Genomic DNA, 71,819 nt, shown 5'->3' with positions numbered 1-71,819 from the left:
TGTTCAAGGACCTTGTCATGGGTCCCCAGGACGTTGGGCAGAGCCAAAGACCAAGGGCCCTTAGTGGTCCAGATATGGAAGACTCCAGAAAGGCCTGCAGCAGTCGGAGATTTGGGCAGAGTGTGTGAGTGTCACAGAGACCCCCAAGGAAAGCCCATGCTCTGGGAGGCGGTTGTCTTAGAGCAGAGCTTCTACACCCACTGTGCAGTCCCAGGGATGACGAGACCAACACCACGGCCTCGTTCACTGGGGCTCCTTCTAATCCCCCTCTGAAGAACCTCTGGCCGCAGCAAACCTCTGAGTCTTTCTGTGCGATGCTGAGTCAGCCATGAAATTGTAGCTTACACATCACTGTTGTGCTCCCCAAGGGCTTCAGAGGTGCTGCTAGGGTCTGGGACATCACCTGGGCACCAGAGAGCCCTGTGCCCTGGGAACTGAGCTCTGTTGGAGGAAGAGAAGGTCACAGATCTGGGACACAAGCCCCGAGGCTTCTGAGCCTGAGTGAAGGACAGGTCTGTGGTTTCTTCGGGAAGCTTGGATAGCTGGCCAAACCCCCACCACCCAGATGCCTTATCTGAGAGCCTCTGCAATGCTGCCGGGTGAATGCCAGCCCTCAGCTCACCCCAGGAAGAAGGTTCTGGGCTATTTGCCTGATCCATGGCAAGTGTAATCAGCTTTCTTGAGAGGCCTATGGAAAGAGAAGGTTTGGTTTGGCAACTCTCCTTAAGGAGAGAAGCAGGTGTAAATAGCAGATATGAATCAACTTAGCAGGTCAGGATAGAAAAAGCATCCGTTTCCTTTACTTGTGAGAATTCTAGTCTGACTCCTCCCCTTAACAGGGCAGACCAGACACCCAGAATGAGTCAGCCTTGCGGCTCAGCCTGCAGTGCTCACAGTCGTCTAAGCCGGGGCTGAGCATGCTCAGCCTCACTGTCAGTCCTCTCTGCTCCTCTCAAGCCAGGGCACCTCGTCTGGGCTATGCATTCTCCCAGTCAATGATTAAGGTGACAAAGTGCTCCATGACTCTCAGAAACCCAGGAAGGACTTTGGTTACAGCATGGAGAATTGAGCGTTCACCTTCGAGCTTCCATTTGGTACTTAGCATTATTTTTCGTCAAAACATTTATCCCTTCCTGACATTACACTCTACGTTATTTCCTCTCTGCCCTCTCTGCTTGAATGCACATTTCATAATGCCTGCCTGGCTTTTGTCGGCTTTGTTCCCTGCTGTATCCTCAGTGCCCAGAACTCAGGTACTCTCTGTGAAATGAATGAATGGGTCTCAATCTACTAGGGCAGCTATAACAAAACACACAGACTGGTTGGCTGACACAACAGAAATTTATTTTCTCACAGTTCTGGAAGCTGGGAAATCCTAGAGTGAGTTCCAGCAATGCTCATGTCTGCATAGAGCTCTCTTCTTGGGTTGCGTACAGCCACCTTCTCATTGTGTCCTGAAGTGGCTTTGGTGCACACATGGTGACAGTGAGTTTCTGGTTACTCTTCTTGTAAGGACACTAATCATGTTGGGTCAGGAACCCACCCTTATGACTTTATTTAATCTTAATTACTTCCTATATATCTTATTTCCAAAAACAGTCACATTGGGAGCTAGAGTTTCAATATATGAATTGGGGTAGGGGAGAGGCGGGCATAAACACTTAGTCCATGTATCCAGGGATCAAAGCACAGGTAAAGAGAAATAGCCGCATGGTTGAGGAAACCCAGAAACAACAAACAACAACAAAAATACAAAACTGAATCCTGCAGGAAACAGAATATTTTGGAAAAAGACTTTAAAAAAGAACAAAAATCATCTTCAGTTAATAGAGTCAGAGATATTGCATCCACACACAAAAAAGTAAAAATAATGTGTAAACACATTCAGATAATAAGTAATAACTTTTAAATATTAAAAACATAATCACTAAAATAGGAGGGTAGGAGAACAATGAAGACCTAAAAAATAGGACCGAAGACCTAAGAAAATCTCTCAGAATATAAACTTCTATAGCAAAGAGAATAAAAATGTGAGAGGAAAAACAAAGAATATTGAGCATCAAGACAGAAGTTTAATTATCAAATTATCAGAAAGAGAGGGCAATGAACAACAGAGGGAATAAAATTAAAAAAGAAAAAAGAAATTTTCCCAAAGCTGAAATAGATCCAGGGTCTTTGTACTGCAAAAGTCCATCAGGAGTCGGTCCACTGAATGATAAAAAAGTCATATTTAGACACATCCTGCCTGGTCAAATCAGAATTATGAGGAAACAAAAATAAGCTTTAAAGATTCCAGAGATGAACAAAGAAAACCAACCTACAAATGAATGATATTCATACTGCCAGCAAATACCTCCTTTACACCCAGTCAAAATATCAGTTAAATTCGTGGTTAGAATAAAGTTGCTTCCTAACAAGACTCAAAACGCTTATTTTTCATGGATTCCTTTTTTAGGAAGCTGTGTGAGGATGTACTCCAGTAAAACAAACAAGAAAGCCAAGACAAACAACAGGGATTTATAAAACAATAGATGAATGCAGAAGAAAATTCTAATATGAAAACTATCTAGAAGGCCTTAAGATCAGCTATCTCAAATCATAGCAGGAAGACCATTAGAAAGAGATATCAGACCATTAGAAAGGGAAAAATAACTGTTTTCAAGTAATAGATAGCATAAAGAGAGAATGGGAAAATGTGAGGTCATGATAGAGACACATGAATCTGTCTTCATCAACAACCAATCAAATAAACAAACTAAATTAGCAACTCCAAGGGAAGGAAACCCTATACAAAAAGCATCATTCCAAAATGAAAGCAAACCAAAATATGGCATGATAAGTATGTGAGTATAACTAAGTGATACTATTTAAGAACAAAAAATATATGCACTTGATTCTCATCTGAGTGAATTTGAACATGGAGGGAAACAAATATAATCCTCACCCACAATCTGGCCTGGTAGTGAAAATGTTGACATTATCATAATAATTTAAATGCACTCTATTATTGCTCAATTTTAGAATCAACCTGTGGCAAAGCACAGGTAACAACTTAGAGCCTTGTAAAATGTCAGTGCAAAACTGTAGCTGACAGACGAGAAGGAAGAGGATGTGAATATTTTCTTACAGAGCGATGAGTTGAGACCATGAGTAAAGATTGAATAAGGAACCCAAGTATAATATGTGTTTTTTGTTTGTTTGTTCTCTAATCTACAAATATAATGTAAGAATTAAAATTAGCAACTTAACCTAACCTAACACTGGCAGAAGTGGGAAATGTTAGTGGAGTGAGATAAATCCTGGGGACCAATAGACCTTGTATATATTAAACAAGGAATAAACATACTCAAAGAAGCAGAAACAGCAATGACAGGAAGAGGCTGCCTTAGGAGTGGGTCAGTGGGCAGAGGCCACTGTTTTTATTACAAGTTGTGCTACACCAATTGATCTATTACCATGTCCACAGAGTACAGTGCTTAGCAAAACGACCCTCCTCCCTATGTGTCAGAGTTACTGAGACCACCTGCCTCAGCCTACACACTTGGACATTTTAGACAATTTCTATGGTAGATGATCCAACTACCGACCTCTCAATGAGTCCAAAATGCCAAGAGGTGATTACTTTCCTGGGGGAGGGAGGTGCAGATTTAGACCAAGACAGGTAGAGACACAGTGATACATTGTAATGACTTTCTGGTCAGTGGAGGTCCAAGAGCTCAGCTGAGCTTGCCTATTGGCTGTTCCACTAACATACTGCAACATCATTAATTTACTTATCTCCACCCTCCTAGTATCTCTTATGCTGTGGTCACTTCTAGCCTCCGAATTTGTCAATTTGTCTTCTACCTCGATTGCATTCCCTCCACCTTCTGGCTTTCAAGCACAAATTGGATCATGCTAACCCCTTGCTCAGAGAATTGTCAGGGTTCATTCTACTTAAAAACAATAATAATAATAAAAATTACTGAACCATGGTCCTGAGGATGCTGAGATGAGAGTCATCAGTCCTGCCCCGAAGGAGCTTAGTCTAGAGAAGCAGACAATACGCACAATGCCTTAGCTAAGTGCTATGGAAAGACTGACCCAGAGAAACCCAGGGACCTAGGAAAGGCATCTAACCTTCCCCCAAGATGTGATTCCCGAGAAGTTCAGCTGAAAAGAGGAGAAATATGTTGGTTTGGCTGGCCCACTCTCATTTTTGCTAACAGAACCCCCACTTTTCCTCTGGCCAATGTCCCTTCCTTGTTCATGTGGTCTTTAGGACATTGTCATTGCACATACCAACCACTCCCACCATTCAGGGTTGAGCATATGACTCTAGTCTCCTGGCCGTAGTGTCCCTATCATCTGGCACAGTATCTGTCCAGTGGTGGGCAAGAGACCCAAGCCGGCCCATGAGACCCTTGCCTGAAATTATGCTCACTCGGGTGTCAAGATGCAGTGTAGGAGGTCACACTGTGGTAGGCCAGGGAGGTGCTCTGTGAGGAGAACGGAGCAGAGAGATGGGGAAAGAGCACTGGACCCAGTCCTTCCGGAAGTTCTGCATACCCGTGTGTCCAGCCCTCACAGGCCAGCGCACGCACACCCGTGTGTCCAGCCCTCACACACAGGCAGCGCACACACACCCGTGTGTCCAGCCCTCACAGGCAGCGCACGCACACCCGTGTGTCCAGCCCTCACAGGCAGCTCACTCACACCCGTGTGTCCAGCCCTCACAGGCAGCGCACGCACACCTGTGTGTCCAGCCCTCACAGGCAGCGCACGCACACCCGTGTGTCCAGCCCTCACAGGCAGCGCACGCACACCCGTGTGTCCATCCCTCACAGGCAGCGCTCGCCCTCGTACTGCTTGCACCGGAGGACTCGATGGACTTCACTTAAGAGCAAATCTCCAACTTGGAGGCGGCGAGGGCCCGAGCAGCCACGTGCACAAGGAGAGAGAAGGAATGTGGGGGCTACGTGTGGGGCTGAACTGACAGGACTGGGTGACACTTGCTTCCGGACTGAGACTGACTGGCTAGTGGCCCTTGCTGGGTCAGAAGCCAAGGAAGACCAGGTTTGGGCAGAGGAGATGCAACTTGGACATGCTCAGTGTGAGCAGCTTGAGGGACATCTGAGTGTGGGAGGAAGGATGGTGATGAGTTCACGATGGCTTGAAGCCATACTGCCTGGATTCAGATGGTAGTTCAACACTTCAGCGGTGTGACTTTGCGCAAGTGTACGAAGTTCTTCTCTGTGCTTCTGTATTAGGGCTCCCCAGAGAAACGGAGCTGATAGGAGATATATACACACATATGTACATGTATAGCTTACATATGCACGTACATATACAGAGAGAGAGAGAATTAGACAGACAGAGAAATAGATACTTAATTTAAAAAATTGGCTCACATGCTTGCAGGGGCTGGCAAATCCAAAAATCTGTGGGGCAGGCCAGCAGGGGGCATTCCTGCAGGAGTTGAGGTTGCAGTCTTGAGTTCTAAGGCAGCCTAGAGGCAGAATGTCTTTCTCTTCCAAAACCTCACTTTTTTATCTTAAGTCCTTCTACTGATTAGATGAGATTCACCCACACTATGGAGGATAACTTGTTCCACTAAGTCTACTGATTTAAGTTGTAATCATATCCAAAAAAAATAGCTTCAGAGAAACATCATGATTAGCCTTTGGTCAAACAGCGGGTCAACATGGTCTAGCCCAATTAGCACATAAAACCAACCGTTACAACTTCCTTTCCTTATATGTGAAAAGGGCTAATGATAGTACCTCTTTTCTGTGGTTGTTGGGAGAATTAACGGAGCTACTTACTCTCTATAAAGTGCGGAGACAGGTGCTAGCACATGTCTGTGCCAGGGAAGCGTTATTGGCTTTGCCTGTTACCATGATCCAAGTGGAGATGCCGAAGGGGTCTTGGGTGTACTGATTAAAAGTGTGTGGCACTGATGCGGCTCATCAGAGCAGTCCCTAAGGCCAGGAAAAAGGTGACCCTTCAGAGCATAGGTGGGCCTGTTTTCCTGCGCCAGCTTCATCTGCCACTGTTTCTCCCTAAAGTGCCAGGTTTCCCCTCTCTTGCTCCTTGCACCTCCCTCCCCCAAGGACCAAAGGCCCCCGCCCTGTGAGGTTGCTGCACCCTGTGGGTGGTTGTGCTGGGCTGCACTCCCATCCACCCCCACCACACTCATCGCTCAACGTCTTGCTCATTTTCAATCTATTTTCTTCCCAAGGTCCTCCAAGTCAAGGACGTGTCTTATTCTTCTTCCGCGGCAGTTTCGCCTGGTGGTTATGAGCCAAGGCTTGGCAATCATCAGATGCTAGGGGGCTCTGCCACCTGCTGACTGAATGACCTCTGGACTTGACTCAGCCTCAATGAACCGCCCTCTGGCAAATGAGAAAACACGCACAATATAGGATGGGCAGGGCAGGTGCACTTAAAGGAGACAGATGTGTAAAGCAAGCAGTTAGTAATCTGCGGCTGTTGTTACTCATCTTGGCCCAGCATGTAGCAAATGCCTCGTTTATGAAGTTCCACAGATGAGTCTTGAAAACCTGGGAGACTTATCTGCTCTGGGCTGGGCACTTAGCACAGCTGGGAGGTCAATCAGTCCGCCCTTCTATGCAGGGAGCACACAGGTTTCCTTGGGTCCACTAGCATGAGACCTGCTCCGGTGTGCCGCATACGGTAGATGTCTGTCACCTACAGGCAACTTTACGGTCTGACTTCCCTGGGGGCACAGGATGTTCTGTGTACAGATACTTGTCCTTGCCTTGTTCCTCCTGAGCTTTGACAATGGCCTTAAGAAGTCAATACTTTCATTCTCCCCAGTTTACAGATGGAGAAACTGAGGTTCAAAATGCTGAAGGACTTCCTGAAGGTCGTGCAGCTAGCTACCAGCTGTGTGGTCTCACCTCCAGGACGTGTTTCTTTCCACCCTTCAACACTGCCTTTCTTGCTTGGAGAACAGAGTCACTAGGACCCACGTAATCCAAGCATGACCAGCCTTAGCATGGCAGAAATTCCACCCCTGATGTTGGTTCCCAGTGGATGAGGGACCTGGCTGCCCTCCCCATCCCTACTCCCCACCTTCAGAAAACAGGATTTCTTATGAGACACATTTTTGGAAGGAGGGCATTTCTGACTTGCATATTTTACAAACAGACAGTCCACAGAAGTGGACGCCCCTCCCCCTCTCCCCCCCTTCTCTCTTGCGTGGTGATTGAGTCAGGAATGAGAAAAGTGTAGCATTTGTTTTCTTGCACCAGAGCTGTGGCTTCAAACCAATAGAGAAACTGTTTGGGAGAAAGAGACCTACAGAGGTTTAGCAGTTATGAAAGCACATCAGGGTCTGGGCCCTGGACTTCCTGTTTATACAGCTCTGCTCCCTGAGCCTGGCCAGCTGTGGCCTCGGCAAGCCGCCGAGCTCCAAAGCCCAGGCTCCCGTCAGTTGATGACAGGCCCAGCCGCATACTCTTGGCCCCCCAAGCCCCCAGGGCCCATGTCTCCCCCACCCAGGGCTCCGCACACCTGAATTTGGCTTCTGGACCCACTCCTCGCGCATCTCCTGTCTCCATCATCAGGGGCACGTGGGCCTGCACTTTTCAGGAGGTCATGCCAAGCGCTTCTCGCCTCCATTAGCCCTGCGTGCAGCAGCTCCATAGCCGCGTGTCTGCCTAGGCGCCTCCGGCCCCTCTGTCCTGGGGCTAGGATACCGCATCTATACGTGGGAAAGACACCTGGGGAACCATTCACTGTCCAACCCTCACTTACTTACTAAATATCCACTATGTCCCCCTCATTCTTCTAGGGCCCTGGTGACATGATGGAAAAAGTCAAGGTTCTCTGTCCTCAGACACCTATGTTCGCAGATAGACAATGAATGAGACACTGTCAGATAATGACCATTGGTGTGGGGGCGGTTGGACAGGAACAGAGGCAGGAGGTGATGAGGAGGAGTCGGCCTGGCCTGACCAGGGCAGACCCCCTGAGGATGTTTCTTTACATTGGGGGTGAACAGAGCACAACATGGGAAGATGCAGGGGACAGAGCTCCAGGCCAGAGGAACAGTCGGGGCAAGTGTCCTGAGGAGGGAGAGAGCTGTGCTTGGCCAAGGGGCAGGGCACAGCAGCAGGGAGGTGGGATGCAGGGGGTGGTGGAAGTGGCTTAACCAGCGCTGGCAGGTGACCACAGCGAGCTCCTTGGGCCTGTAGGCTCCGGAAAGCTCTTTGGGTTTTATTCTAAATGTACAGAAAAGCTGTTGGGGAATCTCACTTGGCAAGAAGGCTGTGAACTACGTTATGTTTGAATGTTCAGACTGGCTGGTGGGGGCTGCTGGACGCCTGGTAGAGTGTCTGGTCGCATAGAAAACCCCCTGTTCCACAGGCTTCATGTCGCTGGGGCAAGGACCATGTGATAGAGACCATGAACTGAGCCCGAGTTACATGGAGGCAGCACAGGTGGCTTCTTCAATCCTCCGTGGGACCCGGGCCGTAGGTAGGCAGAAGGGAAAGCTGTTGGGGTGGACAGAAACACAGTGTGGCATGGTGTACGGGGCACCACTGTCCCTCGAGTGACGTCCTAAAAGCCTCCCTTACAAGCATGTGTTCCCACCCTGCTGTGGAGGGTGGGAATTGATGAGGAAGGGGCTTTGGCCAAGGGACATACAGCTTCAGGTTGATGTTTCCCAACTTCACAGCTGATGAACCCCTTATGGTTGGCATGGAATGCATGGTGCTGACTCTAAAGCATGAGTGGGGCCGTGTAATAGTGAGCAGAGTAGCTGGATGGACAGCTGGACAGGGTGCTGTTACAGAGGAATTATTCCTGTGTCCTTGTAGGGGCCCAGTGGGTGGACTCAGCTTGAGTTTCATTCAGGAAAAGACTCTTCCTAATCAGCAAACATTAAAAATGGCCCCAACACCACACTAAGCCCTCTGGTGACCAACAAGTCGCCTGTTCCACATCAAGCATCTGGCCTGGCAGCCGGAGCTCTGGGGACCTCATCAGAGGGACTGCTCCTCCTCAGACATCAGGTGGTAACATCTCTGTGCACGAAGAAACCTCGGCATGATTGTAGATGGCCAGGCTGCAGATTTTCTGCCAACAGTGACAAAGATCTTGGCAAGAGGGCTTGGCCGCCACAGAGCAGAGCAAATCAGGCCTCAGGCAGTTTAGGCCACACAGTAGAGGATGGACAGCAGAGGAGCTGAAGATCATGAGAGGAGCCAGGCTGGAATGGGACAAAAAGTACCCTCTTGCCACACTTGCCCTGTGAAAAATAGACTAGAAGCGGCTATACTATCACCCATCTTACTGTACCCATTAATTGCTCTATATATGAAATGGCACTTATAATGAGAATTGTCTCCAGTGGTGAGCACTTACTGGGTTCTAATTATTCTAAATATCTGAAACATATCATCTCACAGAGTTCTCCCCACAGGCAATATTCTACCAATGACAAGGGTGGGGCTCGGAGGGTTTAGGTGCCTTGTGTGGGGTCCCACAGGCTAATCCTGCACTAGAGCCCAGGTCTGCCTATCGTCAAAGCCTGGGTTTGTAACCTCCAAGCACGGTGCAGACTGTGGAATTAAAGCAGACTGAAGTTACAAAGTTCTCACCCCACAGTGTGAATTGAGTTCTTGTCAGCAAATCCCTTCGGCATCGTCACAACTCTCTGACTTAAGCTCCATGGCCTCAGAGTGTCCCTGTGCACAGATGCTGGCTCAGCTCTGGGTCCCTGCTGCGGCTCAAACCTGGGGCCAGGTGCAGCCAGCTCAAGGAGCAGCACCCTGCCTGTGAGTGTGCCCAGTGCTGCCTTTCTTTTTCTTTGTCTTTGCTGTTTACTTGTATCATACCTGTAACACAGACCTGTTATTAGAAATGTAGACATCATGGGAAAATATAATCTGACAATATGAAAGCGAGTGTAGTAATTAGGGTCCCAGCAGAAAACAGATGGCACAGTAAAGGTCATTTCAGAAGAGTTTAATAAAGGGACTCCTTCCAAAGGTGAGGGCAGGACACAGGGTTGCCTCCCCCTGAGAAGGCGCGGGGAGGGAGCAGTCCCCAGATGCAAAGTCAGGGAGCACCCCTGGACAGAGCTCTAACCTTTCATAAAGAGAAGCCTGGATCACCTGGTCTGAAGATTCATCCTTCACACCTTGAGAAAGTGTGTGGTCAGCCCCACCCAACCCTACAGAGCCTGTCATCCCACAAGTTGAGAGAAAAGATGCTTCAAGGAGCTAGTGGGTTTGGCATGGCAGGTAGTTTCTTTCAGTGCTAAGGGCCACAACTCAGTATCTGGCTGCAAAGGCAAATGGAGGTCACTAGGGCTCAGGGACAAGGAGGGACTTTATAGGGTCTCACAGAGACAGAAACAGTTTCAAATTTTAAATACTCTCTGGTGCCCAATTTCACATGACCCTTCCTCCCAGCCCAGGGTGCCCTGTTTTGCTGGGGAAGGCTAGTTAGAAATGGAATGTGTCACTGGGTCTTCCCTCTTGGGGGACAAAACAGGAGAGGAGAGGAGTTGAAATACTGGAGTGTGAGCAGGCTGAAGACAGGCCTGGGGTGGGCTGGCATGGGTGAGAAAACCAGGGAACAGTACTGGCAGTCCATCAAGAGGCACTGCAGAGACATTTAAATGAGAAGCCAAGTGTTAACTGCCCTGGTCTTCACATCACCTGGACAATTCAGTTGTTACTACCAGGTATGCTAAGAACAGCAAGTAGAGGTATGGCTGACTGAACTCAGCTCCATTTAAGGATTCCACAATAATCATATCTGGAAGAAATGTCCTGGATTCCCCTGGGAGAAAGGGAGATCCCTGCACTGCAGGAGGGGTGACCAACAGGCAAGGTTACACTCCAGAGGCAGAGCATGTCTTCCACTCCTGAAGCCTCGTGATTCCCATGGCCCCTAGGACAGTACATAGTTACCATCTGTGCACCATCCAAACCTTTTAATAAGGCTTAATGACTGGGTTCCTGAACACAGGCTCTTTATGCTGCAGTCCTGGATCTGCAGCATGTTGCCAGGTAGAAATTTACCTGCTTAGGTTTTGTAGAGCCAGAGGTCTGGGGATGTAGCCAGGAAACCTGTGTCCTGAGAAGCCATTGGGCCATTCTAATAATCTCTCAAATCTGAGAGCCTCTGGTCCAGAGCAGTGACTTCCCACTCTGAGATTACCTACACAGCAAAACAGTGCTGCCACAGGGCTTCCCCTGCCCCCACTCTGATTCCCTGGTGACAGCTTGGGACTCGGGATCAGAAGAGCAGCTCCAGCTAAGAGCCCTGCCCAGGCCTCTAGGATCACGCTGCTGCCTCTAGATTCGGTTTCCATGTCTCTCTGCATTTGTATTTCTTTTACTAAATCCACATTTTGGATTTGCTTTTTTCTCTTTTCTTTTATCTACTCACTGAAAAAAAGGTTTAGAAAGATAATCTCCTTTCCAAATACTTACAGAAGAAAAAATACTAAACAAGGTAGACACTTGTGAGTAAGTCCTTTGTCTGTGGGTTTTGCACAGCATGTTAAAAACAGTATATTCCAGAGAAGACGTCATAAAAATGGCAGCATGAAGTGAGCCTCTTGAAATCTCCCTTGGAATTTACAACAAATTGCACAACTATAACCCCACAAAGGACTCCCTGCACAGCAGACAGGCAAGACGAAGAGTCTCACTACTGAATTTACCTAAAGGTGGGCAAATTCCTCGAGCAGGGGAGAAGAAGTGTGGAGACAGAGCCGGGGAGGAGAAGTGCGGAGACAAAGCCGCACGGGCGCAGGGCGCAGGACGCAGGACACAGACCTAGCTCAGTGCTCCGAGCTCGTTGCATCCCGGAACTACCACAGCTGTGAGAGAGAGAAGAACTCGGACTGCTAGGGCTCCGCTTATGGCCCACATGGCTGAGGGGACAGCATATAACACGGCTGAACCCACACTCACGGCAGAGACCTCGGAGAAAAGACTGAGGGAAGAAGGCTGAAAATGGTGCTTTAAGCCCTCACTGCCAAGCAGAGAATGGAAGCCTTAGGCACTGAGACCAGCCGCCCCCTCCCTACTCTCCTAGAGCTCGCCCCACCCCACCTGGCCGGTGCTAGAAGCGGAACAGTAGCACTGTCAGATCAAAAGAACAGAATATTGGCTGTTCTGAGAACTGTGGACTGCAGCCCAACTAGTTCCGTCAAAGGGGAGGGAGCTGTGGAAGCAACACTGGCTGTGGTGGTGGTCGCCGCCATTGCTCGGGGCCACCTCTCACAACCCACCCATCCATACCCACCTATCTGGGCTGCTCCCTGCAGGAGTAAACAGAACTGCTGAAACACACGGGCTCTGAATCTGGTGCAAGAAGAGCTTTGGAACTTCAAAGGCTCTCCACACCCAACCACGGAGGCAGCACCCTATGACCTAGGTGAACTGATCACAGAGGAGAAGCCCACCTTCCAGGGAATCCCCCCCATTGTGTGAGAAGCTGGAATAGTGCAGAGAAAACATAACACTACAGTGTGAGAGAGAGAAAAAGGCTGAAGTCGGAGAGAAAATAAACATTCTACCAACAAGTATTGGAAAACAAAAGAAAGACCTCTTCCTATCAACCTGTTGCAGAAGCCACTCCTGTAGATGTCTAGGAAGAGAAATAATAAATTAGTAAATTGCCATGAATAACCAAGGCAACAAGACAGCTCAGAAAGAAAGAGAAAAGTCTCCAGAAAAGGAACTTAAACATATGAAAATATGTGACTTCAATAACAGAGAATTCAAGATTACAGTTCTTAAAAAACTCAAAGAGATGCAAGAAAACACAGAAAGGCAGTTTAATGAACTCAAAAACACAAAGAACAAGATGAACATTTTACGAAAGAGATTGAAATTTTAAAAAGAACCAAATAGAATTTCTGGAGATTAAGAACTCAATGGAAGAAATGGAAAATGAAATAGCCAGTTTAGGTAGAAGAGATGAACAGATGGAGGAAAGAATCAGTAACATCGAAGATAAAAATATGAAAATGACATGAATGAAAGAATAAAAAGACACTTGAGACCTAAAAGAAATGAAAGAAGTCTATAAGAAATTTCTGACTCCATTAGAAAGAGCAATATAAGAATAATGGGCATACCAGAAGGAGGAGAAAGAGAGAAAGGAACAGAGAGTATATTCAAACAAATAGTCAACAAGAACTTCCCAAACTTGTGGAAAGAACTGGATCCTTGAATCCAAGATACAAATAGAACACCTAATTACCTCAACCCCAACGGGCCTTCTCCAAGGCACATTGTATTGAAGCTGTCAAAAATTAACAACAAAAAAGAATCCTCAAGGCAGCCAGGGAAAAGAAAACAACAACCTACAAAGGAAAGCCCATTAGATTATTATCAGATTATTCAGCAGAAACCCTACAAGCCAGGAGGGAGTGGAATCAGATATTCAAACTATTGAAAGAGAGAAATTATGAGCCGAGAATAATATATCAAGCAAAGATATCCTTTAGATATGAAGGAGGAATAAAGACCTTTCCAGACATACAGAAGCTGAGGGAATTTTCTAATACACGACCTGCACTACAAGAAATACTAAAGGAGGCCATTCGACCACCACCAACAGGGACAATTTGTGGCAACCAAAACATAAAAAGGGGGAGCGTAAAGGCCTGAACTGGAATATGGAAATGGAGAAAGAAAGCATGCTAAAGAAAATGGAATACTCTAAATATGAAACTTTCTTTTACATAAACTTAATGATAACGACTCAAAAAAGAAATCCAGAACTGAAAAATATAATGTAATAAAAGAAGAAACAGAGGAAAAAATCATAGAATACCACAATGCAGAAATAATAGACAACAATAAAAAGGCAAAGAAACAATGGAGACACAGCCTTACCAGAAAACTAAAGATAGAATGACAGGAAATCCTCACATATCAATAATCACCCTAAATGTAAATGAACTGAACTCACCAATAAAAAGGCACAGAGTAGCAGATTGGATCAAAAAACTAAACCCAACCATATTCTGTCTCCAAGAGACACATCTCAGCTACAAGGACAAGCATAGACTCAAAATGAAAGGGTGGAAATTGACACTCCAAGCAAATGGTACCCAGAGAAAATCAGGTGTAGCTATACTGATATCCGATGAAACAGACTTCAGGGTGAAAAAGGTAACAAGAGACAAAGATGGACATTTCATAATGATAAAGGGGACTATACAACAAGAAGACATAGCAGTCATATTTATGCCCCCAATCAGGGAGCACCGAAATATACCAAGCAACTACTAACAGAACTAAAGGGAGAAATTGACCAAAACACAATTATACTAGGGAACTTAACTACTTCATTGACAGCTATGGATAGATCATCCATATAAAAAATAAATAAATAAATAGCTGCCCTAAATGACACATTAGATGAAATGGACATAATTGACATATATAAAGCACTTCATCCTAGAACATGAGACTATACATTCTTTTCTAGTGTACATGGAACATTCTCATGGATAGACCATATATTGGGACATAAAATGAGCCTCAGCAAATTTAAGGAGATTGAAATCATACCAAGCATATTCTCTGATCACAAGGTTTTGAAATTGGATATCAACTGCAAAAAGAAAACAGGAAAAAACACAAATATATGGAGATTAAACCACATACTTTTAAAGAATGACTGGGTCAAAGAAGAAATTAGAGGAGAGATCAAAAGATACACAGAAACAAATGAGAGTGAAAACACATCCTACCAAAATATTTGGTATGCAATGAAAGCAGTTTTAAGAGGGAAATTTATATCATTACAGGCCTATCTCAAGAAACAAGAAAAATCGCAGATAAGTAACCTCAGATTACATCTTAAAGAACTAAAAAAAGAAAAACAAATGCAATCCAAGGTCAACTGAAAAAAAGGAAATGATAAATATCAGAGCAGAACTAAATGAAATAGAGAACAAAAAGACAATAGAAAAAATTAATGTGATAAAGAGCTGGTCCTTTGAAAAAATTAATAAAATTGACAAACCCTTGGCTAGATTCACTAAGATAAAAAGAGAAAAGACACTAATAAACAAAATCAGAAATGAAAGAGGGGAAGTTATCACAGATGCCACAGAAATACAAAGGATCATGCAAGAATACTATGAAGGACTAGATGCCACCAAATTCAATAACTTAGAAGAAATGGACAAGTTCTTAGAAACATATAGCCTTCCAAGGCTGAATCACGAAGAATTGGAAAATTGAAATAGACCAATAACCAGTAAGAAAATTGAATCAGTCATCTGAAACTTTCCTAAAAGCAAAAGTCCGGGACCAGATGGCTTCACTAGTGAATTCTACCAAACCTTCAAAGAGGATCTAATAACAATCCTGCTCAAATTCTTCCAAAATATTGAAGAAGAGGCAATACTCCCTAACTCATTTTAGGAGGCCAACATTACCCTAATACCAAAACTTGTTAAGGACAACACACATACTAAAAAGCTACAGGCCAATATCTCTGATGAATACAGATGAAAAGTCCTAAACAAAATTCTAGCAAATCGAATGCAACAGTGTGTTAAAAAGATTATTCATGACCAAGTAGGGTTCATCCCAGGGGCACAAGGATGGTTCAACATACGCAAATCCGTCAATGGGATACATCACATAAACAAAATAAAGGACAAAAGTCATATTATTATGTCAATTGATGCAGAAAAAGCATTTCACAAGATACAACATCCATTTATGATAAAAACACTTAATAAAATAGGTATAGAAGGAAAATACCTTAACATAATAAAGGCCATATATGACAAGCCCTCAGCTAATCTCATAATTAACAGTGAAAAACGGAAGCTCTTTGCTCTACTTTCAGGAACAAAACAAGACTGTCCCGTATCTCCTCTCCTTTTGAACATGATGTTGGAAGCCCTCGCCAGAGCGGTCAGGCAAGAGAAAGAAACAAAAGGCATCCTACCTGGAAATATTGAAGTTAAACTGTCACTCTTTGCAGATGACATGATGCTATATATAGAAAACCCTAAATACTCCACCAAAAAAGCTATTAGAAACAATCAATGAACAGTCAAGTTGCTGGCTACAAAATCAACGTACAAAAGTCCATTGCATTCCTATATACTAACAATGAAATCTCAGAGAAAGAAATTTAAAAAAAAAATTCCTTTGCAAATGCAACAAAAAGAATAAAATACCTAGGAATAAACTTAACCAAGGATGTGAAAGACCTACATGCTGAAAGGTATAAGACCTTTTTAAAATAAATTGAAGAAGACACAAAGAAATAGAAAGACATCCCGTACTCATGGATTGGAAGAATCAACATAGTTAAAATGGCCATATTACCCAAAGCAACATACAGATTTAATGCAATATCCATCAAAATCCCAATGGCATTTTTTAAAGAAACAGAACAAAAAAATCATCAGATTTGTTTGGAACCCCAAAAGACCCCGAATAGCCAAAGCAATCTTAAGAAAAAAGAACAATACTGACTTTAGCTTGTACTACAATACTGACTCCCTGACTTTAGCTTGTACTACAGGGCAACAGTAATCAAAATAGCATGGTATTGGCAGAAAACCAGACACATAGACCAATGGAATAGAATTGAGAACCCAGAAGTAAATTTATGTAAATATGGACAGATAATTTTTGACAAAGAAGCCAAAAGCATACAATGGAGAAAAGACAGCCTCTTCAATAAATGATACTGGCAGAATTGGAAAGCCACGTGCAAAAGAATGAAACTGGACTGCTATCTGTCACCATGTACCAAAATTAATTCAAAATGGATCAAAGACTTAAGCATAAGACCTGACACAATAAACTGCATAGAAGAAAACATAGGTACTAAACTTATGGACCTTGGGTTCAAAGAGCATTTTATGAATTTGACTCCAAAGGCAATGGAAGTAAAAGCTAAAATCAACAAATGAGACGATATCAAACTTAAAAGCTTCTGCACAGCAAAAGAAACCATCGACAAAATAAAGAGGCAACCAACTGAATGGGAGAAGATTTTTGCAAAGAGCGCCTCCAATAAGGGGCAAAAATCCAAAATATACAAGAAACTATTACAACTCAACACCAAGAACCCCCCATCCCCCACCCCCCCCAAAAAAGAAAACCCAAACAACCCATTGACACAAAGGCAGAGGACCTGAAGAGCCATTTCTCCAGAGGACCTACAAATGGCAAATAGACATATGAAAAAATGTTCACCATCACTAATCATCAGAGAAATGCAAATAAAAACCACAATGAGATATCACCTCACCCCAGTCTGAATGGCAATCATCAACAAGACAAATGGTAGCAAGTGTTGGAGAGGCTGTGGAGAAAAAGGAACCCTCATACACTGTTGGTGGGAATGCAGACTGGTGCAGCCGCTATGGAAGGCAGTGTGGAGGTTCCTCAAAAAATTACGAATAAAATTACCATGTGACCCAGCAATCCCTCTCCTGGGTATCTACCCAAAAAATCTGAAATCATTTATCCATAGAGACACGTGTGCTCAAACGTTCATTGCAGCTTTATTTAAGGTGGCCAAGACATGGAAACAACCAAAGTGTCCATCAATAGATGAATGGATAAAGAAGTTGTGGTATATATACACAATGGAATACTATTTGACGGTAAGAAAAGATGAAATAAGACCATTTATGACAATATGAATGGATCTTGAGATTATTATGCTAAGCAACGTAGGTCAGACAGAAAAAGCAGAAAACCATATGATTTCACTGATATGTGTTATTTAAAACTGAAAACAGCAAAAGAACAAAACAAACACATGAAGGAACAAAAACTCATAGACATAGACAATAGTTTAGGGGTTACAAGAGAGCAAGGGGGTGGGGGGCTCTGGAAAAGTGTAAACGGGGTCTAATATATATATGGTGATGGAAAGAGAAATGACTCTGGGTGGTGAACATACAATGTGATATATAGATAATGTCTCACAGAATTGTACACCTGAAATCTATGAAACTTTACTAACAATTGTCACCCCAATAAACTTCAATTTTAAAAAAAGAAACCTGAAAAATAAAACAAAAAATAGTATATTCTATTTTTCCTAATGCTTCAGTCTGTAGTCGGGAGGAGTTACAGTGTTCTATATTAAACTTGCTAAAATAAATTGTTTTAAACAAAATGAATACAGTAGTTTATGTAAATATAGCATATATTAACATATATTGCAAATATGAAAGTATTTAGAGAGATATTAGCTTGTCGTATTATTCTGATTATGGTAATTTGGCCAATGCAAAATTCTCAGGCATATGGGAACAGCAACAAAACCCAGGCACTGCTCTGTAAATAGTTAACAAGTGGCAGGTTTGCTGTCTTCTTTCTTGGAATAACAAGTCAGGTTTGACCTAAGAGAAGGCAGACAAGCTTGGGCTTGAAGCTATGATGGGAGAAGTCTTCTGGAAGAGAAGAGACTAGAAGGGCCAGCTGCCCTCAGAGGGAGCCCCAGCAGGGATAGCTGGGCTGTGGTGTGGAGGAAAAGGACTGCCTTTTGGAGCTCACAGCCAGTGAGGAGGATGGACCACAGACACGTGCGCAAAGGAATGAAGATGATGCAGAGGTCTGTGGATTAGGAAGGACATTGGGGAGGCATCTTGGTGGGCAGGAGGGTCCAGCTGAATGATAAGGGGAGTCATGGGGCAGAAAGTCTGGGAAGAGTTCTTGGGCAAAGAAAAGCTGCATCTGAGGACCCTGAGGGAGGCTGGAGCCAGAAGGTGTGACTGAGAAAGAAGAGGATAAGTGGGCTGGAGAGGGGTGCCTGGGAGGTTCTTGGAGGGTTTCAAACAAAGGAATGGTCAGACCTGTGCAGAACACTTTTACTGAGTGCTCACTGTGAGCTCACACTTTACTGGGCACTGGCGGGTAACCCAGAAGCAAGGTGAGGCTGAGCTTTCTACTCCAGAATCTAACACCTTGCTACCTTTGAGGTATTTTTCAGTCTTCTATGAGGAAAGAAATTGATTACATTCAAAATTCTAAATAGTTCTAGACCATCATGAAGGCTTTCCTCACATTGTTTAAAGCTGAATGTTTTATATTGTTTTATAAATTCTATTTTCCACCCATTTCAGCTGTTGTTTTTTTTTTCTCCCAGACTCTCCTGAAATCTCTGCATGTCTCTTTTGACCACGAATGACCTTCACTGGTCATGTCCAAGGAGTCAGGAAGCTTCTGTGTTTCTGTTTTTGGGTGCTGGGAAGCACAAAGATCTGGCAACCTGCCTTTCATTGCACTAAGCATCGGAGACATGCCCCAAGAGTTAAAAATCAAGGCTAGAGCTGTTCCCAAAGGCTGGCAGTGGCCCCGGGTCATGCAGTGTTTGGATTTGGCTGGGTCTCTATGATGGGATTTCTCATGAGTGTCCTAAGTTTCAAGCCCAAACCTGCTAGAGATGCCTCTTTCTGTCTTGTTTTGTTTCACTTTCATGCTGAATGGTGTGAACATGTGAACAAAAACAATGGGGAAGGAGAATTTCAGTGCTAGGAACCTCACACATTTGTTCCATTTCAACCTGATTTCTGTATAACAGCTCATCATGTGTGTTAGAGGAAGAGGAGATGGAAGTCTTATTTCCAAGTTCCTAAGCTACTTCTAGGTGGGGACCATACTGAGAGGTACATGTGGGGGGACCCTGGTGAGGACTCTGCCATCAGTTTTATCTTACTTGGAATTTTTATTTATTTATTTTTTTGGATGGGAGACCATCTGTCTTGGTTATACTGGTGTGAGGTGGCGCTGGGGCCCAGGCAGCACAGCTGGTGGAATAAATTTACTGAAGCTGGAACACCTGGGAGTGAAGGATGAACGTTGGGAATCGGAACTCCCAAGAACACATATGTTCAAAACTGTGGAGATTTGTAGTTTGTGACCCACTAGCAAAATTAAAAAATGGTGAAATTAAGACGAGAGATGTTTACTTCACAGGTAAAGGAGCAAAAGTGATTTTCAAACCACGTCTTTGGCAGCAGACATATAACTGGTGTGCCCCATGTGCCAGAGCCTCACAGACAGGCAGCTCTCAGGAGCCCCTGGGTCAGGCCCAGAGGCACTGTTATCCCAGCCCTTCTGAAGCTGCAGGTCAGGGAGCTGCAGTGGGTGGCAACTGCATAGCCTCAGATGTGTGTTTAAATGTTCAGTTCAGCAAGTAATTAGATTTTTTTGCAATGAGTTAGTGGTAAACCCCAGATGGAGACTTAAGAGCTGGGAACTACCATGAATCTGGGCAGAGATGGTGACTCTTGCTGATGGATCCAGGGCCAAGGGAAACAGGGCCCAAAGCCCTAGATGAGGGCCAAGCTAGGAGCTAGGGGCCCTGAAGATGGGTCTGCCACACAAGCAGAGAGCAGTGTGGGGATGGGGAAGGGAAAGGGAAGCAACAGGCTGAGCTCAGGGTGAGTGGACGGCGGGCCTATGTATCCTAAGGCCAAGGCCAGACCCCTAAGATTCCTAAACCCTGACTTCATGAGAATGTCCTGCCCTTGTGTACTTCAAAAGCCAAGCCACCCTATCAGGAGTCACTGGGAGAAGGGCCTGGGGCAAAAGCTGCAGTGAGGGGACTTCTGTCCTTTATCCCAGCCTGGCCTCCAGCATAGAAATCTTCAACATGGAGCGCTGATGGGACAAACCTCACCAGGAGTGCCTGGCACTTCACTAAAACATGGGTTTGATTACCGATGGAGGGTGGAACGCAGTTCTGAGAAATGAGAGACGGAGCTGCATGTTTGCAGGTGTTGCGGGGCAAAGCAGTAGAGAACCCAACCTAACAGTGCACTCTCTAGCACTCAGCATACCTGGCCACAAAGCTCCAGTCGCCAGCCTTGGAACCAAAACCATAAGGAGATGTAGAGGATCAGGTCCAGGTCTGCTCCGGACCCTGGGTGGCCCTGAGAAGTCGCTCTCTTCCTCCCTGGTGTGTCAGGTTGGTGACGTCATGCGTCCAGGGCAGCCAGCCCTGAGTCCAGCACTAATCAGCAACTGCAGAACACATGCTGGCATCGTGTTGATGATTCTTAGTCCTGTCACCGGATCAGACTATGCCCTGGCTCCCTGCTCCGTGCCCACTGACCAGGGCAGGCTCTCCTTCTCCCTTTTTCCAGCTCAAGAGTGCACTTCTTTCCACAGCCTCCTGAGCCCATGGCTGTTCATGACTGAGTGTGTATGTCAGCACTGTCCCATCCACGGTCACTCTGACACTTCCCCAAAACTGCTGTGTGCCAGACACCATGTGAGTCTCTCACGTCACCCTTGCCCTCCAGGGCAGCCCCCAGCAGATGGCACGGGAGTGGCCAGTACCCATTAGGGTCAAAGTGACTCCCTCAGGTCATCACAGCCCCCCTCCCCACACGCAGACACACCTCCCTTTCATCTCTGGATGGCTACAGGTGGGACACACGGGAAGGAGGGCTAACTGGTGACGCACAGGGCTCAGTGCGAAATGCGAAGGATCAAGGTTCTGCTACTTTCATATATGTGTTTTTGGAAAATGCTGTAACTTGACTGTTTTCTCATTTGCAAAACAGGAACACCATCTCCCTTGCAGGGAGCAAAGAGCATCAGTTAGTGTGTGTCAGGTGCCCGGCCCTTGGAAAGGTGCAATGACCTTTAGTTTGGTATCCTTACCTGCACTCAGGCACCAGCCCTGACCCACCTGTGGGGCTGTTCCTTCTCCGGGTCATGAGCTATAGATGAGGAGCCACAGACAAGGAGACCAGTACTCAGGGAGGCCCAGAGGCTTCCCGGATCTCAGGTGTGGAGTGCGACAGGGTGGGCACCGAGCGCAGGTCCCGTGGCCCTTCTCAAAGCTGGATTCTGAGCTCTCATCCTGGACCAGGCTTCTGGTCCTGTGTCTGGTAGAATGAGGAGCCCAAGGCCAGGCTGGACATTTGGATGCCCCAGAAACCAGCTCCAGGTTTGGGTGAAGAGAGAAGATGAGGGCTAGGGGAGGAAGTGGGGCATGGAGCTGAGGCTGAGGTCCGGGCTCTCCTGGAGCGAGACGAGGGGACAGAGGAGGCAGAGGGTGGGAAGGGGCAGAGTGCTTTGCCATTCTAGGCAGCAGCTCGGCAGACTTCACAGACTCGTTCATTCTTTGATAGGTGGCCATAGAATTTATCATCAAACTAGGGCATTGTGAGAAAAAAAGGGCACTATTCGTCATTTTTCTGGGACACAAGCAGACATTGGGACTAATCAGGCACATTGGGATACATGGTTCCTCCATTCTTTAAGGACTTTGAAAAGGTATCTGAATAGCATCACTGAGACCAATGCTTGCTCAGGAGGCAATCCCCTCAGGGGGAATCTTGGGGTTTGGGTCCTTCCCTTTCTGGGACCGCAGGCTCCAGGCCCTTGCCCCTCAGGGCTTCCCAGGTGCCGACCCAGAACACAGGTCCACAAGGACCATGCTTGGGGAGGTGAGCAGGGGTCTCCATGAGTCCTGCCCCTTTGGAACTGAGGTCTCTGAAGAGGCACAGTGTTGGCGATTTGGTCCTGGCCTGCTGCTACCTGAGAACACAGGCCTTGGCAGCTACAGGGAAAGTGTCCTGTGGGTGAGATCTGCTTTGTTATTCTGGACAAGCACAGAGCAAACAAGGACTGCCCCTTTCCTGGGGTGGCTCAAACCCAGCCTTTCTCAGAAAGCGCAAAGGTGAGCTTCAGAGACAGAGACCCTGCTCTTAGATTCCAGAGCTGCAGCCCATGTGTGGCACCAAACACTGCCTGGACCTCTCTGAGCCTCCAGTCCTCACCTGGGCCTCAGAGCAGTGGTATCGTCATGAGGCATATTCGTCAGATGCTCTAGAAGGACTAGGTCAATAATGATTTAAGAGCACAGAACAGGAGGCCCCAAGTAGGGTAGCAGCTGTGACGTGGTGTTCTGGGTCTGCAGTATCATCAATTAACTGTAAAGCCTACAGAGCACATGGAAAGAAAAAAATAGCCATTAGATGTGTACTGTAATTGTAAAATATATCCTGATTTTATAACCATTAGAATGTTTTTAAAACTCTAATTAAATCAAGGAAATCTAGTGTCATCCTCTAACTTCTTTTCTTCTGCTCGGGGAGGGTGAGTCACATTCATCCTTGGGTTTTATGTACACAAGGGCAGTCCGCTTTTTTGACCACAGTCTACAATAAAAATTGCACTTGACATTATAAAACACACACACACACACACACACACACACACACACACAAATTGTTTTACCCTTTGGTAGGTGTGACATATGCCAATCTTTCCCACACTCTTCTTTTTTTTCTGTTCGATACTACTGCATTTTTTTTTTCACGTTGCTGCTTCTGACAGGCTATACTGATTGCCCAGCCTGAGTTTGCCCAGCATTTCCTCTAGATGGACTCTCACTGAAACTTTAGAAATACCCTTGGGCCATACAGGGCAGACCTGGAAATTAGCCCACCTCTGCCTGGGCACTGCTTTGCAAGTGTAAGAACAGGTGGTTTGTCTCATTGGAGCCCAACAGCCCTAGACCAGATCTGGCCCTCAGATGTCCCAGCTCTGAGACACGGAGGATCCATAGCTGCCCTGGGCTCAATCTCTGTGTCTGTCGCACAGGAGAGTGCTGGTCTCTCGTGGAAATGTTGGGCAGGTTGAAGACAACCTGGAAAGTACCTCCACGGGCTTGGCAGTCACAGGCTGCCCTGGAAATATCAGCTGAATGGAAAGCGCCTGACCAGAGTGTTTGTTTATCCCCGCTGGGAACTCTGTCATGCTGACTTAAGAAACCATGCAGTGAATGCATTAGCCTTCAGTCCCCCTTCAATGCCTGAGTCTGGGGCAGGCCCTCACAGCCTCTGCGCAGGTGCTCTCTCAGTGGAAGAACTGGACACAGCTGGTCCCTGGCAGACCTGATTCCCAGGTACCAAGGCCCACTATGGGGGTTCCCATAGTAGCTTGAAGGGGAGCCACCTTCCCTGAAGCTCAGAAATGCCCACAACTGTTGCTTCCTCACGGCTTACAAGCCCATGTGACCTGTACTGATAGTCCCATGTTCTGGAAAATGCCTGAGAAGAGGCCAGGACAAGGGGAGCCTGTGGCTACATTTGGGGCCTTCCTGACTGACCAGTCCCTCGTCTCATGAGCACCTTCCCCGGCTGTAGAAGAGCTCAGCTAATGTTCCGGAAAAGTGAGCACAGCCACCACTGCATCTAGTCCTTGCTGAATTATTGGCCCCTTCCCTCATTTCCTCCCCAGAGAGTCAGCTGTCTCTCCCAGGTCTGCTGTGAGCATCTACTTCAGGCCAAGTCAGCAGCCGCCAGAAGGACCAAAGCCTCTACCTGGGCAAGAAAGTGGGAAAGGCATGGAGAACCCTAGAAGTAAGGCCGGGAATCCTAATGGGTAAGGGCTCCTGTCTGGAGCCAAACAGGCCTAAGCTGGAATCCCCATTCTGCCGCTTCCCAGCCGTGTTCATTTGTGGGAGGACACAGTCTTGGTTTCCAGCAGCTGATCCCATTTACAGTTCTGCTCCACTTGGCGGTGACTGGAGTCTGGCTCCTCTAAGCCCAGGCTGTGTCCTGAGGCCTGGCCAGTGGCCCACTGCCCCGAGCAAGACCCGTGATGGCGGCAGGCATCTCACCCCGAGGACCTGCAGTGGCTATGGCTATCCTCTCCCTGGACTCCGGCCCAGCACTGGCCACGCTGTGGTCTGCCCAAAGTGTATGTGCAGGTCCCTATGAAACAGAGCCCAGTTGGCACCCCATACTAGAAGCCTCTCCTTGTCCCCGGCCTCAACTTTCCTTGACCTACCTATAACTTAACAATACATCAACTCACTGTGGCTTGAGCTCAGAATGTCCCCTGTCCCACCCAGATCCCTGTTTTAGAAAATTACCCTGAAACTTATGATTAATACCCTTAGGCTTATTGATCACAATCTCAGTGGTCTACCAGGCTACTCCCATCCTTTTTCCTGGGTTGCTGACTCCACCATGGAATCAAGTGGCCAGAGGGAAGGCTCCATGCAGAGCCCCGGAACCTTCACGTAGCCTCTGGAGGAAAGCCCAGATTTTCCTTTAAAAACTCCAAGCCAACCTGAGAATGTGAAGGCAGTTTGTGGAGGTGTTAACCCACTGCCTTCTCAGACCACTGGTGCTCTGATAATAAGTACTTATTCTGTGGCCAACTGCTATGTCAGTCTATTGGCTGAGAGGCACAGGCAGCACGAGCCTCGGACTCGTTTGGCCTCTGGTTTCACCTACATGAGAGAGGAGCACCCAGAAGGCGGTGCCTCTGGGAAAGGACTGATCCTTTCACTTGTTCAGTTTTATCAAAAAATCTTGATAAACATCATTATGTAAGTTTAAGGCGTACAGCACGGTGGTTTGCTTTACATATATTGTGAAATGATGACCACAATACATTCAGCTAATATCTATCTTCTCATACAGATGCAAAAAAGAGAAAAGAAAGAAAAAAAGAAAGATGGGGAAAAACGTTCTCCTTAAGATGAGAACACATAGGATTTACACTATTAACAACTTCTTGTGTGTCACAGAGCAGTGTTAGCTCTATTCATCTTGTTGTACACTACATCCCTAGTACTCACTTATCTTATACTGGAAATCTGTACATTTGGCCACCTTCCTCCAATCCCCACTTCCCCAGACACCCTCACCCCTGCCCTCTGCCTCTGGTAACAAAGATTCTTATCTCTTTTTCTGAGTTTTTTTTTTTTTTTGGGGGGGGGGGCTTTTCAGACTACACATATAAGTGAGATCATATGGTATTTGTCTTTCTCTGTCTGACATTTTTCACTTAGTGTAATATCCTCTAGGTCCATCCATGTTGTTGCAAATGGTAGATTTTCTCATTTTTGTATGACTGATTCAATAATATTCCATTGTATAGATACCACATCTTCTACATCCATCTATCCATTCATGGACACTTAGGTTGTTTTCATGTCTTGGCTATTGTAAATAATGCTACTATGAACGTGGTGCTGATATCTTTTGGAGTTAGTGTTTCCATTTCCTATGAATATATTCTCATAAGTAGAATTGCTGGACCATATGGTAGTTCCATTTTTAATTTTTCAAGCAATCTCCATGCTGTTTTCCATAGTGGCTGCACCGATTTACATTCCCACCAACAGTGCACCAAGGTTCCTTTTTCTCCACAGCAACACCAGCACTTGTTATCTCTTGTCTTTTTGATGATATCCCCCTGATAGGTATGAGGTGATATCTCATTGTGATTTTAATTTTCATTTCCCTAATGAGTAGTGATGTTGAGCTTTTTATCCTGTACCTGTTGGCCTTTCACATGTATATCTTCTTTGGACAAATGTCTATTCAGGTTGTTTGCCCATTTTTTAATTGGGTTATTTGACTTTTTGCTATTGAGTTGTATGAGTTCTTCATATATTTTGGAGATTAGCTTCTTATTGGATATATGGTTTGCAAATATTTTTCCCATTCCATAGGTGTCTTTTCACTTTGTTGATGATTTTTTTTTTTTTTTTTTTTTTTGCTGTGCAGAGCTTTTTAGTTTTATATAGGTCCACTTGTTTATTTTTTATTTTATTGCCTGTGCTTTAGTGTGCTTTAGGCATCATTTAGGGCATTGAGTATGAAAACAAATGTTCAATTTTGTTTGGTGACAACAAATCTTTATTTTAGAGATGACCAAAGAAATGTTCCAAAAAATCATTACCAAGACCCATACTAAGGAGCTTTATTTTCTTGTAGGAGTTTCATGGCTTCATGTCTTAAATTTAAGTTTTTAATCCATTTTGAGTTAGTTGTTATGAGTGGCATAAGGTATGGGTCCAGTTTCATTCTCTTATATGTGGATATCCAAATATTCCAGTACCTTTTATTGAAAAGACTGTCTTTTCTCCACGGAGAATTTTTTGGCTCCCTTGTCAAATACAAGTTGACTGCACATTCTTGGGTTTATTTCTGCACTCTCAGTTCTGTTCCATGAGTTTATTTGTCTGTTTTTATACCAGTACCATGCTGTTTTTATTACTATACCTTTATACTGTAGCTTGAAATCTGGAAGTTTGCTGCTTCCAGCTTTATTCTTCTTTCTCAGGATTTCTTTGGTTATTTGGGGTCTTTTGTGGTTTCATATAAATTTTTAGGAGCTTTTAGAAGTGTTTTTTCCACCTCCGTAAAAGCACCATAGGAATCTTGATAACTATTGCATTGACTACAGATGGCTTTCGGTACTACTGACATTTTGACAACGTTATTTTATTTGTCTAGTGTCTGTTTACTTGTGTCTTTGATCTCTTTCATCAATGTCTTGTAGCTTTCAGAGTAGAGGTCTTTCACTTCCTTAGTTAAATTTATTCCTAAGTATCTTATTGGTTTTGATGATATTATAAGTGGAATCAATTTCTTTATTTCTTTTTAGAAAATTTGTTATTCATGTATAGAAATGCTACTGATATTTGTATGTTAATTTTACATCCTAAAACTTTACTGAATTCATTGATTACATCAATATTTAACTTTTTTTGGTGGCGTCTTCAGGATTTCCTATGCATAAAATCATGTCATCTGCAAATAGAAACATTTTTGCTACTTCTTTTCTAATTCTGATACTTCTTATTTCTCTTTCTTGCCTCATTGCTCTAGCCAAGACTTATAATACTATGTTGAACAAAAGTGGCGAGAGTGGCACCTCTGTCTTATTTTAGAGGGAAATATTTCACAGTTGAGAATAATGTGGGAGGGACAATTCTTTCATCTAGGCTCACAGAAAATGAATCATTATAATATTTCATGTTTTGGGGACTCCAGGGGGAAGAAGGGTCAAGGGATTCTAGAAAAGGGGCAGTGTGTGTGATCTCAAATATATAAACACTGGAGTAAGAGAAATTTGGGTCCAAATAATGGATTGTCAGTGTGACCTTGAAGATGCAAACTCATGACCTTGTGAGGAGGGCATTGACCTTGTGAGGAGGGCATTGCTGTCTTCATTTTAGAGATGGGCAAGAAATGTTCCAGTGTGTTAAAATTTTGCTGATTTACCAGAGAATCATTCAAAAAATATTTCTTTAGTACCTTCTATGTAGACACAAACAATAATTAGTGAGCAAAACAGACCAAGCCCCTTTCTTTCCACATGATATTAACCCTCTTGTATGGAGAAGCAGTCAATAAACAAGTAAACATGGTCAGTGGCTTTGAAAGAAGACAGCACAATAATGATGAGAAGGAAACAGCAATGAGCCAGAGCATGGGGGAGGGAAGTGAGGGTTGAGCTAGGACAGGGAAGGGAAGTCTGCAAAGACTTTTATAACAAGGTCATAGTGAGCAGAGACTAAAGGAAGGGAGGCTCCATCTAGGGCTTCACTCTGCTTTGTTTCTGTTTGGTTTCATGGGCCAAGAGTTAGATGCAACTCATTTGCTGTAAAAGGAACGTTAACTCCTGAAAACTTAGCAAAGCAACCTCCTTGAAATTGGAGTGGCTCCATGTCAAGTAGAAACAGCAGGGCTTGGCTGTGGCTTGCCTGGAGGCTGCAGCCCTAGGGCCTGTGACGGCTCTCAACCTGAGGCATCAGCTTGCTCATCAAATGCTTAGGAAACCCACTGTGACAAGCGCTCTTCTGGGCACTGGAAACAAAGCAACCCCATCCCCAACAAGACACTATGGAGCTTACAGCTTGGCAGGGGTTGCCTTAGGACTGGATGCATCGAGAACTCCAGTGTCTGGGTTTGTTCTTCTCATTGCATGCACAGGCTATGGGGCAGAGCCTCACCACCCCTCCACACACGTGGGGCTGGGCTGGAGCTCCCCACAGGCTGACTGTGTCCAGCTGTCTCACCACAGTTGATGTTGGGCAAGTTGGGTTGGCTGGAGAATGCCTTCATGGAGAGAAGAGCGTCTAGGCCGTAACCAAATCTGTGCACCTTTTATGCAGGGAGGGGCTCAGGGCTATGCCTTTGGGTCCTTTATCAATCTTAACAGGGTAGCAAGGACAGGCCTGAATGGTCTTTCCTTGGAGTTCAAGCTGAAGCCAAGGGAGAGGGCCCAGAAAAGACCCCTGGGGAGACTGGCGAGGGGAAAGGGGGAGAAGGTCTCCGACATAACATGTGTGTGCCAGACCACTGCCTCTTTCCTGCCTGATTGCCTTGCCCACTCTGCTTGCCTAGTTGCCCCTAATGATGGTTATTTGCATGTAATTAGCAAAAATCCCCATTTTAGCTCTCAAGTCTAAGATTTATTTAGAATACCCAGACCCCAAGAGCAGGGAATGTGGCTGGACCACAAAAGGGAGCTTTGCAGTCACTCCTGTCCCGTGAGCTGCCACACCTCACCTCTAGGGCTAAGAAGTTTCTCATCCCCACTTTTCTCGTTGAATTTGTTTCATCCAGTCGTAGCTCCCTCTGCTTCTCTGGCTCCCACTACCCACACTCCCGTGGTTCTCAGTCATAGGCACAGCAAACCCCTGAGGACATCATGAGGTCTGAATCACAGCTCTGTGTTTCTGGGACAGAAAATTGGGTTGAACAGCCTGGGCTGGGGTCTACACCATCCAGTAGTTGTGCTGAGGGGACCCCTTCATGGCGTTTCCCAGCTGCCTGGACCCATCCCTATGAAGGGCAGTTGTCAGCTGCATCCATGAGAGTTGTGCCCTACACAGGGGTGCAGTGCGGGGGCTGAAATCCAGCTTCCTCTCCCCTCATGCTGGGCTCCTGTGTGAGCTGTACCCCTGGCAGAATAAGCTCCTGTTTCTAACTCACAGCAGGGCCGCACAGGGGCTCCCAACTGCAATCCTTGTGTGTCAGTGGGTCACCCCCAGAAGAGCCTACGTTTCTAAGGTCCCCCCTTTACCACTGCTACTTTTAGGGGCCCTTGATGGTGCTCTCGCTTCCTGACATCTGTCCTACATGTACCAGCTTTAGGAAAACGTTCACTTAATTGTAAGTCAGTCCCCCAGACTATAGGCTCCATGAAAGCAGGGAGCCAGCTGTCTCGCTCACGCGTCTCCATACCACCTAGTGCAGCCTGACACCACAGATATCGCTGACTAACAAGGGCCAGCCGCCATGGAGAGCTCGGTGGGCCATGAACTTTTTGTTTTACACGACATCGTTGTGAAGAGTCAATATTCCTAAAAATGAACCCGGAGGTGGTTAATTCCTAGTGCTAGAATAGTGGTAGAGTGTGTGGAACCAGTGCTGCACAGCCACTCAGGAAACCAACAAGACCCCCACCAGGAGGCTTCTCCCCACCTGTGAGCTGAGAAGGAGAAGCTCAAGTCGAATGACGTGTAGCTCCAGTTGGTGTTTGAGCTTTGCTGAGGGTGTAAGTAGAGGCAGGTGTGAGCTGATTCCAGCTCTGTGGACCCCAGGGAGCAGCAAGTTGAGAGAGGGAGAAAAATGGCTCCCCTACACTATTCCAGACTAACCATCCTGCCTCCTGATGATGCTGAGCTTCAGTACCATTGCTGGGGCGACTGAGCCTCACCTTCACACCACACTTGTTGCAGAACACCTACACGCCTCTCCCCGCGGCCTCCTCTAACCCTCCTTTCTTCCTCCTGTCCCTAAGCAACCACACTGCGGTCACCTTATGCTTAACACACGAGGTTCTGAGCACAGCGGTGACCTGGTCACTTCAGGACCTGTGGGCAAGAGGCCCAGAGGGCACAACAATCTGGACTGGGACATTCGGGGTGTTTGTGCAGGCCTCTCCTTTCCAGCATGGTTGACAGGGACCAGAGAGAATGTGGTAGAAAGCGTGAAGGCGTGATCCCCGTGAAGACAAGAGACCTGTATGAGGGGCTCATCTGTGTGCAGTGTGCAGGACAGTCTGAGAGAATCAGCTGCCAGAAGGGCCCCTGTACAGGACAGGAAAGGCCCTGGAGGCTGGTCCTCAGCAGTGCCTTCAGGGACCACCTCTCATCACCCACTGAGCATGCTGAGGACAGGGGTGAGAAGTGATTGACTTCTGCATATATTCTGAAAGCAACTAGTTGGGTTTGTTAATGCTTTAGCTTGGAGTTGTGAGAGAATACAATAAATCAAAGATGACTATTATAAGGTTTTAGGTTGAGTAACTAACTGGAAGGAATGGAATTTTCATTTTCATTGTGGAGGTATCTTTCTCCACAGCTGTCAGACAAACACCTGGCCTTCTTCCAGAGCCATCCTTCTAGAACAAAGGACTAGCTTGCCATTAAGAGGGGCTCCAGCCACACTATGGACACGCAGAGAAAAGGGTATGTCTCTCCCAGCTCCACATTAGTGCACCAAGAGAGGCGGGTAGCACTTAGAATCCTTGCTCATGTTTCACATTACAACAGCCTGCTTCCCACTAACCATTGCAGCTACGATCACACACCCTTCTCTGCAGGGTTTGAGGGAGAAAAATCAAGTCTGGAAAATTCCAAACAGTAATACTAATTTCAATCCATTGGCTGCTACATTTGAATACATGTCTTTATTAGGACAATTATAAGTGCATATACATCTTTTCATTAATATGACTTCAAAGTAGAAATTGTTTCTCAAAAGGAGTTGTTACTTATTTTTTTAAAAAAGCACACTGCATATAGGAAGCTGCCTTCTCCTGGACCATTTTCACATTATCTGGGAGATGCAATTTAAACAATACAAAATACAGTATTTATCACATGTAACACTGAGCCCATCACTAGTCAGAGACTGAGAGTCCAGCGAGGCGGCGGGATAATTTATTTTCTGTGGGGTTTTCAACTTGGCTGTCAGTGGCCTGCTGAGGGGATGCGGACGTTTCTAGGGAGCGTTTCCCAGGGATGGGTTCCCTCAGAATGGGTCAGGGGAGATGTGTAGAGGGACCAGCACCCCACAATTATCCAGCTGCAAAAGGCGCCGCACCTGGGAAAGGTGATACACGTCCCAGCCAGGGAGCCCATGGTGATCACACCAGGCCATGGTCAGAAAAGGAGGATGAAATGAGATCACTGGAAAGGCTTTGAAACTCTGGACTTCACACAGGGGCTCCGCAGCCCTCTGCTCAAGCAAAGGAGAGCCTCCCTCGCTGGGGTCTCAGCACCTGGCCTGAGACAGCAGGACAAACAACAGCGCAAACACATAGCACAGATTACAACACACAGCACATCTGTGCCCCTTGTGCCCCGCCCCCGTCCCCGGGCAATGCAAAGGCTGGCAGCAGAGGACCCCCTGGAGGTTACGCTGAGCCCAAGGGAATGTCGGGTAGAGGCAGCACTGGGCCTGAAGGAACTGCTGGGTAACTCCTGAACACCTGAGGCACTTGACTTGTATTTTGAAAGCAACAGGGAGAGCCTTTTCCTTTGCAAATGGCCCATTTAAATGCATATTTGCTTTAGCCGGGAAGTCACCTTTTAGGGGCAAATCGAAAACAGGAATTTTTACACAAATAATTTTCCCTGCAGTTTCTACTCTTACCTATTTTTCCCCCTATAGGGGAGAAACAGAAATGATTCTTTATTTAATCGTAGTCAAGATTTAGGGGCGTTATTTATTTCCTCAGAGTAACAGATTTAGGTTCTGGTTCATAGATTCCAAGGGAAGATGCTTCCAAATTTGTCACCAGATTTTTGAATATCTTGGATTACCTGGCAAATGACCCTCCCACTGAAAATTCAATAGCTTCAGGTAGAATTCAGGAGCCCTGTAGTGACAGGTTAATTTCAAAAGAGGGTTTTGAAACCAGTTCTGTATCCCTTACAACTAATAAAGTCCCCATACACTTTTTTTTAATATAACATAATTTGGAGGATGTGAATTTTTATTTGGTTGGTGGATTGCCCTTCTACTATGAATATCCAATTTTAAGGAACACTTATGGAAATGCCTAACACATGCTACTAATAACCCAAACATTACTGAATCTAAAAACACCTACAATTCAAGATAATTTTACTATAATATACTTTCTGCTTGTTATTTGCAATGTCCTGTCAATTGATACATTTCCTTGTTTTGCCCTTCTTTTTTTCCACTTGCTTAATTTTAAAAAGTTTACTAGGATCTTGAACCAAAGGGGCAAAATTAGTCAGACCAAATGAAAAATAAAACAAAACAAACAAAAAACCCTCAGTGCCTACCTTTTTAAAAAGTGAAAAATTTAATTTTTTTCATGTCACTCTACAAACTGCCCTAGTAGGCAAGGAGAAACAGCCCAAACATCAGGGTCCTTAACCCAGCTTTCCCAAATGTGCCATCATTTTCTAAGACAAATAGCCTGCTGGGCTTCCTGGAAGCACAGGGTAACAGCAGCAGTGACAAGGTCCAGGGGCCACAGTGTAAGGGAAGAGATGATGGGATTGCCAAATGGTGACCCAAAATGAGGTGAGAGTCCAACCAGGAAAAACATTCCCAAGCTCGGTTATTTTACGGATCGGGATTTCAAAACCAAAAAGAGTTGAGAATTCTTTTCTTATTTCTGTTAGTCCCAAAATAATGCTGGGCTTGACCCAACGAGATAAACTCACTACAGTGCTGACATACCAGCATCTATGGAGGCAGTGTCCTCAGAGGTCAGTGCTGCTGCAAACCGAAGTCCACTTGGCTCCGTTGACCCCCATGGCTTTGATCAGTGGGAAACAAGGTCATCCACCCAAATTATCACAGCCCTAGGCAGGGGCCTGGTCAGAGACCCCAAGGGGCACATCCTCACTCTCAGCCTCTGCATACATATGAGGAACTGACCATGCAGCACCGAGGACACTGGCTCTGAACATAAACACAGGATTGGACAACACACAATATTCCAAACTAGACACAGATGTGCAGCGTGTCCAGGACCTGTAACAGAATACGTTTTGATTTGTTCTTGGTGCCCTGTTTAAATTAAAGCTTTCTTCTCGAGAGAGTCCTTTTCCAGGGTCATGGAGACAGTCTTGGATACACATGATGATGGATGAGAGAGAGAATGATGAGAAGAACGTGATGGGATGTAGAGGAGAGCTCGGATGAAGGGTGCATCTTGCCCTGCTCTGGCCTCACCTCCTGCCTGCCGCAGCTCAGGGAAGCTCACCTGTAGGAAGGTCAGCTTCCTACCTAGCCCTCTGGAGCCTAGCCCTCCAGTAGCCTTCACTAGGGTTTGCCCATGCTGACTGGTCCTGCTTGATGACTCCGGGAGAGGGAGGGGAGTTCTCAGTCTGGGATCCCAGCCTATGCAGCTTAGAAGAACATAAAACTCAGGAACCCTAGTCAGACCAAGGGCTCCATTGGGAAAGATATTATAATAACATAAAATAATGGTTTTACTCTAAGTTCCTGTCACCAGTGACATTGGGTAATCAAGCTAAATGGAAAAGAAACAGAATATATTTTGCTACATAATCAAATGGTGAAAGTAAGGCAAACTGTGCAAAACAAAGCCCTGGGAAATGCACTGGGTCTTCCCGGGCTGGGGTCCCTTCCTAACACTGATCTCAGACCTGGCCTCCTACTGTAAGGCTTCCTCAGGCGTCTGACACAACCTGCGCCTCTCACATCTTGAACCTCCTGTTAACAGAAGAGAGGGAGACACCATTAAGGCGGGTTCCCGCAGCGGCCAGGCCTCACACTGAGAGGCCAAGCCCGCCCACTCCAGCCAGCCCCCCACTCCTGATCTTTGAATTCCAAATCGAAGCAGCCAGCCGCATCTCTTCTCCCTTCCAAGGCCCTGGGTAGGGAGGCTAGTAAGAGAGATAGCATGGCCAAAGCAGAGGGATGGATGGGGGCTGGAAGCGGAGGGGACAGACTGGTGCAGCAAGCTTAGGGCATGGCAGATGAACGAGGACATGGAGCTGGCCTGGCACAGTGGTCACAGGACAGGACAGGGCACGCTGCTTTCTCCCAGTGCAGACGTTCGGTGGCCTCTCGTGGAGCCCAGCACAGGCTGCTGGCCCATCCAGGGCCTGGGTACCACCGCTTGCCCCCCTACTCCCATAGTTGCCCCGGGATCTCTCAGTGGCCTTGCCAGGGGTAGCCTTGGAGGGCTGGGCACAGGAGTGGCCCCTCATTGCTCACCTGATACAGATGTGTGAACATTGCCCAGTTTCAACCCACCATGGCATGCAGGTCCGGCTCTTCGGCTCTTCCCCAGTAACCCAGGAGGACCCTTTAGTGGGGCTGAGTCTATGCCCACTTGTCAGATACAGTGAGGCCCAGGGCCAGTGGAGTGATGGGAGGGCAGGATGGTGTTTGCCTGTTTCCTGCTCTCTTAATCCCTGCAGGCCCTGTTCTCCCACGACAAGTGGGAGGCACTGTCCCCATGAGCGCTGCAGAAATCACTTTGTCACCTCAGAGCAGCAATGGCCTGACCTACTGCTACTGGAGGGCAGTTAGCTGTCCTCGGTGCACAGGGCAGGCCTGTCACCCTCTCTAGGCACAGAGATAGCTGCTCCACAGTGTGAAGAATGAAGGACAGCAATGGGGGCGCAGGTCTTACCCTCTCGTGGGTGCTTCTCTAAGAATTAGGACTAGCCCAGCCGAACTCCCACACACTGGACTTCTGCTGCTGCCTCAGAAAGGACCGAGGCCCTGGGCAGCTCAGCTAACATCCAGATGCCTTCAGAGGTGGGAGGGCAGGGTGAGTGATCCCCACACACCCAGGAGCAGGCCTGCTACCCCCGGTGCTGGCAAGAGGGGCCCAGGCTGGGAGACAGCCAGCTGAAAGGGTGGCAGTGGGACACAAAAGGTCTTTGGCTACAGGGCCCTAGTGGGATGTTTCTCCACTGGGGAAAGGTAGGCAGTAATGCTCCATGCTGCAATCACAAAGGAGCACATTAGAGGTTGAGGGGGACACAGTGCTGTGCGACCCAGGTGAGTCTGACACACAGGGACCTGGAGTTTTCTTCTCCTGAAATCCATCTGCTTTGTCCTCCATCCACTTCCTCTTTCTGGATCCATGTACTGAAATTATAACCAGCAGTCTGGGGTTCAAGGTGTGTGTTTATGTGTGATGGGGGATGGGGAGAAGAGTAGATATTTAAGGCATCCTTTTTCAAAGCTCTACTGACATCAGGGCCATGCTCTCCCTCCCCCTCCCTCGTGATCCCATCCTTCCGGTCCAAATTAGAAAGACTTGGCAAGAAATCTCACACATAATTCTGTAGGGAGAGGAGTGAGGAAAGTTCTAGAACTTGAACCATGTCCACTTTAAGCAGATATTTCCCATGAGTGAAGACTAAGGCAGCTGTGTCCTGCAACCTAATTGCACAGGGTCTTGGAGGGGGAGGGGATAAGCTAGGAATCCAGGAGCTGCAGCCCCTTCGCAAAGTTCCTCCATGTCGTCCGGGACCCGTGTAAAGAATCTACAAAATGAACTACCCAGCAAGGAGGTTCCCTGAGAAGCACTTCCACATCTGCTCTCTGGCAGCAAAAGGGCTCATCCCAGCTCTCCCTGCATGGTCTGCAGAAATCCATCCTAGCTTGGAAGTAAAGCTGCTCACACAGCCCCCGGCACAGTGACAGGGGCTAAAAAAGTCCCACCCAAGCAAGCAGAGAGGTGGTGGGCCAAACAATGGACACTTGGGAAAAGGAGTCAATTATCACCTGCAAATGTAATGGCCACAGCCAGCTCTGCCCCAGAAGGCCAGGATGGGTGGCAAGAGTAGAGACAAATGAGAGCACATAAGGCACATGCCCCCTCCTGGCTGAGGTTCTGCTGCTGGGCTAGCAGACTGCTCTGTGCTTGGCCAGGTGGCCACATGCTGGTCTCAGACAGGATGGCAGATTGTAAGTCAGGGCCTTCTAAGAGAGGGGATGGAGGGCTGGGGTGGGGGCATGAGGGGGGTGGGGCGTGGGGCAATGCTGGAGACCCCAGCCACTCTGCATAGAGTCCTGAGCCATTCTAGAGTCCGAGCTGTTCTAGACAGTCCAGAGCACACAGTGTCTGTGTCCCACGACCCAACCCCAGTTTCTGTGCAACTACTTTCTTCATAACTTAGCAGACCCAGAGGAACCTTAATAAGCATGGAAAAGCAGGAGCCAGTGTGGTCACAGGGGCTGCAAAGCGCTGCTCCCCCTGGGAAGTCTGAGGGCCACTCAGGAGGCAGGGTGTCTGCCCTGGGAGGTGAGAGCAGATTTACAAAGCACGGGGACAGGGCAGAGTGCACTGCAGTCCATCTCCAGGTGGTAGGTAACTAGTTTTTCCTTTTCTGAGCAGCCTTTCTCTTCTTCTGTCGCTTCTTTTTTCCTATCTTTTCTTTTTTCCCCACTTTTTCTTCTCTGCGTCCCCTTCGATAAAATTAGTAGAACCATTAATAATGTTGAAATAAACAAGAATCTGTCTTAGTCTGCACAATATTTATGCCTGGCCCGTGTACTGGTTTCACTGTCTTCAGTCTCAGGCCTGGAGGCCCCTGGGCCAAGCACTGTCCATCCATGCTCCATAAAATAAATGAGACATTTGCCCCAATTCAAAAAAAATGTTACATGGGCTTCCACAACACCTGTGAACTGGTGACAGCAATTGACAATTTGCCTCCTTGACCCTGACTCCCCTACAGCCTGGGGCTTCCAGTGGAGAAAGGAATTCACATCTAAAAGGATGTGAAGGCCAGCCACTGATTGGACATGGTCTCCTATCTCACCCCAACCTGCTTTCCAGGGCTTCCTTCTTTCTCAGTGCAGAGCTGAACTCTCTGCTTTATCTGAAAAATCTCTGCATTGCAAATTAGAGCTGGAGGCCCAAGGTTCAGAGGCCATCCAGGAGACAAGAAAGAAGGAGGCCCACATCACATTCTCCTTTCTGGATGCTTACAGACCCCCTGGGAATGACTGGGATTGTTCTGGAGAGCAAGGAGAGAGCTGGTTAGCAGCATTTTATGAGAGCAACTTTCTCATGACTGTCCCATTAAAATGACTCAAGCTGAATGGTATTTCATGATATATGGGATAAGACCACCTGTTCCTCAGAAAGCTTGATATTAACCATGGGTTGGAATTATGGGATTTTTACATGGGAAAATGTGAAAGCTGGATATTACCAGGGTTGAGTCTCTAGAGATTACATGGGGATGTTAGGAGAACTGAGGAGAACAAAGGGGAAGAGGAATTAGTGAGCCAAGTATTATTCTTCAGAAAACGAGTACTGCTGCTTCCATTGGGTTAAAAATAAAAATAAAAAGACACAAAAACTTGAGTTGCGGATCTATCCTGACCCCGAGCAAGCCCCATGTTTTGTCGCACGTGACCTCGGCAGAAGAGATCCACAGCAGCTGACTAGCAGGCCGGTTGGTCCTCATAAACTCGGGAAATATGGAAGAACTCCACATCTCACTGATGGCTTTTACTGTAGGTAAATGAATTCCCACATACAGTAGGATGTTCATATCATGAAACAATTAGCATTTTATTGCCAGTGCAGATAATGTCACATTTGATACAATTTTAATACAAGTGAAAAAATACACTGTGGCTAACATTAAAAAGCTGCAATCACATTTCTATGTCATATGTACTTTACAAATTGCCAGTAGTTTAAGATAATAGAGAAACGTAACCTACTGACATTCATATGGCTCCACTTCAAATGTATGAATTGATCGACTATAAATATATTCTGAGATACATTTGTTTTCTAAAGAAATGTTTAAAAAATTGTGCACAAAAATATATAAAAAAATGCCTTGCAAGAAGTTACAAATAGCATCAGGCCCATCTGTGGATCACATTTATGTGTAGAAATTTCATCTTGCCAACATTTCTGATCAGAACCTGAAACCCTGTTGTGGCTTCAGGAGCAGGGGTTAGTAACAAGAGGCTTGTTTACTCACTTATTTTTTTCACCTCAGAGCTCACAAACCTCAGTGTTTCTAGAGCCTCCATAGCACACACAGGCTTCAGGGGCAATCACAGAAAGCAAATTCCTCAAAGCAAGCGCTCAGGTTGAAAGTTACATTTGATTCTGCAGAGACTTGTCTTTAGTGGGAAGGCGAAGGCATGGTGTCCCATTCCCCAGAAGGCCAGCCCTAGTCCGGAGGAGGCCTGAGCAGATAGATTCTCACAGAGGGCCTGAGCAGGAAGGAGGGCAATGGGAAGAGGGGCGGGAGCCCCAGCCATGACCCTCCTCCCTGAGCAGCGAGCAAGGGAGCGAGCGTGTACAGACGTGATAAGCAGAAGCGAGATGAAAGCATGCTCTTGGAGGCAGGGAGGGGCTGAGAATGACTTGCAGAGGGTGTCTGAGCACAAGTCCCCAGTGATGGTGGCTTCCACATGGAGCCCACAGGTCCATTCACCGAGCTTGAAGGAAACGGTGCTGGTGGTGGCCGCTGCCTAGCATGGTCAGTGTCTGAGTCACCCTGGGCCTTCATTCCAGGAGGGGCGCGCCCGAGGGGGCACCCCCAGTCCTCCCCACACCTCAGTGTCTGGAGAAAGGACACTTGTTTGAACTCCATGCTTGGCCATCACCTGACTGTGCCCAGACTCCCCAGGGAGAAGAGGAAAAACTCCAAAACAAACCAAATACAGATCTTGAAGTAATCACTGATTTAAAAGAGGACAATGAGAATGATGATGATTTTGACGATCATGAGGGAAGTGACTGATGGGAAATGCTATTGAGATAATACAAGTTTGTAGAAAAACCCCAGTTATAAAACAGCTAATCTGCAAGGGTCAGGGGCGCAAATGCACATAAGCTGTGATATCGTACCATATGCTATAAATGCAGCTGTCTACACGCTGGGCAAACCTCCCACGTCCCCAGATCAGTGCCCTGCCCGCAGGCACGCCTGGCCCTCACATCCAGGCCTTCCTCCCCCACACTTCCCCTTTTGTCTTTCATACAGGTTTGGCTTTCCTCCAGTGGCTCTAGTGGAAAGTCCTTTTTGGCTGTGTGCTTACTTGTTTAAAGCTTTCTCCAGGTATTCCTGAATCCACTTCACTTTCGGGTCAATGCACACTTGTCTGTTGTTGTTCTTCAGCTTTGCCCTGCCAAAACAAGAGGGGACAGTGTGCCGGTGACCAAGTGGGAAGGAAGCCATGCTGCGACCAGTACATCTGCGCGTCCGACATCTGTGTCAGGACTCTGACTGGAGCCAGGGGCCTGCTTGGCAGGCTAAGGGTCAGGAGGCACTCAGATGCAGTGGGGAACACAATGCGATCAGTGTGGCAAGCTTCACAGCAGAGATATGGGGAGTGACAAAGGTCTGTAGGGGGCAGTCCATTGAGAACTCCCATAGGGATCATTTGCACTGGACACTGAACGATAAGTAGGAACTGGGCTAGTGGGGGACAGGATGCTCGAGAAACCTGTGGCCAGATGGAAGGGCAAAGAAGAAGGGCTCTGTCTGCAGGATTATGGGAACGTGTGAGGACTTTAAACTGCAGAGTAACAGAACTAGATTTTTGTTTTGGCAAATCATCCTGATAGTACGTAGAAGACAGACTTAAGAGTAAGCCTGGAGGCAGGAGACTTGCAGAGGACAGGTCTGGGGAATGGGGAGAGGTGAGAGTGCAGTGAGGGGAGGGCTGCACGGGCTGGGGGAGGGGGAGGATAGGTAATTTGCCAGAAAACGGTTTCCAGAGAGATTTTACAAGTTCACAGTGTCCTATGGTCTCACTTGTTTTCTAAAAGTTCCTCACACTTCTCACGTCCACTCACAGCCTGACTGCACACTCCTGGAGGAGGACCTGGGCTTTTCTCTAGACCGCTTTCCATACAGCCCTGAGTGCCAGGGAATCTCAGGTAGCCTGAGGACACTCCTGGCAGCCACTCACAGATCTGTGAGGACACCTAAGGCCAGCACAGGGGCTCTGGGATGCCCAGAAGGGTCTTCACACAACCTGCCAGTTAGTGAAGGAGGTGTGCAGAGGGTTGTAGCTTGAAGCAAGGTGGATGGAAGTTCAAATCTAGGTCTTGCTGTTTATTAACTTTGTGTTTACCCAGACCCGAAAATTATACGTGACTTCTTCACCTTCAAGGTGGATCCGTAGGCAAGTGAACCAGCATAATATGTACAGTCAAGCAGGCCCATGCCACTAAATTCAGTATCTGATCAATACTTCTCGAAGGACAACTAGTATTTTATTACAAGCAAAGTGAAAAAACATTAATCTACTCGTGCCTTAAAACATTTGTAAATGACAAACACACCAAGGCAGCAAAGGCTAGAAAAAGGGACAATGAAAATCAAACCTAAAAACAGTTGGCATTGGGCAGAATAGTCTTCAGGAAGTTGCAGCTTTCATACTAACTGCTGTATCCCCATCAGTTTGCAGCATTGAGACTTTTCAGGAGGTGGGCTCCCCCCAGGAGACCCCCAGCATCACCTCCCGGGCATGTGGACACATAAGTGTGCTGTGTGTATGCACGGGTGCTCAGGGCACTGGATGGCTAAGCAACGGGTAGCCAAGTATGACTTTCTTGCACACCTCGCCCAGACTCCTGCACTGAAGGCCACGCGATCTCTGTCTCCTGTGTGTGTGATTTTGGTTTGTCTCGTTTCCCACACGAATGAAATAAAATGTTAGCACCAGCAAAACCACAAACTCAGGTGTGGTGTTTCAGACATTGCAGTTAAGTGAGCTGATCATTGAGTTTCACCAAATGGTTAAAGATGACTTCAGCTGAATTGGGGTCTTGCGAGTTTGTGCTGTGAGAAAGGATTCATTGAGAGCACCAAGGCCCTGAAACTGGCGGGACAGAGAAAATTGTTACTAGCCAAGGGCTGGCTAATTTACTTAAGCACAGACTGGTGAAGCCTGTTTCTCCAGCCAGAGGTGCATCCAAATGGACTGCCATTACTTGTGCTGAAGGGAGGCAGTTGGAAAGAAGAGACAGGACCACTGTGAGCGCAGCAAGGCTCCAAGGTTCAGAGTGGCTTTGGAAACTGCTGCCTGCGGGTGCACTCAAGTGCTTCATTGTAGTAACAGCTGCCTCTAATTTTGCCAAGTTCAAGGCTGGACACTTGGCCTGCATCATTTCTCTAGCTTTACCAAATCTGCCAGTTAGGTGCCTAGTAGATGCCACATTCCTGGATGATGATGCTCCAACTTACACGATCTGAAGGGCACAGTTTGGAGTGTTGAGGATTTTGAGATGCTTGACGTTGGCTCTGGCAACGTAGGTCTCGAAGAATCGACAAGGACATCTGTAGCTCAGGCTGACCGGTTTCCCTAGAAGAGGTAATGAGAACAAGGCGGCCTCTTACTATCCTGCTAGGCCTCAGAGATACACACGTGTCTGGGTCTGCAGCCCAGGGAGAAGGTGGTGGAATGATGGGAGGTTGGACAGCAATGGGATGAGTCATGCGTGTGTCCTGGCAAAGACCTTCTCCTTGGGCTCGGCTTCTACAGGCCAAGAGGTCAAAAGGACCTGTGGAGAGATGGACCTTAGGAAGGAGGGTGGGGAAATTAAAACAAGAAGCCCCTGATCAGATAGATGTCTTAAGATACAGGATGTAAGTCACGGGAGAGAACTGTTTCAGTCCAAGGTACTGAGGTTCCCAGTTATTCTTCGCAAGATTACCTCCTCCAAGGCCAACAAAGAAAGCCCTCCCTCCTCAGAACCGGGGAGGGGCACACGGAGGCTCCAGGCTCCTCTCCTTGCTCCTGTCCCAGGCCTCATCCCGGGAGCCACCCCAACTCTCCTGGGAATACTGCACTCCCCCACCTGCAGTCTTCTTGTCTCACATTTACCTTAAGACCTGGTAACCACAAAAGAATCCAGGCTGGCTTCCTACCTGGGAGTCCCCAGGGGCAGGCCAGGGGCCCATTTTCTCCCTAGCACTTCCCAGAAGAAATAGAGATTATCAGGTCTGGAGTCAAATGTGGCTTTCATTGCCTGTGTAGGGACCCACCAGCCTCCTGGGTTGTATTACGTCTTTGTTTGCTAATTCACCAGTTTGCAAAATGCCATAATTGACACTCATTAGTGTAAATTAGCAAAACGCTCCTGCCCAACCCACCCTCACCCTTTTAGTTTAGAATTGCAAGCCTTGCGGGGGCTGGGATTTATGAGGGTTTTTCCTGTAGATTTTATCCAAGCCCTACTTAATAATCCAAATTATTTGAGTTTGTGAATGCTTTCATCAGGGAATAAATGTATCTCTGAGAATATTTAGTCCAGAATTTTTTTTTTTAGTACTCCTGTTTACAGAGCTCCTAGAGGCCTCCTGGTGGTTCTGAACTTCTGCGCCTTTGGGCAAGAGAGGTGGGGAAGCTGCAATAACGCTTGCAAGTGAGGGACTTAATTTTTTTTTTTTTTCTAAAGGTTGCATTCAGTTGAGAGATGCCCTGACCTGAGTACAGCATCCTATTTAGCCATCAAGTCCAGGGTAAAAGCAGACCATCCCTCCTCCCCAAGACCAAATTTGACCCCCTGAAAACCAGGAGGAAGGAGGCCTGGCTTGAGGGACTCAGCTGACCCATAGTGCTGGAGAGCTCTGGAGCACCTTCCCATGTACCCCGATCTAACTCCAGAAAGTCTCCACCAGGCCTGGCTTTTAGCAGCTGCACCCAGTGCCTTGCAGGTTATGTCTGTACTGCCCTGTACCAGACTACCTGGGAAAGCCAGCCCAGGGCTCGGGGTTCACCAGCCTGGGTAGAGGAGGAACTAAAGTCTCCCCTCCCCTCCCAGTGTCCAGCTTCCATGTTTCCCTGGAATTCTGATGGGTCCTCCTGAGCTGAGCAGCTACTGGGCCAGTGATAAGAAAGGACAGGCCCCAACCCTAGAGCAACAGGGAGTTGGAAGGTACAAAGCGTGAGTGCTGTGGCTGTTGGGGGCTGCTGCTCTCCAATGTCCAAGGAGCTGCTCTGGCTCCACTAACCTTGCAGTGGGGATCAGGCCAGAAATCAGAGCTGAGTCTGGGCTCAAAACACAGGCTTTCTCTTTTTCTCTTCTTCCCCTCTTCATCCCCTGGGATTATCCATTCCTTCAAAAGCAATTCTTATTCCTACTCCCAGGACCCAGTTGCTTGCCTATCAAGTGGGAATTTCAGCAGGTTTTTTAAAGTGACAGAGCCCCGAGTGCCCTTATCAAGAGAACTCAGTGGATTGTGTCCACCTTGTGTTCTTTCCCCCAGCTTTCTGTCAATATTACTAACTTCTGCAAGTGTTTTGGATGTGCAGGAAAGACACCTGATTAGCCCAAATGTTACTAGGGGTTGGGACCTGGTGATCTTGGCTTTTTTTCAGAGCAGTTATCAGAGAACCTTCCACTCTAGTGGAGATATAGGAGACAAGGCTGGTCTGAAAATGGGGCCCACCCTGGGCTTAACCCCTGGAAGTCCAGGAACTCAGGGGCCCAACTGCTTGGCTGAGGTCAACCAGTGGGGGGAGGGCAGGAGCCCTAATCTGAACCTCAACAGGGTTTCCCAGGTGCAGTTTTGGGACACAGCATGGGTACTCTGGCTCCAAGAGTTCCAACAGTGTATTCTGGCCTTGGCATGCAAAGAGAACCACACCAGCCTGGAGACCAGGACCCTGACCTGGCCACCTGGCTGCCAAGAGGGGAAAGCAACCAAAGCTTTCCAGGGTCAGGAGGAGTCTGGCTGTGCAGCCCCCAGATCAGTTATGCTGAAGATTCAATGACCTGGGTCCCTGCATTTAGGTCCTTTCTGCAGCTCCCCAGGGGATGGGGAAGCTAGGAGCAGCACCATTTCCCCAGAGAAGTGTGCAATGACACCTCCACGCTCACCAGACCTCTCAGTTGTTAATACCCAAATCAGGGTGCCCCCATGACCTGGAAGTCACTGAAGATACTCAGTTTGGGACACTTTTTTGGCTAGGAGAAAAATTCTAAATCACCTTTGATCTGGTCCCTCTGCAGCTCTGACCAACAACTTACTACACTTTTAAGGAACACTTCCCAGGGGTCAGCCAAGAATCTCTGTAAGCCCAGGCCCCCTGCCTGGCCCAGTCCCATGCATGCTCATTTTACCCACACTGGCTTCCTGACCATGGCAGGACAGAATGCAGCAGGGGTTTTCCCAGAACCCAGCCCTGTGCTCCAGGAGCTCGGGCCCTGCACAGACCTCAGCCGCACCTAGAGCACTCAGAATGTCCTCCAAGCTTTTGCAGTTTGTCGGAAACTTCGCAGCCAAGAATAGAACTAGCAGCATGGCCTGACTAACATGGTTTTGTTTTGTGTGTTCAGAGCAAAGAGTTTATTTTGGTTTTCAGCAGTGGTGTCCTGTGCCAGGACAGTGAGATTCACTTAAGCTTCAATAGGAAAAAAAAAAAAAAAGGCTGTCTACCTCTCCGTGAAGCTGGACAGCACTTTGCCCAGTGGCCCTAAGACCTTGGAAAGGACTCTGCAGGTAGCGCTCATTCTGAGGTGGAGCACTGGCCTGGCTGCTGACAACGGCGCCTGTCTGTAGGTGTGTTTTGGGGGCTAGGGCACGCGCGACCTGGACAGGCCCTGGGCCTCTGTAGGGGACCCCGGGAAGAGGCCGGGAGGCAGTGGCCGGACAGCCCCAGGTACACGGCGTCACTGAGGACCATGGAGCTGAGCAGAAGCATGGCCGCGCGGGTGGCGCGAACCCACCGCTGCTCCGTACATCCCGTCCTCGGAGCCTGGCTTGGGGGCCGCAAAATGAAGGTCGGCCCCGAGTGGAGGGGCAGCCACGCTATTGCATGCGATCACACCGCCACCACAAGCACAACGCGAATCAAGCTTTGCGTGGAGATCCCTCCCACACCAACCGCGGATCGCATCTCCAGCTCCGTGCGCAGCGAAGCCTCAGAGCCCATACGCCTCTGGAAACCAAGCCGGGCGCGGGAAGGCACTAGTTGTTGGGGGGGCCGGCAAGGGCCAGGGTCCCGCGCGCCCCCCATTCCGGCGTGCACACCCAGTTATCTTGCGCGACCTCGCTCGGAAGCCCGCTCTAAATCTAGCGGCCGGACGGCTGTCCCAGAACTCGAGCCGGGCTGCGGAGAGCCACGCCTGAGCGCTGGGGCGCGGAGCGCGGGGCTCCGCCGCCGCATCCCTAGGGAGCGCGCCCCGCGACATGCGCTGCGTCGCCCTGTGCGCAACCGCGCGAACTGGGCTCGCTCCGGGCAGCGCGGAGCAGGCAGGGGAACCGCGGCCCCGTACAGAGCCGGGAGCGGGAGCAGGGCTCCCGCCCAGCCCGCGCCGCCGAGCGCACTCACCGTCGCTGAGGCAGAGCGCAGCCAGCACGAGGGTCAGCGCGGCGACGACCTTGGCATCCATGGCACTGGCGGGCGGCGGCGAAGGCGGACGGGACACCAAGGCCAGAGGCGGAGCGAGCGCAGCGGCGGAGAGTGAAAGTGCGTCGGCGAGGAGAGAGCGCCCGGCGCTTTAGGCGAGAGCGGGGCGGGGCGGAGCCCGGGGCGGGGCGGGGCGGGGCGGGGCGGGGCCTGGGGAGGGGCGGGGCGGGGCGGGGCCTGGGGAGGGGCGGGGCGGGGCGGGGCGGGGCCGGGCCTGGGGCCGGGACCCGACGGCCAGGGTCTCGGCCTGGCGTCCCCTCCAACCGGGCCTCTCCGACTGTCCGCTCCCTGCCTCCCCTTCTCCGCGCCAGGGGTGCTCCTGGGGCTGTAGCGTGGTCAGGCCTTTGGCCTTCGCGGGTCCCATTGGGCCCTGCTCTGTAAGTTTGACTTGCAGTGAGGAGCCTGGCCCCATAGTGAGGCTGGCCGGAAGGGCTGGCTATTGTCCCCATTGTCCAGATGGAGACACTGACTTCCATAGGCTAGAACTGAATGAGAACCAAGGAAAAGCAAAGTCGGCCCTAGGGGTGAGGGCTGATGGGGTGGGCAGCACCTGAGGTAGCTAAGAGCCTCCTGTTTTCAGAGTGTAGGACCTCGATGTGACCACCGACCCAGGCCCGCTGCACCATGGCCCCAAAGCTCGGCCTAAAATGGTAGGAGCTGGATCTTTGCATTCGGAGCAATTCTGATTCCAAGCCAAGGCTATCGTTTCACTAGCCAAGCATGGTTTCCTCAACTGTGAAACTGGGGCTCTAAAATGCGATCCTGTGCCGTGGAAAGGAAGCAAAAGCAGTTCCCGCCCAAGCTCTCAGTAAGTTTAATGAACCCTTTGTACCTCTGTTTCTCAACTGGGAAATGGGCTAATCACAGTTCCCACCCCGGGGAGTGAAACTGGGGGGATTGAAGGAGACTCTGCTCCGCACGGAGAAGTGCTCAATAAATAGAAGCTAGAAATAATTGTGTAAACTTCAGTGTTTTCTCCCTCTCCCCAGTGAATGCTCTGTGTGACCCAAAGTGCTGCGATAACTCCTTTCCTTCCTCCCTCCCGCCTGCCCTCCCTGGGCCTTTCTGGTCCGGAAAACAGCACTGGAGATGCCCCTCGGTGGTGTCCAGCCCTCCTGGCAGTTCTCTGCGCCCCCCTGAGATGGCCTCCGTGGAGGCCGGAGGCGCTGGAAGGAGAAAAGCGCCCTTTTGGGCCTTGCTAGCCACTACAGGCTGCTGCAGCCACCTCTCCCTGCCCCTCTCCGTATAGCCAGACGGTAGAGTGGATTCTGTTCCCTTGTCCATCGAAGGTGCGCAAGGTGGGGCCAGGCCTCTGTCCCTGCAGAGTCCCAGAGCCGCCCCCCCCCCATTGAGGGAGTGGGCAGGACTGGCAGGGCCTGGGCTCAGCTGCTCCAGCTGGGGGCCCCCGGTGGAGGCGGTCAGCAGGAAGCTGTAGGAGCTCTGGGACTCCAGTGTTGGGGATGAGTGTCTTTTGTGTCTAGTTTTCCAAAACTACTTCAGCGCCCCATTAAGTGCGCTGTGAAACTACACTCATCGTCATTCATTCATTCATTCATTCACTCCTGTGCTGAACCCTCTTCTGGACATAGAGCTGGGAATCCCACTGCATTGGTTCCCGCCTGTGAGGAACTAACTACCCAGCGAAGAAAACAGTCCTCGCGTTCCTGGGCCTCCACTTGTTCGCAGGAGAGCTGGGGCGCTCGCCCGTCTGGAGCCCGCGCAGGCTGTGGACACTGCAGAGCGGCGGCTGGGCGCGGGCGCCCTCTGGTGGTGAAGTCTCCCACCCCTCTTCCTCCGGCTCGCCCACTCGTGCCTCCCGCCCCCGGTCTTGGTGGACTAAGGCTCAGGCTCTTCCCACATCACTGAGAAGCCAGGTAAAGCTGTGGGCTCCGCCGTAAACCGGACGGCTGGGACGTAGGGAGTCTGGAGCCTGGGAAAGCCGGCGGAGCCTTGCCTGCTAGTCTGGCCAAAGCAAATGTCAAAGCCTCTTGCTTGCCTCCTTCTTGCTGCAAAATCAGGTGTTGCCCCCACAGCCCACGGCAGCCACTAGGAGGGGCCGCGTGGGCTGGCGCGGAGGGGAACCAGGGCCTTCTTCCTGGAGGTACCCTGAGACCCCAGGACCCATATTACTGTGAGACACGTCAGAGCCCACCACTTTCACCATTCATTTACTAAAATACATACTGAACACCTACTATGTGCAAGACACGGGCTAAGTTTTCAAATATTTTAGTAATGGAACCACAAAAGCCTCCCAAACCCGTGTCCTCCTGGAGTTTATATGGAGGGGGTTTGGGGGAGGAGAGGAAAATGGCGCTAATCATAAGTAACTAGAATCTATAGAAGGTAGAAAGTGATTAAGTGTTGTGGGAAAATGGAGCTCAGGGAGGGGGAGGGAATTATGATCCTGAGTAGGGAAGCCAAGGATCTGTATTGTAGGTGACGCCACAATTTTTCAGTTAGCAAGCTATTTAAATTTGTAACTCTGAGCAGGCCAACATTCTGGGGGCCAGGGAACATCAGACTGTACCTTTGTTACCTGGGCTCAGCCATAGGGGCACCTCCCAAATCCAGAGCAGCAGAGCCCCCACCCTTTCTCCTGCCCTTTGCTTATACCACTGTCTCTGCTGGAAAGACTCCACCTTTCTTTTCTTTCTCTTCCAGGGAGCTCAGTTTCCCATCAAGGACCAAAGCAATGCCACCTTTCCTGTGAGATCACCGGATCTCTCACATCCAGCATCAGAGCTACATTTCCTCGGGGACCCCTTAGTCTTGTGGAATTCAGGGTGGGAGGGAGGCAGGGGTCTGGCTGTGGAGTTAAAAGGCAGGTACGTGTCCATGGCCGGATTGTGTGGTGTTGCAGCAAAAGCCCTGGGCCCTGTGCAGCGCCTGGCCAAAGCCCTCTGCCCAACCTGGGCCGTTCGCTTCCTCAGGGATCAATAGTTGGGTTTTTGGGAAAGGACCTCGGTACAAAGTTGAAGGTTTGCACCAAATAATTGTTTTTCAGTGTGTAACCAGCAAGATCGCTTTAGGTGGTACTATGAAAACATTCATTTAAAAAAGATAGATTTATATATTTATGTTTAAAAATAATAAGAAAAAAAGTATAATTGACACATTAAAGCAGATGTTTCAGATATTGCTCAGGATTGATTTCATTTCTTATTATATGTTTTAAGTTTTAAAGAGTAAGTAGATTTAAATAATATAGCATGTGATAATATAGGTGGTTGGGAGTATGTCAAAAATCAGACAGCGATACAAAAAGATCGAAAGTTTGAAAATGCTGCCTAAATGAAAAACATTTTTTTGTATTATTTGGCACTTCCTTTCCCTTTTTAAACAAACCATTTGGTCCCAAAGCAGTAAAACAAAATCACTTGTCATCCAGGTGAGGCTGGAAAAGGCTCACTAAGGAGCGCTCTGGTCCTAGAAAGAGTGTGGGGACATATGAGGTCCCGCCCCACGGCCCTGGACATCCGGGTCCCTACCACTCCAACTATGAGTCCTCCTTCTTGTAGCTTTGACTTTGGCCAGGAGGGACACAGCCAAGAGACAGCTGCATGTGCTGTAACCCCCAACACACACACACACACACACACACACACACACACACACATACACACACACACACCAACCTCTGCTCTCCCACCTTTGACCTCTTGCTTGGGGTTCATGAGTAGGTATCCTAGCCTGGGAACCAGGAGACCCTGTGAGAAAGACAAATCCTCAGAGCCTTTGTGCTGTCATGGGTGGAACGGGTGTACTAGTTCTCAGGGTTGGTACTGGGATACGCAAATATGAAACCACTTGACACAGAGAGGCCTTCAGGAAGATATTTACATAGAACTTCAACTTGCTGTCTCTGAATTTGGCACACTTGGTTCTTACAAAGACTGAACTCACAAAATAAGCCCTAATATCTCAGTTGTGAAGACAAGGATCCTACGCTCAGAGTGGTTGAAGGCTTTGGCCAACATGGCAGAGCTGCACAGCGGCAAAGGCACAACTCTCTGGGACCAGAATCTGGATTCTGGAATATCAGTAAGGCCTGGGAGCTTGTGCAAGGACATAAGTCACGGACGTCTTGCATGCCTCCTCTTGGAGTCTTGTACTCCGGGCCAGGGCTCAGAAGCTGTAGGGTTGGCTATGTTTTCCTTGACTGGATCCCAAATTGGCATCAGGAGCAAGTTCCAGGAGCCCCAGGCCATCACCGAGGGAAGGAGCCCGGGGACTGAGCCAGGGCTCTCCCAGGCAGGGCTGAGTGCAGGAATATGACTGGCTGTGGAACATGGCTCACCCTAGGTGAGTGTGCACATCATCCAGCAGGCCAGATCTCCACCTATGGTGGCTGTGCCCAAGAATCCCTCGACTGACACTCCTAAAGCACGGGTGGTCTTTTTTGGGACTTCCTCCAGGAGCGAATGTTCTAGGGCAAATCAGAGGCATCAAGGCTGTGCCCCCAGCCCCCATCCGAGCTCCCACACACTGACTCAACTCTGCCTGCACACTGTCACCAAAGCAGTGGAGTCAAGTCCAGATCTGCTCTGCCATTCCTAACCCCATCCCTCTCTCCTGTTACCCTTGCCTCTGGGCAGACTAGTCTCAGCATCTGGGGTCTTTGGAAGTTTCTAGAATTGGAGCAAGCCTCTGCTACTACCATGAACCCCAGGTGATTGGAAGTGTGAGCCCTGGGAGGATACGTACTATTTATAAAGGAGTTACTCACATCTCCTTTATCCTCACATCTACCTATGGGATGCAGTCAGTGTTAACCCCAGTCCCCAAATTTGGGAGTTAAGATCACACAGCTACTGCTTGGCAAAGTCAGGATTAAAATCAATTCATCTTGCTTCCAGAGTGAGGCTGTTGCTGGTGAAAGATAGAAGAGTGGGTTTGTCATATAAAACACAGGACAGCCAGTTGAATTTGAATTTCAGATAAGCAATGAGTCTTTTTTTTAATTTTTAATTTGATTTAATTTTTAGTGTGAATGTGTTCCAAATATTGCATGGAATATGCTTATACTAAAAAGAGTCATTCATTGTTTATCTGAAATTCAAGTTTAACTAGGTGTTCAGGATTTTTATTTGCTGAGTCTGGCAACCATTCTGCAGAGTATATGCTCTTCCCAGCACAAGCGAGCCCTTCTCGGTGGACTTTCTTGCTGGGCCTTCAGGACATGTGGACAGAGGGTGGGAAGGCTATTGGGAAGGAAAATTCTGAAATCGTCCACTTTCTCAGTGAGGAGATTTCTTGAGCTTCATTACAACAGAGTTTTGTCATGCTGGAAAGTGGTGCAGTAAAGCAGTATGGGGATGATCTTTTTTCACTGTGCTCTCTGCTGTCAGGTCACTAGCACAACCCTGACTTTCCAGAAATAGTACTGGTCATGCCCAAGGAAAAAGATGCGTCCGTAGCCTTAGCAGTCTTCCTCACCTTCCGGTCAGGGCAGGTGGATATGAAGCCCAGCCTGGCACTCTTCCTTCTGTTACAGGCAGCACGTGCACTGTGTGTGGGGAAGAGGAGGAGCCATTGTCCCAGGAATGACATCACATGAGCAGTATCCGGCTCCAGAGGGAACTGCACACCAAGAAAGAGGGCCAGAGCTGCTGCGGTGGTTCTTAGAGGAGGAGCTGGGCCTCCTGCCCGCACAGCTGGTCCCTGCATCAGAGGAGCCAGGATCCCAGCCCTGCTGGCTCTCTCTCGTTCAGAGGACAGACTTGTACTTCTTTCTCCACCTGTGTCTGGGAGTCTGGAGCCCTGTGCACAGATGCCCTGGACAAGACCGCACATGGAGGCTGCCCGGAGAGGCTGTCAAGGCCAAGTGCGAAGGCAGGCCCCACTGGCAGCCTGGCCCAGGGGATTTAAATGGGGGATGAACTCAAGTGGGGGATAACTCGGTGCATCTAAGGAACCCCCTCCCCCACCCCAGTGCTCCGAAGCAGACTGTGACGGTAAAACAAATTGATCATTAAAAGGTGTTTTTGTCTGGGGATATTTTGTCAAATAAAGACTTTAAAAATTAGGGTCTTTCCTTCCTTCTTTTTTTCCTTCCTTCTTTCCTTCCTCCCTCCCTTCCTTCCTCCCTTCCTTTCTTCCTTCCTACCTTCTTTCCTTTCCCTTTCTTTGACAATGCAATCCAGAATGCTGACTCAGAGTTTAGGCCCACCCATGAAGCCTCACTGGCTTCCAGCTTCCAGCGACATTTCTCTTTTTATATTCCCAGAATGAAATTTCTGTTTGCATCCAGGCTGGTTGATTACTAATGCTCCCTTTGTCTCTGTGGAGTACCCAAGTTCTGCCTCAGTGCCTCAGAGCCCTAGGTGTGTCACCAAGAGGTGCTGTATTGATTTACTAAATCTGCACTCTAACCTTCCATTCATTCCTCTACACTTCCACTGATCCATTCATTCATCTGTGCATTCTTCTGTCCAACCACCCATCCAACCACCCACCACAAATGCATCCATCCATCCACCCACCCATCTATCCATCCACCCATCCATCCACCTGCCCATTCCATTTTCATATCCAACCATCAGTCTGTCCATACATACATATATCCACTCACTCACCTACCCATCCATCCATCCATTCATTCATTCATTCATTCATTCATTCATTCATTCATCCATCCATCCACACACCCATCCACTTGGCTCTCTCCTCTAACCATTTCAAACCAATAATCTCCAGGTGCTCTAACTCTGAGCCTTATTTTCCCCAGGAACAGAAAGATGTGCCTCCTACTTTCTGGACCACAGGGGAAGAATAATCAAGCATCAAGAGACCAAAACTCACAGATCACACAGCAAGGCCTCACCTTGAAACAGACTGAAACCATCGCCCTTCTCCTCTCTGAAGGGCAGGGAGAGGTTCCTGAGGAATGCCTGCCCAGACAGGATCCGAGGACAGCAACATCTGAGCACTCTTCACCCTCTATCACCCAATCCATGATTTTCTTTTATTAATTACAAAAAAAGAAAAAAAAATAGCAAAGAAGCAAAGCTTTATTTCTGTGTTTACTCCTCTGCATTTAATGAGCAGTTGTTAACATGACTGAAACCATCTGATGATTTTTGCCAAATGGAAAAATCTCCCTACAGGGGCAATAAAACAAATATTCAGGATAGAGAGAGGCCGTCATAAAAGGCATTACCCGGTTGTAAACAGAGGCGAGTGGTGGTGATGTATTACCCCTGCCTCGGCAGCTTTCAACAAAGTTCTGAGATTCCAGGAGGGGCTCTGACCCGAGGCAGTATTTACTTCTGCAGCTTCTTCAGCAGGTCAGTGTGGGTATAATTCTGTCTAGCAGTTGACTGGAGTTGAGATTTTGAGCAGGAAGCCCAAACCCCAAGTGCCCATAACTCAGGAGGCGTCAGGCACCCCTGCCCAGAGTGTGCCAAAAAAAGCACACCATGGGGTCCTGGCCAGATGGAGTGAGGGCGCCTGCACATCCAGGCTATAGTCAGCCCAGATGGGTAGCCTCAGGTTGCACCTGGGCCAACAGAACCCCTGGGTGGTGCAGTCATCGGCTGTGATTTGTCCCAGAGCTGTCCGAAGGCCCATCTTTCTGATATAGCGCTGTACAGATGGTGGTCGGAGCTGTATAGCCGTCCCATGCAACCTCGGGAGAAAGAGCCCATTCCAGCCAGCAAAGACCTTGAAGTCTGAAGGGAAATCAAAGCTTCAACTTAGGCAGATGGGCATCTTTCCCCCCGGACCAAGCGCCAAGCTGCCTCCTGAGGCAGCCACATGAGCCAGCCACATGAGCCTGTGGGTCCTGTGTGCGGTGACAGCTGCAGTACGGCCTAATGTCAGACAGACCCAGATGGCTGCGTGGACAGGGCCTGCCCCCAGCTCCTCAGGCTCCCCAGCAGCACTGTAGGTAAGCATGTTCACCCCACTCTTCACATGCAGACTCCCAGGCTTGGAGAGTGAAGGGACTTCCCAACATGGTGTGAGCTGGTGGTGCAGACTAGACTCTGACCAGGCTCAAAATAGGGCCTGCGTGTTTCCCTTCCTGGCCCTAGTCTGTGTGTGGAAGTGCCTGGCATTTCAGTGCTTTGGGAGTGTAAGTGAAGACTCCCTCTGCCCCTCCATCCACCGCAGGTGCATTAGCTGGTGTGGGGCACAGGTCTGTAATGTTATAGTTAGGATCTGCCTGACAGCCCAGAGGAGACAATTTCATAAGCCTACAGAAGAGCTGACCATGAAGGTCAGAATGAGGCTGGGTCCTTTTGATCTGTGTCTGTGGCCTGCCATGGGGTCTGCAGGGCCTGGGAGGCCCAGGCTGGCTGGGAGCTGCAGTGTGGGCCCAAGAAAGGGTTCTCCCACTGCTTCATGCCCACCAGCGTCTTCCTGGGTGGCTCCAGGCATGGCTCTCTGGGCTCCTCAAGAGGGGCTTCCTCATCCTTGCCCTCGCAGACCCGAAATCCACACAGCTAAGGCCATGTCCAGATGTCAGGTTCTTAGAATGGAGTGATTCAAATGGGCTTGGACAGTCAGAGAAGCTGAAAGGCGGGCAGGATCTGCTCTTCCCTTGTGGTGAAGTGAGAAGCTCTGAGGGTGGCACTATGTAAGTGCAGGGAATACCAGCATTTGTTGTTATATAATTTTAAAACGTTTGACCTCTTCTCAGCTTATAGCTCTCGTGGGGCTACCAAGCAGCAGTCATATGCATTTCTCTCTCCCTGAACTACAGTAAGGCCAGATACTCATCCCCATTTTGTGCTGAGGAATCCAGGACTCAAGAGATCCAGGAGGCTGCTCATGTGATGTGTAGAGATGCAGGTTGCTGGGGGTTGTCACACCCTCAGCTGCATGATCTCTACAGGCTGGTGCAGATGTTGAGGGCTGAGTGCCACCAGGAAGGAGCAACTCATCCAGCAGCAGATCTAACCCTAGCAAGACACTGGAAAAACAGTTTGCTCCCAATGATCACTGCCTGGCTCCTGAAGGCTCCCTCTGGTTCTGAAGCCACCACAATCTCAACATGGGCTTTTCAGGCAGGTGTCTGCATACAACTGGCCCCAGGGTTAGACCTGATGTCAGGGAAAACAGGTTTTGAGCCCCTGCTGCTCACCCCTACTCCTTTGCTGCCTTCAGCTTGGTCCCTTAACAGGGTTTTAAATGGGAGTGGGAGTTTGTTTTCTGTAAGCTCCAACCATTGGAATTTGGGCAATCATGGTTTCCAAGAGAACCAGCCTGTCTGCAGGCCTAGGATCCATGGGAGATAGGAGCAGAGATAAATTGGTCTCTTTACCCAGGATCAGCTCTCAGTTAGCATAGGGGGAGGGGAAGAAGGAGGTAGAAAAAGACAGCGGGAAGGGCAATGCCTGAGAGAAGGTCCAGGGTGGGAATAGTTTTCTAGGAGCAACATCTCAGTTGGTGGAGAAGGGGCTAGTGTGTACCCATCAGCCTACCTTGTTGGAGCAAGCCTCTGATTCCTGGACCCCAGAGAGAGCATTGAAGGCAGGGCCAAGCTGAGTGGGCGACCACCTGCTTCGTCCTGTATCCCTGAACAAGACCGGTCATCTCCCTCTCAGGCCACAGAATTGAGACACTCCTTTTTCCTTCCCCCATTCAGCCAGACCAGGTGCGTGTCTGTTCTTGCCCCAAAGTACATCTGGGCCAGGAGGTAGCCCAGGCTGTGAACAGCTAGATTAACTCTAGGAATGACAGGGGACCAAATAAAAATGTTAAAAAAACAAAAAGAACTTGCTTATTCAGGCAGAAATGCTCCATGTCTGCAAAGTTTGAACTCTATCTCCCCAGGTTGCCAGATGGTAAATGTGTTTAAATGTGTTTAGTTTGCAGATAAGAAAAGGGAAGAAACTGCACCGGACAGAGAGCCACCTGTCAGCCGTCACATTGCTTCCCATTTCAAGCTCAGAAGGACATGGTCCTCTCCCAGAGAGGAGGGACACCAGTGGGTGTCGGCACCCAGAGTGCCCCGGGAAAGAGCCTTTACCTCACTAGCCTGCCCCTCCACCTCCTCAGAGGGCCTGGGACAGCAGTGTCCACTGCAGGACCGATTGGAGTAAGCGGATGTAAAGTTCAGTTCAGATCAATGCCAAGGAGAAAAGGGATACACTCAGCATTGCAGCCAGTCACAATCTATACCCAACACCCTGTCCCTTGGACAGAACCCATTGGCTTATGTGGCTGCAAATTTGGAATGCTTTGTAGCCCAGCATGGGTATGAACCCCACACTTTCTGCCTCTCGTAGGTTGGCTCTGGGAGGGTGGGTTAATGGTGAGAAGGGCCAGCAGCCATGGAAGGGTCTGTGTTGAGGAAAGTCACCTCCAGTCTTGTCTTTGGGTGCTCAAAAGCCTCTTGGGCCCTCTCTCCCCACCCCATGTATTTGCCTTCCCTAAGTGGCCACACAAACAAAGTCATCTTGGCGATGCCATGTCTCCAATCCCTGCAGTCACACCTGAGTACTGGGGCTGCCCCTTTTAGTCTCCAGTGCCGTCCTGGGTGTCCCTTGCCTGCACTGTGCCCTGCAGTGGTGAGAGCACACTCCTTCCCCAGCTGTCACCTGGGTTCTTCCTCCTTTCTTTTCAGGAGGTGACTGGAGATCTGGCGGGAGCCGAGCCCAAGGGTATGGCTTCCATGCAGAAGTCAGAGCGGACAGCCCAATCCACCCAAAGCTCTTCTACTACCTGGAGGGAAAGTCCTTGGAGCCCACCTGTGCCTACGTGTGCTGGCATGTCCTTCTGCTACAGACAAGGCCTGGGCTCAGGGAGTTTATCACCAGTAAGTGGAAACGATGGGATATGAACTCACATTTAACCACAAATCCTGGGCCTTCCCCTCCTTCCGTGCTGCACAAACTCTCTCAGGGCAGGTGGAGGGGCCATCTCAGTGGCTGAGCTTGGGGTCTTGAGTTACAAGAATACGCAGATGTCCCAGGAGAGGAGCAGGGAGGGGGTGGAGGGTGGAGGAGAGGCAAATCACAAGGCACTTTGAACAGCTGGATGAAGGAGGGTGTATTCCAGTGAAATGTCCAAGACCGCAACGGTATAAACAGTGGAGAGGAGGTGGGTGGAGGGAGAGGTTTGGGGAAGCAACGGAGAGGTTGAGGACACTGGGGGCATGCTGGGGACAGCAGGAGCCTGATTTGGTGGAGTAGCAGATGCATGAGGGGAAATCATAGGGCTAAGCAGTGAGGCAGGTTGTGACCAGCTCACAGAAACCTAGAGTGGCTGACCAAAGAGTACGGAGGAATTCTTCAGTCCTCGGTGTTCTCTCCCTCCTAGCCGGAGGGCACAGACGGGTTTGTATCTGTAGGAAACAGTAACTCCTCTCCCTTTCACTGGAGCCCCCACTCACAATGCCCCCGCCCCCTCACGCTTTCATGTCAGGGTCTATGAAAGCTACGTGAGGACATGTTGACACTGGTCATGCTGCTGGGACCAACCCTAAAGTAACCACCAGTGTCACGGGCTGAGCACCAAACTTCTCAAGATGCCCATTTTCCAGCTGCCAGAGACGAAGCTGTGCTTGTCCCTGTTCTATGTGAAGCGGCCCTGCTTTCTCACCTGTGCCACACTCTGCCACAGGATGACATGCCTCACAGAGCTCCCGTCTACCTGTACCACTGTGTTTGGCCATCTCAGACTCAGGCAGAGGAGCCTCGTTCAGGAACCAGAATGCCCGCTCCAGCATCACCTTCCCTCCACCTACGGCTTAATGTCACTTTGCTCTTCTCTCCGACACCCTCTCAGCCATCTGATTCCAGCCAGTTGAGCTCTGGCAGAACCTGCCCAGGTGACCTGAACCTTCACGGTTGGACCCATTGGACCACAGCTAGGAAAGCTACTGAGTCCTGGAGGCAAGAGGGAGCCTCTGAGAATGTTTGCACCTAGGACCATTGGGATCAGAGACTTATATCTGTCTTATATCTGTATTTTTGTAACATACACAAAGTACTCCCAAGGCTGATCAGTGTGGGAGGAAAAGAAGCTGGATTGGGCAGAGGGAGAAGCTGAGCTGTGATGCAGCCTTAAAAAAGGTCCCCAGGGGAGCCCTAACTCTGAGGGAAGAGGGCCCTCATGCTTTCACCAGATGGGTTGCTGGACGCCACTGCCCTTGGAAGAGGCATGGCTGTGGCTGAGGCTGCTCTCTCCAGCAGAGGACGGCAGCCAGGTGTCCATCAGCCAATGGCACCCCCAGTGCTTGGGAGAAACAAGTCCTTCAGGCCCAAAGTGAAGGCCTAGTAGCCCATCTCTGCATCTACTACAGTCTAGATCTGGGCAGAGTTCTGCCTCCTCGCCAAAGGCTTCCCACCCCTATGGGACCCGGGAAGCACCTGTGATTTACTTCTCTTTAAGGAAAGGCAGAGCCCAGATTCACCTCGAGGTAGATATTTCTGTTTGCTTCCTCCTCAACAAAAGCACACTAAAAGTGCCTACACATTCCACACCCTCTTTTCAAGGCCCATTAATACAGAGCCTGCGGCCAAATTATAAACATGGCAAACTCCATAACCGCCAAGGCCAGCAGAGCCAGCGCTGCATTAAGGGGGGATTTCAGCAAAACGCCGTTCAGTTCCTAAATTCATACCAGATGAGTTCCAGGAGATTAAAGTTATTACAATGAAGCCCCAGGGAATCAATCATGCTCTGCCCATAACCTTGCTTTACCTTGTCATTCACACAAATCACTTTCTCCAGGCCCTTGAGGACGATGCAGAATCCACACAGTTAAATGTGACAAAGAGCAGAGGGAGCAGGAGGAGGACAATGTCACAGCTCGGATGGGTTCAGATGGCCCTGGGCCGTCCTGGGCTGGATGTGCCCACACCACGTTTGACTTTAGGTTGGAAAGCTTGGCCTGGAGGGTGGCTGGGGTCTGAAAAGTGGCTTATTTTGTGACCCGTCACACTGGTCATAGTGGAAGGGTGGGAGCACAGAGGGGAGGGGTGTGTTCCCTAATTCCCAGCCTGCCTGAGGCATGTCCCTGAGGTTGGTCATATTCCAAACCTTGATAAGAAACAGGCTAAAGGCTGCAAAGACGCATGGTAAGTTGCAAAACATGGCACAGTTCTCTTTGTCTGTTCATGCTGCTTTGATGTTCTCACTTTCTATACTTTTTTTTTCCCCTCAAAATGCCTCTGGGCCATCTAAGATAAATCTCCTGTGTGCTCAGGAACTGTGACCCTTCCTGCCCCAGGGCTCCAGGCTCCTGACTAGCTAATGAAGGCATTCCTGCTCAGAGGAGAGTTCTCTCCATCTGAGGCCACTGCAGTCACCCCCTTTCCGGCATCTCTGCACTGGACTGGAAGCCCAGCCTTCATTCCCCATTGCACCCCTGAGACCGGGGGCCAGCACTCCCCTCCACTCACAGCAGGAACCCAGAATAATTCACAGAGGAGTTTCCAACCTCCCAAAACCAGACCTGCCTGGAGTATTTGTCTGGGCACCCGCCCCTCACTCCTAGCCTCTAGTCCACAAACATCCCAAGTTTGCCTGCACTTTGGGCCTAACCTTTGTCCCAGTACTCACTCCTGCTTCATGATGCTGAGTAGGATCTTCCAGTCCCTTTAGATAAGACCCTGATCTTAGCCTCAGAAACGCAGTTGGACCCTATGACCTAGCAAGACACTGAGACAATTGGCTGACATTGGTGTGTTACCTCACTTCTTCTTTATGTATTCTTGAGCTAATTACTATTATGAAATATTATTAAATATTAAGGTAGGTTTTTAGCTTAGTACTTATGCAGCGATATGTGGGAGAGTTGTCTGTAGTTTTTTTCTGTGCTATCTCTTTTAGGTTTTGATGTCATAATTGTATTAGCTTTTAAACAATAACTGAGAGACTTTTTTTTCTACTTCTATACTCTGGATCAGTTTAAATTCAGTGTTTGAAAAAGTTCACCCAGAAAAAGTTTGGATAAGGTACTTTACAGTGTGTAGTTTTTGGAAAGCTCTTTAGGCTCTCTTACATATCTTCTCTTGAATCCATTTTCATTATTTATATTTTCCTGGAAAAGAGCACATTTTATTCCAGTTTTCTGAGTCATAATATGTTTGTGTAATTCTGTTCCTTCTTTTTTTATACTCATATTGGATATTTGTACTTTCTTTTACTCTATTTTTTTTTCCCTTCTTACTTCTTCCCTTTTCCATTTTCTTTTATTAGTTTAGTTTTGTTTTTCTTTACTGGACTAATTAACATTCTGTTCTATTCCATTCTATTCTAGTATTCTATTCTCCTCCCTTCCCCCAAGAATCATCTTTTGTATCACTATCAATTATATACGGCTTTTCTGTTTTAACTTCTTAATTCACTTATGATTCTATGTTTAATATTCTTTTTAGTGACTTTAATTTTTTAAAATATATTGAATACAATTCTTAATTCATTTGTTTTTATTATTTATTTTTTATTACTAAACTATTAAATGGCTACCCATTTTTCTGTGATTTCAGCTTTGACAGTATCACAATTATTGTTTTAAGGAAGTTCCATGTGCTGTCTTAAGTTGTTCTGTGCCCAAAGCATTGTTTAGGGAAGAACTTTCAAAATTCCAAAATTGTTCCTCGTTATTACTGGCAGTTAGTAACCATTTGTTATATATTTCTAGTTTGACTCTATTCATGTTGGAGAACATGGTTTCTGCTGGTTTTAATTAATTATTATTTTTTTCTAATTTGGAATTTTCTTTGTGAAATAATGTAAGAAAATGGACAATAAAAAAGGATGTAAACTTTCTTTGCAAGGCATGGAGACATATTCTTATATAAATAAACACATTTTTTTCTATTAATATAGGTATGTGTTATACATATAATCAATCTAATTTATTATATTATTTAAAGTCTCCATATTTTACTCATCTTTAATTTCTCGTTATACATGATTGAGTGAGAAAGCTATATTAAAGTATTCTAATGATTTTGTGTTTTGACAAATTATTATTTTATTTACCCTGGCTTTTGCTTTATTTATTAATGCTATGCCATTTAATAAATAAAAGTTCTCAACATCTATATCTTTACTGCATTGTTTACTAACAATTGAACAAAAATATTGTAAAATATGTTATATTTTTATGTCAAATACTTCTGTTGAGTACACTACTTTTAAATTGAATACAATTCAATATTATTGTGACATAATCCTCTTTTTTGGCCCTGAATGTAACTGTGTATGATATTGACACTTAGATTTCTATTATGCACGTTGAAATGGAATATTTTTGCTCTTCTTTTTACTTTCAACCTTCCTAACATCTTTTTATAGTGGTACCTCGGTTTTCGAACGTAATCCATTCTGGAAGACCCTTCGAGTTCTGAAACGTTCGAAAATAGCTGACAGCTAGGTCTCAGGATCTTGCATTCAGCGGAAGCCGTGTGACATGTTTGACTTCCGAGGGATGTTCAAACACTGAAGCATTTACTTCCAAGTTTACGGCATTCATAAACCAAAATGTTCGTCAACAGACATTCGAAAACCGAGGTACTACTGTATTTTAATTGCATTATTTTTGTAGAATGCATGTGATTTCATCTTGTGTTATTTTGTTTTGGTCCTGACTGGTAGCCTTTCTTTTATGAGTTAAGTTTATACATTTATATTTATTGCATTATATATATATGTACACATATATATGTATATAAATTGAAAAATTGAAAACACCAAGGAAGTGTTAAAATAGAACAAAGCTATGTCTTACAGCATATATATATGTATATATATACATATATATATATATACACATATATACATATATATATTTATATTTGTTGAGTTATAGTCTCTGTTATTCCACCTCAAAAAACATGACTAAGAATTTGGAAGGAAAATAGTTGACTTTTAGCATTATTTTATAACTTAAAAACGATAAAATTAGACATATTACCACGTCTCCTGATCTTACCCCTCCTGTCTGTGAAACCTGGTCACAGCGAATAAAAACCCTATTTGGTATCAAGTTTCTCTTTAGTCCTCCTGCCTGTGATGATTGTCCTTGGGTGGGAGAAGCTAAATTGGGGTTTTCCCCTCTAGTTTCACTGGAGTTCCAGCTTCTGGTCCTCACCCCTCCATGCTGGAAGGTAATAGGGGCACTCAGAATTCTTTCCCTGCACCGGACACCTCTGCCTTGGGGTGGCTTATTTTGTGAAGAGCTCTGTCCCTGAGCTCAGTACCACCTGTGGTGTATATGAGGGCTAATCTGCGGAGATTGTGGAATGAGGTAAGACTTTCTATGTAGGTGACTATTTTTCCTTTTTCCTAGACTGAGTTTCTTTGATTCATTTGACAAATTATGAGGTACGAGGCTTGACAACATGTACTTGAAGTGCCATTTTTAATTACCTCTAACTCTGTCTTTTCCGGAATATGACTCTTTGAAAGAATAGTATCTTTTGCATGTTGGGGGCCCTAGCACTTAGCCTAGTTGCCTGGCAGGCCCGAGGCCTCAGGGAGTGTTTGTGGAGCCCGCACTTCAGCGACATGTAAGATGCACAGTGAATGAAACCTCTGATCTGCAGCACAGACGGCGGATGGTCAGCTTCTGGAATCCTGTCATGGTTGCTACCAGCCAGAACATACGTACTTTCTTTCTTCTACATACCCATTTCAGACTTTGAGACCCTTTGTCTAATTTTCATCATTATTTAATACTCTTTTGAGATAATAACCTGGAGGATGTTATGTTAAGTGAAATAAGCCAGACACTGAAAGATAAATACCTCGTGATCTCACTTGTGGGTGGAATCTTTTTAAAAAGTTGAATTCATAGAAATAGAGAGCAGAATGGTGGTTGCCAGGAGCTGAGGAGGTTGGGGGACATGGGGAGAAGTTGGTCAAAGAATATAAATTTCCAGTCATGTAGGATGAATAAGTTCTAGGGATGTAACGCACTGCATGGTGACTCTGGTTAATAATACGGCGTCATATACCTAAAATTTGCTAAGAGAGTAGGTCTCAGGTGTTCTTCCACACAGGCACACACAATGGTAACAGTGCGAGGAAGTCGGATATGTTACTTACCTCGACTGTGTTACTTCATTATGTATGTGTATCAAAATATCATGTTCTACACATTGAATATATACAGTTTTCATTAAAACCATTAAAAATTTAAAAATACCTCACAATAAAAAAGCTTTATTAAAAAAAGGAAAGATTTACTTCTTTAAAGCAAGCATTTAAAAATATTTTAGGGTGTATTTTTTTGTGATCTTGATTTTACTATGAAAAAGTCCAGAAAATTCCTTGGTAAAGTAATTAACGGCCAATGTTCAGAATGGAAAGTTTAACTTTCATTGAAAAATAACCATTTCAAGTTCATATAGACAGTAAATTAGCCTCTGGAGCAATTACACTGTCCTCAAGAGCCTCAACCATCTGGAGAAGCAGTTTCTATGTGAAATTTACAGTTGCATGATTGTATTTTAGTGCTTTCAGTTTGGTTTCTCATGAGAAATTTTCTTCTTTTGGTGAAGTGTTTAAATTTTGAGATAGCTTGCATTGTAAGAGAGTCAATGTCTGGGAATATATATATATATATATATATATATAAATTTAAACACACACACACATATACATACATATATATATATACATATATATATATATATATATATATATATATATATATATATATATATATATATATATATATATATATTCCCTCCTGTTGATGGAATTTAATTTCCTGAAAATGGATATCTATTTATTCTAAAATAAATTGTTCTAAATTTGAAAGACTATTTCTGGATTTTATTTCAGTAACTTTGACAAATGCTGATATAGAAATCACTCTTTTTTCTTTTTCTTATCTTCTGTCTTTTTTTTTTTTTTGTAGTCATGAATGATCAGTGGATAAATGAATTTAAAGGATTTAGTGTTGCATCAGTAAAAAGATAACTTTGTACAAGCCTGTTCCCTATTTGGTAATTTTTCACTGTTTAGAAGTAAAGATGAATTAAAAAAGATAAAGCCACTAATCAAATATAATATTAATAATAGTGTAACTTGTTATTAATCAATATCCCACATCACGTAAGTTTTGTTTTGGTTAGCAAAGGGTTATCAAGTGTGTCTGCTATTTTTGTCATAATAACTTGGTCACTATTGACTTGAAGGACTGGATACAGTATTGAAAAATAAAGGAAATTATTCAGAAACATCATTCTATGAGTGGACAACTTCTAGAGTAAAAAGAGTAAGTACAGATTTTTGCATAAGTTAAGGGGAAAAAGGCAGTTGTTAACACAGGTCCCAAGCAACACACCTATATGTAACCAAGTGTTTCCCCATTCTCCTTCCAGCTCTGTTTTCCTCCATGCCTGCTTAGACTAAGTTGAAAGAAATCTTCACAAATCGGTTTTTCTATTTTATCTCTTATTGAAATGTATGTATTATATATATATATATATATATATATATATATATATATATATGTATGTATGTATATTTAAAATAAAATATTTTTAAAAATCTTTAAGTGGTTGCATTAGGGTTTACAGTATAGATTTAAAAATAATCCAAGTTTACCTTCAAATAATATTAACCTCCTCACAAGTTGTATAAGGATCTTTATTCCCAATATTTCCTCCTATTGTTGTCACATATCTTACTTTTACATAAGCTATACATGCACAATACATTGGTACTATTATTGCTTTAAATATTCAATTATCTTTTAGAGGAATTAAAAATAAGAAAGTAACTTTTATTTTACCTTTATTTATTCCATTTCCAATCTCTTTATTTCTTTGTGAAGATCCCAATTTTTTAACCTATATTATATTTCTTCTTCTTCAAGAACTTCTTTTAACATTTCTTCTGGAAGAGGCCTACTAGAGTGAATTATATCAGTTTTTGTTTGTCTGAGAAAGTCTTAATTTTTCCTTTATTTTTGAAGAATATTTTCACTAGCTCTAGTATTCTGTGCTTACAGTCTTTTTTTTCAGCAGTTAAAAAAGATCACTCCTTTGTAATTGTTTCTGATGAGAAGTCTGCTGTAATTCTTATTCTTGTTTCTCTGTAGGTAATGTCACTTTTTTCTCTGACTGCCTTCAAGAGTTTCTCTTTGCTTTTGGTTTGCAGAGATTTGAATATATGTTTAGGTGTTTTTGTTTGTTTGTTCTGTGTTGTTTAGATGTTTATCCTGCTTGGTGTTCTGTGAGCTTCTGTGGTTTGGTGTCTGTCATTAAATTGGGAAAATACTTGTTCTTGGATGCTATTTTCTTGGCATTTCTCTACTCCATTGTCTTACTCTTCTTCTGATATCCCAACTTTGCATGTCTTAAAATATTTGATATTCTCTCAGAGCTCTTGGATGTACTTTTCTTTTTTCTTTGTATTTCAGTTTAGATACCTTCTATCAGCCTATCTTAGAATTTTCTGATTCTTTCCTCAGCTGTGTTATACCCATTTATGTTGTACCCATGTTGAAGGCTTTCTTCATCTGTGTTATCATGTTTTTCATCTCTAGCACTTCTGCTGGATTCTTTCTTAGAATTTCTATCTCTTTGCTGAAATTACCCATCTGTTCTCACATGTCATACTTTTTCCATTAGAACATATAACATATTAATCACAGTTATTTTAAAGTGTTTGACATTTCCAACTTCTGTGTCATATCTGATTCTAGTTCTGATACTTGCTTTGTCTCCTGCTGTATGTTTCCTTTGCCTTTTCATATGCCTCCTAGTATTGTTGTTGTTGTTGATAGTATATATATATATATATATATATATACATACATATATATATATATATATATATATATATATATGAATGATATTTAATGCTTGGATTTGAGCATGGCTTTCTTTCTCCTGGACCTTTTGTGTGGGAATTCGTGTTAATATATAGTCAGGGGTTGGGTTGCCTGAAATTTGTCGTTGCTCTGGTTACCTCAATGCACCAGAGACTTCAGATTCCCCTGGAAATGTCTTGTGTTTAGGGTGCGGGCTATTTTTCCTGAGGTTTTTTTCTCACTGTATGCACCTTGCTTGGTTTGGGATCTAGCTGATTGGTGTTGGGTGTTTGCTTTAGTGTTACTCCCCAGAAAGAATCTGTTTGTTGTCACTTTCCCAGCTATAGTCCACTGCTACTTTTATGCAATGTTTGTTAGTATAGTGGTGGGGAATGGGGAAATGGGTGATCTCTGACATTCTGGTTAAGCCTTAGTCTCAAGTAGGCACAGTGAAGCTGGGTGTCAGGGGTATGACCTTAATAAGTGTTCTGTTACCTTCTCCAGCTATAATGTTGGGTCCAGTCCATTTTCCTGGCCTTCTCCAGGGATACAGATTTACTTTTGTTGTTCCTTTCCCCCAGCTGCAATGGGTTTCTACCAGTGCCCTAGGTTGCAATGTGTGTTGCTCTTGCTCCGCAGATTAAGGCTGCTGTTCCCCTTCCCTATCCAGCATCACTATGTGAGACTATTTCAGGATTCTCCGAATCTTCCCTGTGAGTGCCTGGTGGGGTTCGTGGAGGAAAATCCTGCAAAAGGCTGCCAACATCCCCCAAACTCCATTCACTTCCTCCTCCCCAGGGGTTTCACTTACTCATGCTAGCCCAGATGTGACATTTATTAATTCATTACAATTTTTTAATTGAATCTTCGTACCAGCTTCTATGGCTCCTGGTGGTGCCTGTACCAGGTAAGCAAACACTCAAATCCTGTTTCTCCTTGCATATCTGTCTCTCCCCAGAGTTGGGGCTAGTTGTTTGACTTGTGCCCTCAACTCTCTGATGGTCTCAGTTCAAGAAATGCCATTAATTTTCAATTTACCTAGCTTTTTTCTTGTTATAAAGATGATATCTTTTCAGCTGTCTACATTTCTTGAGCTGAACCTGGAGGTGGTTTTCTCAGATCTAAGCATGTAGGATGCAACGCTTTCTCAGGCACACGTGCCAGGACTACTGCTTTCCTCTTTTTCCTGTACAGAAGACCTATGTGAACTGGCTTGTGAGGCCCTGCTCTTGTTTTGAAAAACACATCTGCACATATTTGTGTTTGCCAGAAACCTCAAGTTGTTCAGCCAGTCTCCTGAGCACTATAGTTTTCTCGTTTTGGAAAAACTTGAAAAACATGAATGAAGATTGAGTTGTGATTTAACCAGGGCTTATGTATTCTGACATGACGGGTGCTGGCTGGAAAATCATCATGGATGGACTGGAGCCAAAGCAGAAACCAAGTTGGGCCATTGGGGTTTTCAAGGGGAGCCCTGGAGGGGCTTGTTACTGCCCTGGTGCTGGAGCAAGAACTCGCAGCTCCCTGGAGAAATTCTTGCAACAGCGGTTTGAGAGAGGAAGTAAATGCTTCCTCTTTTAAACCATGTCATAAACTCCCTCAGCAAAGTTGTTTGTAGGAAATGGTAGAACAAATATTATTTAAGCAACAAAGTGAAGAAATTAGGATTCTGTCCAGCCAAAGAATTTAATCCCACCTGAGGGAAGTGAGTTCGTTCAGTTGTTGAAGAATGTTAATTAAGCCAGCTCTATTTGCAATATGCCCTCCCCCAAGGGAATGGTGGAAAGAGCCCTTCCTGGAGAACCAGGGGAGAGCAGGAAGTGGGAGCTCAAAGGGGAGAAATTGAAAATCATCTAACATTCTTTGTATTAGTTTCCTAAAGCTGCAGTGACAAAGTACCATAGACTGGTGACTTAAACAACAGAAGTTTGCTGTCTCACAGTTTCGGAGCTGGAAGTGTGAAATTGAGGTGCCACCAGGGTTGTTCTTTCTGAGGGCTGTGAGGGAAGGATATGCTCCAGGCCTCTCTCCTTGGCTTGGAGATGGAGGTCTTTTCCCTGTGTCTGTACATTGTCTTCCCTCTCTGCCTATCTCATTTCACCGTTTCATAAGGCTGCCAGCCATGTAGGAGTTGCGCCTATCCTACTCTAGTATGACATCATGCTGACTTAACTAATTCCATCTGCAAAGGCCCTAATTGCAAATGAGGTCACACACTGAGATATAGGGATTAGGACCTCAACATACACATTTTCCAAAGGCATACTGCAACCCATAACACTCATGTTAGACTGGCCTGTTGAGACTCAGAGGAAAGAGTGAAGAGGAAAGGGAACATTCAACTACAGATTTTTTTTGAGGACGAATCACGTGGCACCGACTGGGGCTAACACCATGATTAAATCTAACCTGATTTCTTCTCTGGCTTATATTCTATGAGGATGTAGAGACAATCCACACAAACAAACAAACAAACAAACAAAGGCAATTCCAGGGAGGGATAGGCGTTTTGAGGGACTTAATGAGGGTGATACCCTAGAGCTAGCAATTACCTGTGTATGTGTGTGGGCGCACTGTGGGGAAGCTCCTTCGGCGAGGGTGACCAGGGAGAACTTGGTGAGAAGTGAGATTTCAGCTGAGACCTGAATTGTGGTGAGGAGACAGACACATAGTGATGTGGCAGAAAAGTGTTGCAGAGAGTGGGAGCATCTCGTGCAAAGGCCCTAAGATGGAAGTATGTTTGGTGTGTTTGAGAAAAAAGAAAGCAGGACAGCCTAGTTGCAGTGGACGCAGGCAGGCTGGCTGAGATGAAACTAGAGAGGTAGTCAAGTGCCAGACATGCAGGGTTGCAGGGGCCAGGAACAAGAATGGGTGTGATGCTAAGTGCACAGGGCTCTAGCAGAGGGATTAGAACTTGGTGGTTACTTGACATTATTTATTTTTAAGGAAGACCATCCTGATGGTTAGGGACATATATGAACAAAGTGGTCCATAGGTCCCTTCTTAGCCCTCACATGCCATGGCTCTATCCTATCTCCACTTCTAGTACAAAGTGATGGGCATTTAGCTACATCTGTTTCCATCTCTCTCAAAATATGACCTATCTTTCGGTATTCATGTGGCCCAGCCTCAATGGCACTTTTGTTATTGAGCTGACTCTGGTTTCCCAGCTGGAACCGAGGTCCTCTCTGCGAGAATTCTGGAGCCTATGTCACCCCCTCCCAGCACTTTCACATCCTGCCGTGTTGGAGTTATGTGTGTGGCCTGTCCTCCCGAGAGGAAAGCATTCTTGGGGCTGGGCTCTGTAGTGCACAGCACCTCACCTGGATTCCTTTACATGGCAAAGGCTGGGTCAGTTTTTGACGAGGACAGGAAAGAAGAAGGGAGGGAGGAGTATGTGTGAATCAAATACTACGGTCACATTATGGGGTTAGGTTGGCACAATGAGCATCTATGAAGGGTATGTGTGGGTTGTGGAGGGTAGTGTCTTCCACTCTTAAGCAACACACCTACACTCAGTGGCCCATGGGTGGGATGCAGGGGCAGGGCAGGTCGGTGGTATGGAGTCAGCCTGGTGGGACTGAACCCTGCTTCTGCTGGGCTCTAACTTTGTGTTCTACTCCAAGAATACTACTGTCTACCTTATCCGATAGTGGAAACACATAGAAGTGCAGAAAGGATTCTCCCCTTGTGGTGACGTACAATCAACACTTTATGTACCATAGTGAGTCTGCCTTGCTCCAAACTCTTCTCTTTATTTTGCTTTAAAAAGCAGACATTGCTGGGTTTCCCCACCATGTTACAGAGGCCTAAGCATTGGGGAATGAACATATCCTTGAAGATTATTCTTCTTCCACATGAAACCTGGCTTGACTAGCTTTGTCTTGGTAGGAGGAACACAGAAGCCAGTCGTGTCTGCCTTCCTTTCCCACAGTCAGGAGCTCAGGGCTGTGTATTTGTGCTGCATCTCACTGCGGGTGGTGCAAGGAGCTAGTCTGTCCTGAGGTGGATCCTAATTCTGTCACTTGCTAGCAAGTTACCGAACCTCAGAATCCTGGTTCCTCACCATGATGCCTCCCTCCCAGGCGTCTGTGAGACTTAGGAGAGGTAATGATGCGGTTTCACAGGGAGCACTTCATCCTCTCTCCACTTTCCCCCCTCTTGGAACATCATTCTGCAGTGAACCGCATGATGATGGGCATGTCCCTAACCCTCGGGGACACCAGGCTGGAAGAACAGGCCCATTGACATACTGCTTGAAATGAATACAGAGCTACTCCTGGCAGCACGCAGGCAGGGATCAGCTCCTTGGCCCCATGTGAGGGGTTTGGCCCATTAGCAAAGGAGCAAGAAATGTTCATTCTTTTCTTGTCTGAGTGTCAGCTTTCCTCCCTGTAGTCCTTCTTTGGCCGTACATGATCTCTGTCACCCTCCTGGTACTTTGCTGCTGGCACATCCTTGCTCTCCAGCAGTGAGCCCCTGAGCCGCCCGTCCTGACGCACTGAAACGTGTGCCACTGGGAACAGTTCCAGGCCTCTGTAACCTAGGCTTAGGTCACTGGCCGCCTAAGCCAGTGGTCTCATGGATAAATGTGAAGGATTGTCTATTTATAGCCCGGTGTTAAATCTGGGCTGCATATGGTTGGATGGTTATGGTAGGAATTTTGCATGGTTATGAAGAAGGCTAGTTTCCTTGGCTGGGAGAAGTGCATCTGGACAAGTGTGCTATGGGCTCCAGGCACTGGCAGCTGTAAGGGTCTGTCCATCAGGGGAGCACTTCCTTTATAGGTGGGGACAGAAAGACTGGTCAGTTGTGGAAGGGCCTGAGGGATGACTAAGGGAGGATGAGTGTCTGCTCAAGAAAAGCAGAGCAGGGGTGGTTGGGGGAGAGGACACCAGCTGGAGGACACAAGCTGGAGAGGGTCCCTGCACCCTGGCCTCTCAGGCTTGTGGTGACGAGAGGTAATAGAGGGTTTGGTTGGAGGCTTCTAGAAGGCTGACAGAGAGGATGTCACAAGCAATGTGTCTGCTGAATCAGAAGAACCAGGCTTCACCAACACAGCTGAGCAGGAAATCTTGCCCATATTTAAGTTTCCTGGGCAGTGGCGTAGAGTGGGGTTCTGGGTAGAGAGGCCTTTGCAGGAACAGCCAAGAGTATCACATAGAAGCTCATGCATGCTAGGATTTAACACCCTGCTTAGGAGAATTACAAGTGATTGGGTAAAGCGAACAAACTGCATCGTGAGGTTGCTTACTCATGAAGACTCTACGCTTGACGTCTGCTGTTTGTATGGTATACCATTTCTACTTAGTCAGCCCCTCCATGTAAATTTGTAGGAGATGTCTTTATTTTGCCAGATATTCTGAGAACTACCGGAAAGAGACGGAATTGTGGTGGCGAATATACTCCATCTTGCAGTATTATATAAAATAATTGTCACAGGGCGATTTAATGGAAATTGCAATCTGTGGTGTTTCACAGAGTCTGCCTGTGTCTGGAAGGTGTCTCCAAAATGCACAGTACTTCATTTCTGCATGAGCAGTTCCCAATGTCTTATTCACTGGTGCTTTTCTGGAAACCTGTTTTCTCCAGAAGGCCTTTTCAGACTCATTCAACCGTTTACTCCCTGTCAACATGTGTACCGTGATGCTCTTTGTAACCAAACAATAATACCTATTAACTACCATTTAATGAGAACTACTGTACTACACTGGACTAAGGGGTTCACATGCACCATATGAATTCCCTTTAAATAGGCACAATTATTATCCCATTTTATAAAGAAACTGAAGCCCAGAGAGGCTAAACAAATTGCCCAAGATCACACCGCTAGACAGTAAATGGCAGAATCAAAGCTTGTACAGAGGCCTGGTCCACTCTGCCACCAGTCTGGAAAATCACGGAGCTCTAGTTCAGCACCCTGCAGGACCATTGGCAAGGCTGGCAGGAGTGTAC

The 71,819-nt window shown here is 46.9% G+C and overlaps 1 protein-coding gene across 3 annotated transcripts; it reads right to left on the bottom strand.

The window, feature by feature from the left end:
• Nucleotides 1–26,521: 26,521 nt before the first annotated feature.
• CXCL12 (C-X-C motif chemokine ligand 12) lies at nt 26,522–46,243 on the bottom strand. 3 transcript variants are annotated; one of them, XM_081073727.1, is made up of 4 exons: nt 46,058–46,213; nt 41,965–42,082; nt 39,809–39,895; nt 26,522–37,198 (listed from the first exon to the last, which is right to left on the bottom strand). In XM_081073727.1, the coding sequence occupies exons 1-4, from the start codon at nt 46,116–46,118 to the stop codon at nt 37,105–37,107; spliced, it is 360 nt and encodes a 119-aa protein (XP_080929853.1). In that variant the 5' UTR covers nt 46,119–46,213; the 3' UTR covers nt 26,522–37,104. The 3 variants fall into 3 exon arrangements, with proteins under 3 accessions (XP_080929853.1, XP_080929854.1, XP_080929855.1); XM_081073728.1 differs by having other exon boundaries at nt 26,522–34,480; XM_081073729.1 differs by lacking the exon at nt 26,522–37,198 and having other exon boundaries at nt 38,291–39,895; nt 46,058–46,243.
• Nucleotides 46,244–71,819: the final 25,576 nt, after the last annotated feature.

This window comes from Rhinolophus hipposideros (genome assembly GCF_964194185.1).
Source record: "Rhinolophus hipposideros genome assembly, chromosome: 15".
Taxonomy (NCBI): domain Eukaryota; kingdom Metazoa; phylum Chordata; class Mammalia; order Chiroptera; family Rhinolophidae; genus Rhinolophus; species Rhinolophus hipposideros.
Note: the sequence above shows the minus strand (reverse complement) of the source record. Positions and strands in the feature narration are given on the sequence as shown.

Coding starts and splice junctions, on each gene's coding strand:
- CXCL12 (XM_081073727.1), bottom strand. CDS start 46,118: ATGGATGCCAAGGTCGTCGCCGCGCTGACCCTCGTGCTGGCTGCGCTC. Junction 42,083..46,057: donor TGCGCTCTGCCTCAGCGACG/GTGAGTGCGCTC, acceptor TACCTCTTCTAG/GGAAACCGGTCAGCCTGAGC. Junction 39,896..41,964: donor AACTGTGCCCTTCAGATCGT/GTAAGTTGGAGC, acceptor TTGTTTTGGCAG/GGCAAAGCTGAAGAACAACA.